The following is a 72089-nucleotide window of genomic DNA, read 5'->3' on the forward strand; positions in this document are numbered from 1 at the left end:
CTTGGCATGTTTTCGGGCAAATCATCTTCCTCATACTCTTTAATACCATAGCATAGCATTTATAGCTTGCTATCATTCTTCTTCCAAGTATCGTAGGCTCTCATGCATAGGTGCAGGAATCAGGGATAACTATGCTGAATTTCAGAAGGTTAACTCATTTAGGGGGTGGGTGCTGCTGCGGTTCACACACAATGGGACAGGTCCCAATTCTTGGTGAGGCACGTGCCTATCAGTTGGCTTCACCCAAGGACCACCAAATTAGAAGAAATTGTTTTGAACTTGTTATAGGTTATAGGTGTGTGCCTGTTGTATATATGTAGGTTCCTAGGTAAGAAATCCCAAAGTCTGATGTACGTTTTAGGTATAATATTCTATATTTATTTGTTGTCAGAAATACAAGTAACCAAAGAACAGCCAACACATGTTTCACCCATGTGGCTGGCAGACCAAGGGCTTTCGCAAGGCAGAAAGTGTTGTTATTATATAGTCAGAAAGTCCTGTTATTATATAGTGATCGTAGAAATTGTTTTGTCCGTAATGAAAAAAACTTTGTATGTAATGGTTAGAGGTAGAGTTGTTGTAAATTGAAACAACGATGTGATTAAGCATTTACTAAAGACATTAATTCCCTTCTCTAGATCATGTTTTCTCCGTTATGTTGACCGAAGTTTGGACTACATTTTGTATTGTCATGCTTCCACGTGTTCCCCACGAGAAGAGTCCAACCTCTGTGTTAGTTGCTCTTGTAATCTGCCTAGTAACAGTCTATAAATAGCTCCTTTGTCCATCTGGCACATGCCCAGACTTGACCACATCTGTTATCAGTTAGCCTTGCTTGACCATGTTTTCGCGGGCTCAAGGAGTGTGTTAGCTCCGCCCACATATTGATTCAGTATCGAAAATGACCATAAATGGTAATGTTCTTCGGCCTCATGTTGTATCCACCCACTTATGAGCCCCTCTATTGTGTATAAAAGGGGACCATGTACGTAAGTTCTTTGTGCTACTCTATGCAATACTGAAGAGTGTTGTGTGGATTGTAGGACCACCCTTAAGGGTTAATAAATGCTGTTTTTGTACTTTGCAGTTTCCGTGCCAACTTCCTTATAGATTCCATTACAGGAGAGCGAACCCTTGTGTCCTGCGGGCCTAGCTGGGGCCTGTATTCATCAATTGGCGCCCGTCACGTGGGGCTCATCGGCGACTCGGATGCTCAAAGGACTGGTCGCGACGAAGGTGAGGAATTTGGCCGGGGACGTGATCACTGCCAGCGGCGTCTTAGCCCTGGCATCCCGAGGTTTTTCTTCCTTCCCTTCCGAGCTGACCGTCTGGGTGGCGCCGGTCCTCGACTGAGACCTCTTCTGTCGGTCCTGCCGTGAAAGCCGTTTGGGCGATTGTGGAGCTTGGCAGTTGGAATCTGGACTCTTGATTGGTAAGAACCGGTGTACGGTACTTGCTCCGAGTTTTTGAAGCCTGGTCCGGCTATTTGAGTTTGATTTGTGATGACTAGTCATATTTTGTATTTGTCTTTGTGAAAATATATGCGTTGCAACACATATAGGCAGGTAATGTGGAGAGATTTCTCCGGAGCTGTGTAACTTTGAACGGCGCAACGATTAAGTGCCATTTTCTTTATAATATTGCATATTTTGCATTATTCCTGAGCATGCCTGCTTTTAGCGCACTCCGTAAGTGGTGTTGCTGTTTTGGAAACCGGTTGAACCTCGAGGAATCTGCTCCAGCTCCCCCAGAGGGGACTCCTAATAGGGATATGTATGTGAAGCATGGTCTTTCTTCCATAATGTACAGCACAGTATGGAGGAAATATACTAAAAAAGATCCTGAGTTACGATGGCCTTTGTATGGATCGTTTGATATACGTAAGATTGAGTATGTGGAACAGTGTATGTGTAAGCGGCGTGCTCGTCAGGATATGTTTGAGTGTGTGCGGTTGTGGGTGAAGGAGGTGCGTGAGCGAGAGAAGCGTGAGAAAGCGCTGTTCGATAAAGAACAACGGAAGAATGATCATGTGCGAGCACAGGAAGCGAGGCGTCGGGAGGACAAAGAACAAACGGAGAGGCAAGAGAAAGAGCGTAGGCTGCAAGTCTCGGGTCAATATGCTGTTCGGCAGCCACTTTATCCTGTCCTTAATAATCTTGATGATGATTTTTATTTACTAGATCGCTCTCCGCCCCCTTATGTTGGCGCATCTGCTCCGAGGCCACAAGATTCTGTCCCGGGTCCGGGTAAGGTAGATACGCGGTCCATGTTATCGGCTGAGCATATGGCTGAGCTTCGGCAAATTTCCTTCCGTGCACTTAAGGGCAAGGTGTCCGTGGATGAATTGTTCCATACTTGGGGGTCGTGGCAGGATAGAGAGAGATTGTATTTTTTGAGTCATTTCGCTGAGGAAGTGATTGCTGCTTTTCGGAAATATTCTAGTTTCTTTGAGCCTGAAGAAGTGACATCGGATGCTAAAGCATTGCATGATGGTGTTTTTTCTCCCTCTAAGGCTCCTGATACGGCTCGGCGGCTATTCGCCTTGCGGGACGCGGTGCTGGCCCATAAAGAAAAAGCGCGCCAACGAACAGGGGAGGAGACGCAGTCGGATTCGTGTACCGCAGAAGGCCACTCATCCACTTCTCAATCAGATAAGAGCGATCTAGTGCATGCTAAGCCAATGCGCGAGGCGGCGCCTTTGTATGTTCCTCCTAAAGGAGCGGGGACTAGCTCGGACATTACCTCCGCCGATGCTAAGGGATATTTTGTGTATAATTGGGTTTATACTCCGTGGCATAGAGCTGATGTGATGGCATTAAAGAATGCGCTGCCTGACCCCCGCAAGAATCCAGCGGCCTTCTACGAAGAAGTCGAGGGGGCCTTGAATTCTTGCGTTATGACTTTAGCAGATATAGACCTGTTCTTTGGCCTTATTCTACCACCGGATATGTGGCGATCTGTCCGAAAGGTAGATGATATAGTTACCTTTAAGGCCCGGTGGTCTGACCTTGAGGATGAGGATAGGGAGCGGAAGCCCGCGCAGAAACCGCCCCAGAGTATTTTAGATCTCCCTGCTGCTATTGTGGCTAAGTTGAAGACAATTATTCCCCCTAAAAAGATTGACTGGAATATGTTAGCTGCATGTAAACAGAAAGTTGACGAGTCAGTTGCGGACTTCTTTACGCGCTTTGAGGAGACGTTTCATGATTTTAGTGGCCAGTCGCTTACCGACGATACGGGACGCCACCTTTTTGCGGATAAATATGTGGCTAATCTGCTGCCGGCAGTTGCGGCCCGTTTAAAAGCGAGTGAAAGTTCTTGGTCTTCCGCTACACCGACGGCCCTCCTGACTATCGCCCAGTATTATGAGCGTCAGGAGCAAGAAGCAAAGGGCCAGGAGGAAAAGAAATCGAAAGATTTGAAAACAAAGGTGATGTTGGCACAAGTCTATGGCCCGCCCCGACGGGGTAGTAATAGAGGTAGGGGAGGATCTTATGGTCCTCCCTCGGGCCGATCTGATTTGAATAGAAACCAATGTGCGTATTGTAAGCAATCGGGTCATTGGGCTAGGGACTGCCCGGTGTTGCATGCATCGCGTCAGGGGCATACCCACGGTGGCCCGCGAGGTAGAGGGGGTTTCTCGAACTTTCGAGGGAATTCTAACGAACAGGCTCGTTTTGACTCTGCTGGGCAGCACCGAGACAGATCAAATGTTTTCGATCGTCAGCATCAGTATCAAGTGTCGGGGATTGACCGGTCGGGGTACCATGACTCTCAGCATGCATAGGGATGCGTTGGATGGGGGTTAGAATCAGTTGAGGTGCCGGTCGATCAGAAGGGTCCTTATGTATCGGCTGAGGTTTTGGGCTCTACTGATCAGTTCCTAGTGGATACAGGAGCGACACGTAGTGCACTGTCTAAGCAATTGGTTCCGGGGGCTCCCCCATCCGGCTTAATGGTCACATCGGTAGGGTTTGACGGTACACTCTCCCGAAGCCCTCTTTCGCAGCCCCTCATGTTTAAGGTTGATTCTTTTTCTGCACCCTGTCCGTTTCTGCTTGCCCCGTACACACCGGACAACATTATGGGTCTTGATATGTTAAAGCATTTTAGGGCTACGATCCGCTGCTCCCCTGCTGGTGTGCGGGTAATATTGAACGATAATTACCCTCGGTCTGAACGGATGTGTGCGATTTCGGAGGACGCGCTGTTAGCTACCCTCCCTCGTGCTTTGTGGGCAACTTCGGATACTGATGTGGGACAAATGGTGATTCCACCGGTCCACATTAGCGTCCAGGAGGGGGCGGTGTTGCCACGCCTCCCACAGTACCGTATTTCCCAGGAGGGTGAGGAGGCTCTCATACAGATAGTGCAGGATTTAATGGCGGTAGGGGTAGTGGAGGAAGTCCCCTACAACATTTGTAACAGTCCGATTCTTCCCATACTAAAAAAGGATACGGATGCCAGAGTTTATCGGTTTATAATTTATTTGAGAGAAGTGAACAAGATCGTGATACCTCAGTACCCAGTGGTTTCCGATATCACGACGTTGCTTACTTTGGTACCACCTACGGCGACTATGTTCTCCGTGATCGATTTGAAGAATGCCTTCTTTTCCATTCCCATTCACCCTGATAGCCGATATCTTTTTGGGTTTACATTAAATAATAGATCTTATCGTTTTTGTAGGATTCCCCAGGGCTACACAGAAAGCCCTAGTATTTACAGTCAGGCTTTGAAAAGACAATTGGATTCCTTTGTTTTGCTCGAGGGGGTCGCCCTCATTCAATATGTCGATGACATCTTGCTGGCGGCTGACACCCTGGAGTTGTGTGAAAAAAGTACGTTATCCTTACTTTCCTTTTTAGCGTCCCACAATCATAAGGTCTCTAGGAAGAAATTGCAATTCTGTAGACCAAAGGTGACTTATTTGGGTCACCTTTTGTCTAAGGAGGGACGTGCACTCACACCGGATCGTATCCAAGTAATTTTGGACACACCGAGACCGTCCACACAGAAGGATGTGCGTGCATTTCTGGGCCTTGTTTCTTTTTGTAGACAGTGGATATTGGGGTTTTCACATATAGCTAAGCCATTGTTAGCCCTCTTGACAAAGGACACGCCTATCCCAATCCCTTGGTTAGATGAGTGTGATACTGCTTTTCAGCAACTACGACAGGCCCTTTGTTCAGCACCAGTGTTAGGGACCCCTGATTATGCAAAACCCTTTTCGTTGTATGTGCATGAGAAAGATGGATGTGCATTGTCAGTTTTAGTGCAGATGCACGGCGATAAGCAGCGCCCTTGTGCATATTTTTCGGCTGTACTTGATCCTGTCGCCCGAGCATTACCAGGGTGTTTTCGCTCGGTTGCGGCGACAGCTGTGTCAATACGCCAAAGTGAGGGAATTGTGTTATCTCATAAGCTGTTGGTATTAGTCCCCCATGCTGTCGATGCCCTGCTCAATCAAACGAAGACGCAGCATTTGACCAGCGCCCGTTTAACGGGATATGAGTTGACGCTTTTGGCTCCTCATATTACGTTAAAAAGGTGCGTAACGTTCAACCCGGCAACATTGTTGCCATACCCCGAAACCCAGCCTGAGGCGCGGAGAGCGCATGATTGTACTCTCGTGACTGAGGAACAAACAAAGGGTCGTATTGATCTCCAGGATACGCCCTTTTCAGATGTAGATGGAGAACTGTGGGTGGATGGATCCTGCCTGAAGCTACCAGATGGTACGACTTCAGCAGCGTATGCGATTACCACATTGCAAACGATAGTGGAGACAGCACGCATACCACAGAAATCAGCTCAAGCAGCGGAACTGATAGCATTAACACGAGCATGTGAGCTCAGTACAGGACTATGTGTGAATGTTTATACAGATAGCCGCTATGCCTTCGGAGTAGCGCATGACTTCGGCCTACTCTGGAAGGAGAGAGGGTTTTTAACGTCACATGGAGTACAGATAATGCATGGAGAGTTAGTTCACAATCTTTTAACCGCATTGACATACCCAAAGAAAATTGCCATCGTTAAGTGTAGCGCCCATAGGAAAGTAGTTGATAAAGTTGGAGAAGGGAATGCGTTAGCGGATCGAGTAGCACGGGAGACTGCGATGCAGCCCGGTACTACTGCCATGTATGTAGTAAAGTCACAGGTGGAAAGATGGCATGATGCGAAGGAGGAAGTGCGAGAAATGCAGAGGACCGCTTCTGACAAAGAGCGGGAACAATGGGCTAGCGAGGGAGAACTGGATGACGAGGGCTGCTGGAGAAATAAGCAGATGGATAGATGGAAATTACCCACGGCTTTTGTACAACCTATGGTTCAGATGGCACATGGGCTAGCACATGTTGGAGCTTCCGCAATTGTGAAATTGCTTACCCAAGTCTGGGAGCATCCAGAGATTGCTAGCACAGCGAAGAGGGTGGTGCAAACCTGTATGATCTGCCTGAGGTATAACCCAGGAAAGGGTACTCGAACTCCGGCAGGAGGATTTGTGACACCTACTGCACCCTTCGAGGTTTTGCAGATGGATTACATCCAGCTTGAGCGCTGTAACAATCTGAAGTATGTTCTAGTAGTGGTCTGCGCTTTCAGCAAATGGGTTGAAGCGTACCCTACGAAAGACAATACTGCAATGACCACTGCGAAGTTGCTGCTGAAAGAGTTCTTCCCTCGATATGGCGTCTGTAGACTTCTGTGGAGTGATAATGGGCCTCATTTTGTAGCGGATGTTATAAAGTACGTCTTGAAGAGCCTGGGCATCACCCAGAAGTTTCACGCGGTATTCCACCCTCAGTCTGCAGGACTAGTCGAGAAGTATAATGGTACACTGAAGCTCAAGATCGCTAAAATTCAAGCTTCGACGTCCTTGACTTGGCCAGACGCTCTGCCACTGGCGTTATTGTCAATTAGATCGGTACCGCACTCTCGAACTGGCCTTACACCGTACGAGATTGTCTTCGGACGCCCAATGAATATTTGGGGTCCACCAAAACCTAAGGCTGTGTATGATGTACCTTGTGTAATGATGAACGATTATCTGGCACAGTTAACGGATAACTTGGTTTCTATTCATCAACAGGTCCGAGAGGCACTCCCTGATCGGTCTACCGGTGAAGGACATGGTCTCCGACCTGGTGACCACGTGATGGTGAAAATATTTGACAGAACAAACAGCTTGGAACCGAGATGGGTGGGTCCTGAGCAGGTCCTTCTCGCAACGAGGACGGCTGTGCGAGTCTCCAACAGAAAGAATTGGATCCATTCCTTGCACTGTAGGAAGGTGCCGCCCGGATTGGTGGAACCTGCCGTGCTGACCGATCAACGAGAAATCTTGGCTGCAGAGACAGGCCGTGCTGCGGAGCCAAACGCCACTGAGGAGCTCTTTCCGGACCACGCGACTCCTGGAGGAAGGCGATATCATCTTCGACCAAGGAAGTGAGTTTTCCAGTACCGGGACATACTGTCAGAACGGCCCTTGGGTTAGTGAAACGGAGAGCCGATGAGGCAAGGGGGGGGGATCAGCCCTGCATTAGTGTAGCGACACCCGTCTTGGCCCGCTGGTGAAGAAATCAACCGCTGCCCAAGGGGAAGAGTTCTGACAGACTTTTAGTTTCAGGAAGATATTGGGTTTTATTTTTTACTTTGACATGGAGAAAAAGAAAATCCTTTGTGCATTAGGGTTCATGTTGACAGTAGCCATTGTTGGGATAACCACATGGTTCGTGGAGGATGTGACTCCCGCTCGGAAGATTCTTGTGTTGACAACTCCGGTGCCTGAGGAGCACTACTTTTATACATTACCGTATCAAGAGTTGAAGCATCGACAGTCTTACTTGAACAACACGTTCATCCAGATGCTGCATCATACCCACGTTGCTACGAATGCTACGAACTGTTGGATATGTGGGATGATGCCAGCTCATCAGAAGAAAGGAGGAACGCCATTTATACCACTTCCTTTCTCTCATAATGGCTCTTGTAGAGCATGGTATACTTTGCTTTTTGCCACTCGGAAACCGACAGTGGGACGATTGCTCTTCAGACTCAATAAAGAATGTCATCAAGACAAAAATGGGTATCCACAAGCGAATGGGACAATTTGGGAGTGGGAAGAGTACCGACCAGACAATGAATCCATTCCCTACATCTTCACGAACACAAGAGACACTATGGGAAAGGACAAATTTGTGATTCAAGTAGCACAAGCTCAAGCGGACCTGTATGTCCAGAGTGTAGGTTTTATCCCTGTTGGTGTTAGTGATTGTATTACTGTTCTGAACATTGATGGGTTGAACAATAGTACCTTTTTAGCCTCCCATAATACGTACTTTGTGTGTGGAAATAAAGGTTATTACCGTCTGCCGGCTGGGTGGTCTGGGGTATGCTATGTATCATTTCTATTACCTCCTGTATTCCTAGCTCCCGCATCTTATCATAAGGATCTGAAATTATTGAATAATGTGACTGTAAATAGGTATAAACGTACTTTATCAATTGACGATGTAGATCAGACTGATACCAGCCTGCAGCAGTATATTGATTTTAACTTAGGACTGTTTTTCTTTGTTGGAGCTGCCCTGAACAGTAGGAAGATCCGAAGATTAACAAGAGTGGTAGAAGCTGTGACAAATCAGACTGCTGCTGCTCTTGGGAATCTTACGGAGGAATTGCAAATTACTAGAATTGTTGCATTACAGAATCGTATGGTATTAGACGTTATGCTAGCTGACAGAGGAGGAGCATGTAAAATTATTGGAAGTAGCTGTTGTGTGTTTATCCCTGATCATACGCCATCAGTTTATAATGCCATCAATAAACTGCATAAAATTGCAGCTGAGATCCATACAGAAAACGGCACTTGGTCCTTTTCTGGATGGTTTTGGGCGTTAATTACTGCCTGGGGATGGAAGGTTCTAACTGGTCTCTGCATTATTGTAGCGGTTCTGTTTTCGTGCTGTATCTGTGTTCAATGTGGTCCCTTGCTCTGCTCATTATGTGTATCATTCTGTATCCCTGATAAGAAAGCTATTGTCGATGTTGCTCACCAGAAACGTTTAGCTAAAGAAGTTGAAGAAATGATGACAATTGACATATATGATGATTATCCTAAACAAACCGGATGTCTTCAGTAAATGCTGAAAGGGTCGTCTGTTGTAAATTGAAACAACGATGTGATTAAGCATTTACTAAAGACATTAATTCCCTTCTCTAGATCATGTTTTCTCCGTTATGTTGACCGAAGTTTGGACTCCATTTTGTATTGTCATGCTTCCACGTGTTCCCCACGAGAAGAGTCCAACCTCTGTGTTAGTTGCTCTTGTAATCTGCCTAGTAACAGTCTATAAATAGCTCCTTTGTCCATCTGGCACATGCCCAGACTTGACCACATCTGTTATCAGTTAGCCTTGCTTGACCATGTTTTCGCGGGCTCAAGGAGTGTGTTAGCTCCGCCCACATATTGATTCAGTATCGAAAATGACCATAAATGGTAATGTTCTTCGGCCTCATGTTGTATCCACCCACTTATGAGCCCCTCTATTGTGTATAAAAGGGGACCATGTACGTAAGTTCTTTGTGCTACTCTATGCAATACTGAAGAGTGTTGTGTGGATTGTAGGACCACCCTTAAGGGTTAATAAATGCTGTTTTTGTACTTTGCAGTTTCCGTGCCAACTTTCTTATAGATTCCATTACAGGAGAGCGAACCCTTGTGTCCTGCGGGCCTAGCTGGGGCCTGTATTCATCAGAGTCTCTGCAGTCATTTCTGACTATATATTAACAAGACTTTTTGCCTTGAGAAAGCCCTTGGCCTGCTGGCCACATGGGCTAAACATGTGTCAGCTGTTCTTTGGTTATTTGTATTTCTGGCAACAAATAAATACAGAAAACATAAATCACCTTTTCACAATATTAGGAGGGTAACCTAATTTGTTTGTTCACATTGAACTTTCCAAATCAAATTGATTGTATCTGTAATCACTCTTGTTTTCAATTACTTTCCATATTTCATTTTTCAATTAATTTCCAGACGTTGGTGTCTTTTTCCATAAAGTTCTTTTTATTAAGTATCCAATTCCATCACACTTAAAACAGACCCAGCCAACGCGTTTCATCCCTTATAGGGACTTCATCAGGGCCTAAACAATTTAGTTTTTTAAAAAAACATGTAATCAATACTTTTCACTTATTAAAATCAACATCTTTGGTTCTTATTTTTACATAAAAGGTTCTACTTTTTTTGATTTTTTGGTGTAATTTTTAATCTAACATGAACTACTTCCATTTCAAGGACTGTATCAATCACAATTTCTGTACCAACCTCTGTCAGATATACAGACTAATATATACACACCATCCCCAAAAAATAAATGAATCCATGTATTCCTTAAACCAAAAGACACCAAATTTTTAAAGAGCAATTGCAGTTATTAATTGCGTACTTCTGAACTAACACCTCTAGTACTCCACAAATTCGCTTACAAGAAGATCACTACTTTACTTACAATTTGATTTATCCTCCTTCTCAAAATTCTTCTTTTCCATTCATTCCCCGTTTAAATGTTTGGACACCTATTGTCAAGAAAGCAGTTTCATATGTCAATACGCCTAAAGCCTTTCCATCTCTTCCTCTTGTTTAATAAATTATGTTTCTCCTTGTTTCTTTCAAACCTGCTTAATGCCGTGTTAGCGAGCCATCCCCTGATAAACTTCCAACCCCTACAACAGAGTACACCTGTATTCCGAGCAGAACTAAAATTCCCCTTCTCTCATATCCTGAATCATTTCTCCAACATATCATTAAATTATACAAGCATCATCATATACAGTCCATTCAGACCTGATATTCCTCCTTCTGATCTTTGTCTCTTCCCATCGGGTTATCTCACATATCTCCAAATGGTCTCTTACTTTTCGAGCAGCCTTTTGGCATGTGTGTCCTAGTCCTGTCTGATCGATCTGTCTTAGGTGCACTTTTTCCACCTCTTGAATATCCCTCTAATTCCAGTAACCTGTTTCAGCTGTGCCTTGTCTGAGTCTCAACTGCCAATCCATTATTCTATAGCAGCCGTCTTGAAAGTTCTTCCTGCTGGATTCATCCTCCATAATCACTTTCAAGTATCCTGATGCTTCACTCAATCGTTCCTTTCCTTTCATAAATTGAGAGTGTATCTCAAGCCTATACTGGGCGTTAATATATTTGCTGTATTTTATAGATGTCAGAACCCACGCTTCCATTTTTTACGATAGCAGCCATTAAATAATGTAGCACCATCTCCGCTCAGGTCCTCCGATGGAAACATTCATGATTAATACTTCAAACAGTGTTACTATTATGCACAGGATACCACAAGTTGTCTTTGTTTCATCTGCTGTTTTCTTGTTTCCTGCTCTTTGTTTCACTGGGTTTGTCAGATTACTGCTAGTCTAAAATGTATGTACCATTGGTAATTTCAACTGAATAATTTTCAGTTGGCTCAACAATTTGGCTCAGTTTTATTGCAAACACAAGGAGATGATGGACGGAGTGCTGAAACTTTTCAGAAACTCACCCCCAGTCACAGATCTGGGTTTAATCCATCATCGTTCTTTAGCTTACTTTGCCACCCCAGTTCAGACACAGCTATAAGCAAATCAGTCTTGATCCTGTGCCTCATGGGAACTGTTCAGCCCGAACTGCCAATCCATGTCTTCCCTGGACCGGAAACAAGCATCCTGGGACCGGTTTCGGGCTAACAGCCCTCATCAGCCAGGCTAGCTTGTTTTATTGCAACCTTGTTAACTTGTATTACCATCAAACCTACATCGGCAACAGTTCTTTCAAAATAACTCCCTTGCTCAGTAACTTTGACTCCGACAATGATGAGTGCCTAGGTGACGTAAAGCAAAGATTTCTCTTTTTTGAAGTGCTTTTGGGGAAGTATGGCTCTATGATGAATCAAGAACTGTATGGCTGCCTGATTCCTGGTCAGTTCATATTCTGTGCATAGTTTAATACTGATCTGGTAGCAGGACAGGGAAACACTTCTGATGCAATGTGAGAATCATCTGAATTCATGGAATCCAATGATGGAATCTTCTTGTCAAAAATGATGTCAGTGGGACGCCGAGGGAAGATGGCGGATCTCCGTTAGCTCCGCTTGGACGCGGTGCTATGTAGCTGTGTGGAAGGCTTCCCAGCGAGCTGCGGTTGCTGTCTCCAGAAGAATTTGCCAGCGGAACATGTCGTGATCCGGAATTGCCCTTTGTCGGCTATTTTTATCATTCCTATCACCCGGAGTCGTGGCGGTTTGATTTCCTGAGGTAATACTCGACGGCCGCCATTTTGTATCGAGGCGCCCGTATCTTATTCCTGCAGCACCGCGCACGCATTTCCTGGATCCAGTCATGCTTTGATGCTTTACCGCTTCATTTTTCTCCGAGAGGGAGTTTGTTCTAAGTTCAACAGCTGCCACTATCCCCTGGCCATGCTTGTTCTGTACCGTTTTTCTCTCAGGAGAAGGTTTCATAATTTTGTCTTTTCTTCAGAGGAGCCGTGATTAACCCCTATGTTCCGGTATTTTCAGAGATACAGGCTGGATGCGATACAGCTTTATTTATGTTATTTGTTCTAAGGTGATGCTGTAATGGCTTTATGAGACTCTTCGTCAAATTTTACAACGTATAAGAGAATTCCGCATACTTTTTCCCGCCAAGAAGGTGTCTAGTCAAATTGCCAAGATGTCTAGTGACTCCCATCCTCCAAGTAAACCGTCTTTTTCTGGCGCAAAGCCCAAAAGGCAGAAGAATGACCCGCCTTCACCTATTCTTTCGTCACAAAGCCCAGTTCTAGATAATATACTAGAGGAAGTGCGTGGTCTCCAACCCTTTATGGTCGCCACTAACGAAAAATTGCAACAAATAGAGGACCGATGGATTGTCATGGAAGGTAGGGTGACTGAGTTAGAACAGCGCGTCAGTGACGTTCAAGATGTTGCCACAAAAATACAGTTATTGGAACAAGAGATTCACAAACTAAAGCTCCATACTGAGGACTTGGAGAATCGTAATCGAAGGAATAACCTCCGTCTTTTTGGCTTGCCAGAGAATATTGAGGGTCCTGATATGTTGCTTTTCCTTCGAAAATTCCTTCATGATCTCTTGGGCCTTCAGTCATCTTCACCCTTGAATATACAGAGAGCTCACCGCTTAGGTCGTCTTCAACCGAATTCCACCAAACCTCGTGGTATTATCATGCTTTTTCTGGAGTTCACAGAACTTATGACTGTACTTAAAGCAGCTAAACTTAAACGTCACCTATCGTGGTCTGGACACAATATCTTTATCTCACAAGATGTCTCTAATGCGACCAACGCTCGACGCAAAGAATTCCTTGCACTGCGTCCACAAATGAGACACTTGAACGTCCAGTATGGCATACTCCATCCCTCCATCTGCAAGATCACCCATGACGGCCAGACAAGGTCCTTTGATGACCCGGGAAAATTGAAACTGTTTCTTAATAACATCTCTTCTCGGAATATGGACACAAATCACTGAGTGCTTCTTCTTATTGCTGCTTTAGTGTGGTGTTCTTAACAGCTTTTTTCTGGTTACCTTAGATACTTCGTATATATAGTTTTCCGTATGCTCTATTGCTTAATGTTTGTTTGTTAAACACGTTTCTTCTTCTTCGTTATTGTCTCTTACCTGTTCAATTCTTTCTTCTTTCCCTCATATCGTCTTTTCTTTGCTCCTTTCTTACAATTATCAGGTTTATTCCTGCTTCCAATTTTATCCATGTGGTATATACCGCTGTCTTCTCTCCGGTCTCATCACGCTCCAACTTCACTTTTTTATTGACGTCTTTCAGGTCTGGACTCTTTTCCTTGACCTGTTTTCCCTCTCTGCTTTTCTATACTCTCTACGTCTGCTTACCCTCTTTCCTTCCCCTGCTCTTTCTCACACTTTCTTACTCCAATCTTCCTTTGGTTGGTGCGTCAATCTTTTCCTCTTTCGAGATTTCCCATGTTTCCTCTTTGCTTTTTTCCCCTCATTTCTCCTTGACTGTGGCGCTTTCAGACCTCTTTTTATTTATTATATTGCCAAAGGATTTTTCTTAATAATGTGGTTTTATGTTTTGTTGCTTCCTTTTGTAACCTTTATGCGCATTTTGTCTTCCAGTGTCGTTTTGTCTTTGAAGTTTTTCCACACCATGTGTATCTCATTCCCCTGACCCTCGCGTATGTGTAATTTTGTTACGTGGAACGTCCGTGGTCTTGGAAATCCTGTTAAAAGACAAAAGGTAATTTCTCATTTATCTAAACTCAACTCTCAAATTTCCTTTCTTCAAGAAACTCATTGTAATGATGTCGAGTCGTTGAAATTAAAAAGGCAGTGGGTAGGCCAAGTTGTTTTTTCTCCTGCTGTTAACAAAAAAGGGGGGGTTGCCATACTGTTCCACAAAACTTTATCTGTGCAAATTATTTCTTCTCAAAATGATGATGCAGGTCGATGGGTAATGGCCAAGATTGTTTTATACAATAAAACGCTAGTTTTGTTAAACATTTATGGCCCTGTGAAACCGGATCCAAAATTCTGGAATGATATCAAAATTCTCCTCTCCACTGCTGACTGTCCTAATATTATTGTAGCAGGCGACTTTAATCAGTGGTTGGATCCTTTTTCGGATCGCTTATCAAAGTACAAATTTCAACCGGATAAGACCCATAAATCCTTTCAATCGGCCATTGCCTCTCGCCCAATGTATGATGTCTGGAGAACCTGTAACCCTGATTTGTTGGAATATACGTTCTTTTCTAATGTACACCAAACCCGATCCAGAATTGATTATATCTTGGTTAGCAAATCCCTTCTTCCATCTATCCAAAAATCTGAAATTGGCTCTATCTTTATCTCAGATCATGCCCCTGTCTATGCTGTTTTTGACCTTTCACTTACCTCCACCAAATTTAATCGCTGGAAGTTTAACACTCACCTGTTATCGGATACAGCTTATCTTACAGAAGCCACCTCCTTTATTAATGAATTTTTTACCTTTAACAACCCATCAGACACTTCTATTCCTAACAATTGGGATGCTTTTAAAGCGGCTCTCCGTGCTTTCACTATTTCCTTTGTGTCCCGGAAAAAGAAGGCCAATGTGAAAAAGTATGAGGACCAATTACAACAGCTTAAAAAATTAGAGCATGACTATTTCTCCTCCAAAAATGCTGACTCACTTAAGAATTTAATTACAGCCAAAACCAACCTTAACAAAATTGCGACTGTTGATGCCTGCAAAGTTTTACTTAGAATTAAGTCTAAATTTCACGGAGGGCAAAATAAAGCAGGTAAAATGCTAGCGAATTACTTAAAAATTCGCTCTGAACGTAAAACCATTGGTCCGATCATGGATGAATCCACCAATAATCTGGTGTCCTCTGATGAAGAAATTGCAGCGGTCTTTCATGACTATTATCGATCTCTTTATTCAGATGACACATTCCCCTCCTCTCACAACCTTGATAAGTTTTTTTCCGGACTCCCTGCTCCCCCGTCTCTGAATGCTGAGTTTTCCGCTTTAGAGGCGGATATTACTTTACAAGAGATACTTACTGCCCTACAAGCTTTAAAGAAGTCAAAAGCCCCTGGTCCGGACGGATTACCGGTGGAGTTTTATTGTACTTTCAAATCTTTGTTTGCCCCTAAATTATTGCAGCTGTTTAATTCCTTCATTACTGATGCGAAAGCATCTGGCTCCTTTATGGATGCCTTGATCGTCATTATCCCTAAGCCTGATAAGGACCACTCTTTTTGTAAAAATTTTCGCCCAATCTCCCTAATCAATTACGACTGCAAGATCTTCGCTAAGATTATTGCGTCTCGGCTTGATGCTATCATACCCCTTCTGATCAAGACTGACCAGGTGGGTTTTGTCAAAGGTAGATTGGCTTCCGATAATGCTAGAATGTTCATGAACATCCTGTCTCATGGTAAAAATTATAAAGATCCTCTGGCTGCTTTGTCTCTGGACGCTGAAAAAGCATTCGATCGTATAAATTGGCAGTTTATGTTTCATACACTACAATGGTTTGGTTTTGGCCCTAATTTTATTTCTTTTATCAAACTGTTATACTCTTGTCCAAGGGCTAGTATTTTTGTTAATAACCAATTTTCTCAATGTTTTCCCCTATCTAGAGGCACCAGACAAGGTTGTCCTCTCTCCCCATTACTTTTTATCCTGTGTTTGGAACCCTTCCTTGAGCGTATTAGAACCAATCCCAAAATTAAAGGTTTTGCCTCTGCTTCAGTTGAAACTAAATTATCTGCCTACGCGGATGATATATTGGTATACATGTCCAATCCTAGTGAATCCCTTCCCCCTTTTTTAGAGGAAGTCCGCCTTTACTCTTCCATTTCTGGGTACAAACTTAACCTATCTAAAACAGAGGTTCTCCCTTTAAACTCGATATGTTATCAATTCATGTTTGCGGATACTGCCTTTGCATGGTGTCCCTCCAAAATTAAATACCTTGGCATTTGGTTTGCCTCTAATATAGCGGATACTATCAAATTTACTTTTAACGCACTAATGAATAAATTGAAATCTCTTCTCCTCGTGTGGTCCCCCTTATTTTTATCATGGTGGGGTAGACTAGATACTATTAAGATGATGGTCACTCCTCATATCCTTTACACGGTTTCTATGCTCCCTGTCAAAATCCCTAACACATTCTTTTCCCAATTAAACTCTCTATGTATTAAATTTTTATGGAACAATAAGCACTCCTGCATTGCTTTGAACTAACTTATTCGCCCCAAAGAAGAGGGGGGAGTGCGCTTTCCTAATTTTAAAGTATACCACTCTGCTTTCTTGATTAAACAATCTTTCTCATTGGCCTTCGATTTCGGGGATACGCCTATTCCTCGTTGGATTATCTTTGAGCGGTTGCTTCTAAAAGAGTTTCAGTTTCAGCATGTTACATTTATGTCCAACTGCACCTTTTTGTCTAAAAGCCCTGTATTAAAACACTCCCGTGAATTGCTGTACAATACATTTCTTAAAGATCTATCCCCTATCCAATGTTTTTTAATCTCCACCCTATGGTATAACAAATTTCTTAAATATAAAGGTAGATCTTTCTATTACAAATACTGGAAGGAAAAGGAGATCTTTTTTGTGCATCAGTTTTTGAATGGGTTTTCTATCATCTCCTTTCAAGAACTACAGACACGTTATCAGCTCCCTGACTCCTTTTACAAGGAATACATTATTATCTCTAATGCTATACAAACCCAATTAGCTACTTACTCTCTCCCATCAGTTTCACCTCCTTTAATACCCTCTTCACCATTATACTCTCTATTCCCGGCGCATAAACTTAAAGCTGCCACTGTTTATAAGTTATTGTTATCTAATGCCAATGTTCGTTCTAAATCCAACATTGAGAGTGCATGGGAAATGGACCTATCCATCTCTCTTTCTATTGATAGTTGGGACAAATTATGGTCGAAATTATTTAAAGTTTCGGCTGCAGCCAGGATAACCCAATCTCTGTTTTTTCTGTATCATAGAGCCATTATTACTCCTGTTGCTATTTGTAAGTTTTCCCCTATAACCTCTCCTCTCTGCTGGTCCTGCTCTACCGGAACTGGTACATTAGTTCATCAGCTATATGAATGTGCATCTGTTCTATCTTTTTGGAATTCAATTTGGAATGTATGCATGTCAGTTTTCAACTTTAATGCAACCTTAACTTTTGTAAATATCTTTTTAGGTTCTTTAGCTCCTGATATGGAAACTGTTTTACCTAGTTCTAGGTTATTTGATCTTTTTATTGCATTAGCTTTTAAAGTGATCCTGTCTGCATGGAAAGACAATTCTAAACTGTCGTCAGTTACTTGGTGGAATTTTATTTGTGACGAACATAGGATTGCTTCCGTTTCCTCCTCTTCTGTTTCCCAAAAAATCAAAGCTGATCTTCTTTGGCTCCCTTTTACTACTTATCTTTCCTCGCACCCTCCCATGTGATAATTCATTTTCTTTTCATTTTCTTCTCTCTCTGGCTCTCTCTTTTCTCTTTCCCTCTCTTCTCTTTGGTCTTTCCTCTTTTCTTCCCCCCTTTTCCTCCCATCCCATTTACCAGTGCCTTTTCCTTAAATTACCCTATCATTGATCCTTTTTTGTCTGCCTAGTTATTGTAAACCAATTTCGTTTATATATTATTTATTTATGGCGCTATATTGGAATATTTGTTTATTGTATCATTTGTTTTTCTTTTTCTTTTTCTCTGAAAATTCAATAAAACATCTTAAACAAAAACAAAAAAAAAAAAAAAAATGATGTCAGTGCTTAATTTGTAATAGAGTGGCTGCTATTACCCAAAGCTCTTCTCAGAAGCCCTCGGCCTGTACTATTAAATGCTGGCACTCTGAATAACCAGGCTGCGTACTCTTGAGTTCACATCAGGCCTCTTTAATCCACTACTAGACACTGCCTTCCCTTTTATCTCACCACTGCCGGTCCCTGCTTTCTCCATTTGTGATGTTTTTTTCGTCTTCCTCTTCCTCCTTCTTTCCTGTTTGTGTATTTTTCCCTTTCCTGGTCACGGTCAATATCTAATGAGGTAAAAAGTGTCAGCACCAAAAAATGAGTGCCAGTGGGCGCCAGCTGCAATCACTAGCTCAAATTAAGCACTGATGATGCTTGATAACTACAGACAATCTACACTTGTGGCTCACGGCAAGAAAATAACTTTAAAAAACTGATTGCTGAATATATATATATATATATATATATATATATATATATATATATATATATATATATATATATATATATATATATATATATATATATATATATATATATATACCTACTGGCGGTCGCTATAGTTAGGACCTAGTTTCGATAGGACAAGCATTTTTTGACTTGGCTGTAACTTTGGCGTCGTTTGACAAATCTTCATGAAATAAAAAAAAAAGTGTCAAATTAGGTTCTGGTTGTTATGGAAAGTTTGGGGGTGATCTGTGCAGTGGAGACCAAGAAATAGGGATGTGAAAAAAGGGTGTGTTTGTAATGTTCATTCCCATAGGAACGCGTTGTCTGAGCTACAGCCCGAACCGCTGGACTTAATTACACCAGCTTTGGGAAAAAGGTAGATGTTGTTAGGCAGATTGTGCTTTTTGTTATTAGGTTCAATACCATCCAGTAGTTTTTGAGAAATTCAAGCAGAAAATTATAGATATATCTCTGGCCGTGGATATTTCATGGCTGTTTTGCGATAAATCGTGAATGTGCGTGACAACGGAAATGCTTTGATTGGCTGGACACAACCTGAACAGAAAGTTGCATCTGCCATTTTATCATCCGGGAACGGTTCCCAGGGCTGGAAATTTGTGTGAAAGCCCACATAAGGGGTCAAGGTGGAGGGACTCTGACCCCATGTTTGAGAAATGGGTGTGTTAGTGACACATGTGTCCAACATAGATTTTTTAATCGCGCTCGATATTCGCGATGACCCTGTGATCGCCAGTGTAGCCCCCCATGTAGCGTCGCGGGGACATGGCGACATCATCGCGAATATTGGTGAAAATATATTTAAAAATATATATATTTGTACACACTCTGTCACATGTATGCACTCACAAACTCACTCAGACACTTATACAACTATTCACATACCCACTCGCACACTCATACATTCAGTCACATAAGCACTCAGATACTCATGTACCCACTCACAGACCCACTCAGATACTAATGCACCCACTTACAGACTAACTCTGAGAGTCACACACCCATGTACAATCCCACTCAGAGACTCACGCACTCACTTACAGACCCACTCATGTATGTACTCAGAGACCCACTGAGATACTCATACACCCACGTACAGATCCACTCAGACAGCCATACATCCACTCACACACTCAAACAGTTACTCCCACACTCAGTCACAGCCCCTCTCAGTGACGTATGCACTCAGTCACTCAGTCATACATTCAGTGACTCACACTCACTCACAGACTTACTCAGATATACATGCACCTACTCACTCACCCAGTCAAGGCTGATGCAACCACTCACAGACCCACCCAGATACTCACCCTCCCAGTAACAGACCCACTCAGACACTGATGCAAGCACCCATTCACTCACCTACTCGGACACTTATGCTCTCACTCACAGACCCTTTGAGATACTCATACACCCACTCACAGATCCACTAAGACACTCATGCATCCCCTCATGGACACACTCAGACACGCACACCCTATATAGTCACTAATGCAGCCACTCATAGACCCGCTCAGAGACTTATGCGCACAGTTAGTTATACACTCAGAGACTCATGTATCCATGCAGTCACATTCACAGACCCATGCACCCACTCACAGAACTATTAAGACACTCACACTGCCAATCATAGACCCACTGAGAGACACATGCACTCACTCACAAATTCACTCAGACACTCATGGTCCTTTTTGTAAATAATTGTATTCCAGCCCATTGATTACACTTCATCCGTCCCGAGCAGAAGAGTACGGCTGGAGCCGGAGAGTATGGCCCAAGTGCAGAGAGTACAGCCCAGGTGCGGAGTTTCCAGCCCAACTGCAGACATAAAGATACGACTCGTGAATGACCTCTGTGAATACCAAAAGTCGTAAAGTTACACTTTTGTCTCAGATTGCCTTTGTGAATCGGGCCCGTAGATATTCATGTATCCACTCACAGACCCAGTCAGAGAGTCATACACTTATTTACATAGTGATACTGATGCACCCACTCATAGATGTACTGAGGCAGTCACACATTTCATCTCACAGATCCCCTCAAATACTTATACAGTAAATAAGAGACTTAGTGATGCAAGCAGTCATGGATTATACAGAAAAAGTTATACACTGCGTTATAGAGATATTAAAGGAGTTGTAAATGCTATTATACAGTTGTTTAGATAGTTAGATTAATGTGTTTAGTGTGTTGCTTATAATCCATTTTGCAGTTATAAGTTTTGAATGTTGTGGTGGCTATTGAATGTCTGCATTTGATTTGCAAATTCACAATGTGATCGCGATCATCGCAACGGCATCGTGGATTTAAAAAATTCCCTCAAAACATTATTTGACAAGAAAATGAACAAAGTTTTGGCCACTTGGGTGGCTCAGAGGTAAATAATGCCTTTAAGTGTATTTTTTAGTATGTGCTGATCACAGATTCTCCACAGTAAATGTGACAATGTTGTGTGTTGTGACGACTCAAAAAATTCTTAAAAATATATGCAGTTATTAATGTGCTCTCTGATAAACACATACCAAATCAAAAATGAGTGGTATATAAAATAAATATAATATTCAATAACCAATCATAGAAAGAAAATACGAAAATCTTAGAGGATCACTTTAAAAAAAGTACATTACAATTAAGAAATAGAATTTTAAAAAGCCTTAAAAATTCACTGAAAAAAAACAAAGGCTACAGGGACGTTATAGTTGGGAAATAGAATTAAAAGAAATCTTAGAAATTCGCTGAAAAAAACAAAGGTTGCAGGGACGCTACAGTTGGGCTGGCATTTCACTTGTACAAAACCAGAAAAAATCAGCAGTTATAGTTAGCTGAGCTAACTATGGGGCATATCAACAAGGGCTTTATCTCTGCTTTTTTGTCTTTAAAAGCCAAAAAAGCAGAGATAAAACTAGCGCCCTATCAACAACAGGGTGCTAACATGCAAATTTGCATGTTAGCACCCTTTTACTCTACGCTTCCCCTTGCATCTCTAATGAGATGCAAAGGGGGCGTTCCAGAGTAAAATAATAGAAGAAATGTCGCTAAGCGACATTTCTCCTATTATCAAGAATATCGCTAACCCTGTTAGAGACAAAAAAAGCAGCGCTAACCGCGATTAACGCTGCTTTTTTACGCCTGGTATTTTTCTGACTTAGCCATGATATCCTATGGGAGGAGGATATCATGGCTAAATTTGCCTGTCCCTATCAACAAGGTAACGTTAGATTATCGTTGGGTTTCCAGCGATAATCTCACGTTAGCCTGTTAGCGTGAGGATTTTTATCGCTCTTGAGATAAGCGTTGCTAATAGCACGCTATCTCAGCGATAAAAATTCACGCTAGCCGGCGACAATTATCCTAGCGCTAAGTGCGCTTAGAGATAATTATCGCCGGTTGTTGTTGATATGCCCCTATAACTCACGCCCCTGCAATGCACTGCTTATGACCTCACATATTACATCTCTCATGACATGGTCAGTGACATCACTGATGACATCTCATCTCTGTCCATCAACTGTTGTTTTTGCATTTGTCACCCCGAGTGGGACGGGTATGCTCAGACGTGAGTCCCGTGCTCTCCATGCCACTGGAATCAAGCTATCCTGGCTGAAGAAGGGTGAAACCCCGAAACCGGTCCTAGGATGCTTGGTTCCAGTCCAGGGAGGACCTGGCTTGGCAGATCGGGCTGGACTGTTCCCATGAGGCACAGGGTCAAGACTGATTTACATATGGTTGGGTTCAAACTGGAATGGCATGGTGAGCAAAAAAACGATGGATTTAGCCCCAGATCTCTGTACTGGGGTGAATGTATGACATTGTTCTGCATTCTGTCCACCAACTGTTGTTTTTGCATCTCAAATTACATCACTGATGACATCATCCAGTGACTTTGAGTGTTTTAAAAAAGGTTATGAATGTTACATAAATATACCAAGGTGTATTGATGAATCAGTAGGTATATGAGTGCCTGTATAGATGATTCAGTGGGTACGTGACTGACTGTATAACTCAGTGATTAGGTATCTCAGTGAATGTATGGATGAGTGACTAGGTTGTGTGAATGTCTGTATCAGTTTGTCAGTTGGTGTCTTAAGTGGCTGCATTGGTTGGTGAGTGGGTACGTGAATGGCTGTACGGGTAAAATCATTGGTTGTCTGAGTGAAAAGTCAGCCTAACTATCAAGTCCCTGTAACCTTTAGTTTTTTCAGTGAATATATATATATATGAAACGCGTCTGCCCCAGCGTTTCATGGTCTTCACTTACCTGTGCAAAATAAAAGCTGATTTAAGCCTTCTAATCCCCGGAGCTGAGTCGTCGCTTTTTTCCTTCTGGGAGAGAATTTTGGTGTGCATATTTTCGCCAGCATACAGGCGCTGGCTGTGACGACCGCCCTCTCGTTCTGGTGCTTTGTGGAAGAGCCTGTGAACTCTGGTTCTGCATAAAACTGCAAACGCAATGCCCCCCAATCTTGGGAGAGAGGAGGCAACACTGTTTGCCTGAAAAGGGGACACAGGAAGGTTCCACCATTCCGGGTACCTGTGGCGGAGCTGGGAACCTTTGCCAACTGGTTGGGACCCTACTTATGGTCAGGATGTGTCCCGTCACTGTATGGGCCACCTCTAAGGACTCCTAGCCCCAGCATGCATCTGCCTGGTTTGGTGCAGCACAGGACACAAGAAAATCGTGGTGAGAGGAGGGGCGAGAGATCACCTGATGGGGAGTGACTTACGGTATTTAGACCTGCACGTTTGGCCCCATAGAAAGAAGTGGCCATTGAAACCGGCACTGAAGAAGCTATTATGCGAAACGCGTCTGCCCCAGCGTTTCATGGTCTTCACTTACCTGTGCAAAATAAAAGCTGATTTAAGCCTTCTAATCCCCGGAGCTGAGTCGTCGCTTTTTTCCCTTCTGGGAGAGAAGTTTGGTGTGCATATTTTCGCCAGCATACAGGCGCTGGCTGTGACGACCGCCCTCTCGTTCTGGTGCTTTGCGGAAGAGCTTGTGAACTCTGGTTACTGCATAAAACTGCAAACGCAACGCCCCCCAATCTTGGGAGAGAGGAGGCAACACTGTTTGCCTGAATAGGGGACACAGGAAGGTTCCACCATTCCGGGTACCTGTGGCGGAGCTGGGAACCTTTGCCAACTGGTTGGGACCCTACTTATGGTCAGGATGTGTCCCGTCACTGTATGGGCCACCTCTAAGGACTCCTAGCCCCAGCCTGCATCTGCCTGGTTTGGTGCAGCACAGGACACAAGAAAATCGTGGTGAGAGGAGGGGCGAGAGATCACCTGATGGGGAGTGACTTACGGTATTTAGACCTGCACGTTTGGCCCCATAGAAAGAAGTGGCCATTGAAACCGGCACTGAAGAAGCTATTATGCGAAACGCGTCTGCCCCAGCGTTTCATGGTCTTCACTTACCTGTGCAAAATAAAAGCTGATTTAAGCCTTCTAATCCCCGGAGCTGAGTCGTCGCTTTTTTCCCTTCTGGGAGAGAAGTTTGGTGTGCATATTTTCGCCAGCATACAGGTGCTGGCTGTGACGACCGCCCTCTCGTTCTGGTGCTTTGCGGAAGAGCTTGTGAACTCTGGTTACTGCATAAAACTGCAAACGCAACGCCCCCCAATCTTGGGAGAGAGGAGGCAACACTGTTTGCCTGAATAGGGGACACAGGAAGGTTCCACCATTCCGGGTACCTGTGGCGGGGCTGGGAACCTTTGCCAACTGGTTGGGACCCTACTTATGGTCAGGATGTGTCCCGTCACTGTATGGGCCACCTCTAAGGACTCCTAGCCCCAGCATGCATCTGCCTGGTTTGGCGCAGCACAGGACACAAGAACATCGTGGTGAGAGGAGGGGCGAGAGATCACCTGATGGGGAGTGACTTACGGTATTTAGACCTGCACATTTGGCCCCCTAGAAAGAAGTGGCCATTGAAACCGGCACTGAAGAAGCTATTATGCGAAACGCGTCTGCCCCAGCGTTTCATGGTCTTCACTTACCTGTGCAAAATAAAAGCTGATTTAAGCCTTCTAATCCCCGGAGCTGAGTCGTCGCTTTTTTCCCTTCTGGGAGAGAAGTTTGGTGTGCATATTTTCGCCAGCATACAGGCGCTGGCTGTGACGACCGCCCTCTCGTTCTGGTGCTTTGCGGAAGAGCTTGTGAACTCTGGTTACTGCATAAAACTGCAAACGCAACGCCCCCCAATCTTGGGAGAGAGGAGGCAACACTGTTTGCCTGAATAGGGGACACAGGAAGGTTCCACCATTCCGGGTACCTGTGGCGGAGCTGGGAACCTTTGCCAACTGGTTGGGACCCTACTTATGGTCAGGATGTGTCCCGTCACTGTATGGGCCACCTCTAAGGACTCCTAGCCCCAGGATGCATCTGCCTGGTTTGGTGCAGCACAGGACACAAGAAAATCGTGGTGAGAGGAGGGGCGAGAGATCACCTGATGGGGAGTGACTTACGGTATTTAGACCTGCACGTTTGGCCCCATAGAAAGAAGTGGCCATTGAAACCGGCACTGAAGAAGCTATTATGCGAAACGCGTCTGCCCCAGCGTTTCATGGTCTTCACTTACCTGTGCAAAATAAAAGCTGATTTAAGCCTTCTAATCCCCGGAGCTGAGTCTTCGCTTTTTTCCCTTCTGGGAGAGAAGTTTGGTGTGCATATTTTCGCCAGCATACAGGCGCTGGCTGTGACGACCGCCCTCTCGTTCTGGTGCTTTGCGGAAGAGCTTGTGAACTCTGGTTACTGCATAAAACTGCAAACGCAACGCCCCCCAATCTTGGGAGAGAGGAGGCAACACTGTTTGCCTGAATAGGGGACACAGGAAGGTTCCACCATTCCGGGTACCTGTGGTGGGGCTGGGAACCTTTGCCAACTGGTTGGGACCCTACTTATGGTCAGGATGTGTCCCGTCACTGTATGGGCCACCTCTAAGGACTCCTAGCCCCAGCATGCATCTGCCTGGTTTGGCGCAGCACAGGACACAAGAACATCGTGGTGAGAGGAGGGGCGAGAGATCACCTGATGGGGAGTGACTTACGGTATTTAGACCTGCACATTTGGCCCCCTAGAAAGAAGTGGCCATTGAAACCGGCACTGAAGAAGCTATTATGCGAAACGCGTCTGCCCCAGCGTTTCATGGTCTTCACTTACCTGTGCAAAATAAAAGCTGATTTAAGCCTTCTAATCCCCGGAGCTGAGTCGTCGCTTTTTTCCCTTCTGGGAGAGAAGTTTGGTGTGCATATATATATATATATATATATATATATATATATATATATATATATATATATATATATATATATATATATATATATATATATATATATATATATATATATATATATATATATATATATATTGGAAGGAAGAAGGGCGACGTTACGCCCGAGGACTCAGCAGAACGTCAGAGGAAGAGGTGCAACCATAAGCGGAGACAGAGGAGAAAGGCAAACCGAGCGGCCGATAGCCAAAAAGCCAAGCCGGAGAGGGAGAGGCTGGTGGAACCACAATTAAGTAAAAATCCAGCAAAAACAATCCTCAACCTCACGGAAACTACGCTAACAAAAGCTGAAGAACAAATTCTATTGTTAGGACTTTCATTTTGCCCTAAATCAAATTTCAATGATGCCAATACCAGAATGGATATATACAGATTCATAAGGAAATTAAAGCTAAAAAAATATAATGCGTTAACAACAGAAAATAAGATAACAATAGAAAAAGAAAAAGAAAAGGTGGAAATAAACACTTCTGAAAATGACCAAATAGAAACATCGCAGGCAGCGGATTCAACTCTACTGGAAACCCTTATGGAACTACACAATGTAAGTACCACTGAAGGCGCAGAGAATACCAATACGTAATCCCATCTTCAAAACACCAACGAAACAATACAGACAACAACCCCACCAACAGCTGAAGAAATGTCTGAAAGAAAAAGCACTCCTTTCAAAAGAAAATCAACTTTCAATCCTATAATGCCCAGAGACAGCATTGACATTTTTAATGAACAAGTAACCAATGAAATCAAAAAACTTAACTACAAAATATTGCAAAGCAAACAAAAATGGCACCCTAAAGATAGACAGTACAAACAGTTAATGACAAAATTACAAAGTAACAAGAACTTGATTGTAAGAAATGCTGATAAAGGTGGCAATATCGTGTTGTGGGATAGAAAACAATATATGAAGGAGGCGTTATCTCACCTCAACGATAGATCATGCTATAGAATCAGTAATTGGGGTGCACTAAAAACAATACAAGACGATTTCTATGGGAAAGTGCTGGCATGGAAAAGTGCAGGAATCCTAATAATGGAAGAGTACAAGTTTATACGCAAAGAAAATCCAACGGTACCCAATATTTATTTTATTCCTGAGATTCATAATGACATTAAAAATCCACCTGGCCGACCAATTATTTTGGCACAAAATAGTCTATTGGAAAATGCCAGCCAATTCATAGACTACTTTTTACAGGAACTAGTACATTCCTTGCCAACATACATTAGAGATACCACCAATTTCCTGGAAAAAATCAATAACTTTGTATGGAAAGATGGTTACTATCTAATGTCTTTGGATGTAATGTCACTTTATACCAGCATAAGACACAGGGACGGTATAAGGGCACTAGAATACTTTCTAAGTAAAGGCAAACCAAGACTCTCTGCACACAGTATGATGCTAAGTAATGTAACTTAATTTTGCCTAAACAATAATGTATTTCTGTTTGATAAAACTGTTTATCAACAGGTATGTGGTGTTGCGCTGGGGGCCAGCTTCTCCCCCAGCTATGCTTGTTTACACATGGGCTGGTGGGAGGAGCTGGTCCTCAACGTGACACACAAGGAAGTAATGGACAAAAACGTGAAATTATTTCTTAGATACATTGATGATATTTTTGTGGTTTGGGCAGGTTCATGAACTGAAGCAAATGAATTTGTAAAAAGAATTAACATTAATGAAATCAATTTGAGTTTAAGGCAACAATCGACAGCCATACTATCAACTTTTTGGATGTAGAGGTCTTTGTAAAGAATAAGAAACTGTAAACAAAACTATTTTGGAAAACAACAGCAGGAAACTCGGTGCTTCACTCTACGAGTTTCCACCCAAGACATCTGATAAACAGTATCCTCTATGGGGAAATGTTAAGAATCAAATGTGTTTGTAGCAATCTAATTGATTTACAAACAGCACAATCAGAAAGCAAAAAGATTTTTAGCAAGAGGATATAACACCAAAACAATAGATGCAGCAATAGCCAAAACTATGAGATTAGAGCGGGAGACTCTTTTAACAACTAAGACAAATAAATCAGAAAAAGAAAAGGAAGCACACCAATTGCGTTTGATTACTACATACAATCTTCAACACAAAACAATCAGAAACATAGTACAACGTAATTGGCCTATAGTGCTAGATGATCCGGCTAGAGGAGGGCTTTTACCAAAAACATTGGGTGTAACATACAGGAAGGCACCTTCTATGAGTAGTAGTCTAGTGACCAGTAGCCCTGAAGTGGTAGAAACCCAGAATTGGCTCACGCAAAGAAAAGGGTTTGTCACATGCAAAAATTGTAAAGCGTGCCAATATGGCGTAAATAGGAAAACATATAAGACACCCTTTAGCAACAGGGAGGTGGAAATAAGTCGAGCATTACATTGCAAAACGGATTATGCTGTGTACATTCTCGAATGCACATGCAATCTTATATATGTGGGCAGCACAAAACTCCCTGCAAACAAAAGAATACTACAGCACCTCAGAGCTATAACTAATAAAGACCCTACCTATCCAGTTGCAAGACATTTCCAAGAAACACATAATAGTGATCTAAAACACTTGTCCTACTATCTCATAGACTTGGTGCCTAAAAACAGAAGAGGAGGGGACAGAGAGGGAACATTGGGTAAATTTGAAACTAGATATATTATCAATCTCGATAGCAGGATGCCTGGAGGCCTCAATACCACAGAAGACCTTTACACTTGCTTTTAAATTGTTCCCTCCTGCCCATCAGCACTATATACAATTTGATTTTGGTGCGGATCAACGCATGAGCTCAATGGCTTTATTTACTACAAAATTCGATTTTATGATACATGAGTCATTACCCACTAAGATTGATATGGAGTTGGAAGAACTCAATTTTTGAAATAATCCTTAAGCTAATTCCCATTGATTTAAATTAGATATATCAGATGTCAAAAAACAAACAGAAAAAAAGTGGTAATGTAATTTTGTAACCACAGGCTGCGGCCAGACCTTAACCAAAACAACTATGGTTTTTTAATCACAATTTTATTATTATTTTTACATTTCAGGGCAGGCTTTACTACCTGCTTCTACAATCTTAGGTCACTTAATAGGTCCAAGACTCAAATGTGAGTTCACAAAATTAAGCACCCTTTTGCACTTTATAATATAAAAAAAAACGGCACTATTACTGATTATAACAACTATCATGGACAGGAGTGACAACTGACCAAGATGAACAACCAATTTTAAATAACTGCTATTTGGATTTATGCAATTATTCATGATCGGTCGTTTTATATACAATGATTTTTAGCACTGAAATAATATACAATATATTTTATCATGTTTTATTATCCATTTTGGTCATTTATAGATTTTTATGTACCTATTTATTGACTTAAATTATTTATTGATTAATTTTTATAGTCAAAAGTGTTCCAAAAATTAAGCGGTTATTTATATATATTGAATATTTACATGCAAATGTTTATTGAAACAGATGGAATGTAATGATTTACGTGGTTTCATGGCCAGTATGTTTTCACTGTCTATTGGACTAAAATTGCTGCTGCGGTTCTTTGCACTATGCACTGTCACTGTAAGGATTATAAAATGGTGGTTGAAGCCAAAGAGCGCTGTCATGTGATCAAGGTCCAGGAAGGACCGAAACGCGTCATGGCCGACTAAAGAAATAAACTTTCTGCACAGAAACGTGGTCCGTGCCTGCTTCATATTACGGAGATTGGGGATTGTAACGAGCAGTATATCAAGATATATATATGCCATGTGATCAAGATCGCGGAGGCGATCGAAACGCGTCTGAGGCGGACACTCGTCTGATGAATTAAAGAAGGATTTTTGGAACCTTGAAATCGCTTGTGTTGTATTGTCTGGCATGCAACATTGACTGTGGTCCGTACCTGTTAAAGAATCCCTCTGTGGCATTGGAGGGTCAGGATTTTGTGTTTATATATATATATATATATATATATATATATATATATATATATATATATATATATATATATATATGTGTGTGTGTGTGTGTATATATATATATATATTTTCAACATCGACATGATTCCAACACAACGCGCTCTCAGCCGGTGCCGCCATTCGGGGCGGAATGAAGCCCACATACATTTTTAACACCAAGGAATTATGCCGCACTCCAGGACTTTAATTTTTAAAATTCTTTAATCACACTACCTACACCAACGCACTTCGACTAAGGAGTCTTGATCATATATATATCTGTAAAATTGACAATCTCACTCCTTAGAGTTGACCCAATATTTTCTTTTCTTAACAAGAGACTCAGCATCATCTCCAAATATCCTTTTTCATTTTTATGAATATCTATGAACTATGAAGTGTGAATTTTCAAAGGGAATGTGTAAGTTTAAGTGATTATGAATGTATTTTAAATAGCACATTTCTTTAGCATCCTTTTGTGGTACACAGGAAGGATTTTATCCAACATTAACAGAGTCTATATGAGGATTTTTATCGCCCCCAAAGGGTAAAACTTAGGTTGCTTTGCTGTGTTTAGTAATGCACTCCTCGCTCTTGTACTGACCAGGGGTGGAGAACGGTTTTGCTCATTGCTCAGTGTTCAGGTCCTCCACATTACCTCTGGAACGAAGAGGACATGAACATCTTGTCCTTTGCATTCAAGAGATAATTGTTCTGGTGGTAGAATCAGAAGAATTGTCCTGGTAAAAAAAGGATTTCAAACTGCGATGGAAGAGCTTCCCTCTAATCCTAAAATGTTATTTTTGTCACTTGGACATGCAGTATACAGGGCACTGGCACCAAGTGAAAAAAGTGAAAAGTAGAAGCTACCCTTAGGTGTGGCTAGCTTTCACTTTCATTGGTGTTCGGGGGGCATAACTTTGTGCTATGAACACCGATTGTAGGAAGCTGGCTTTTTATGTAGTGTGCCAATGTAAGGGCGCACCATGCAAAAGGTCCAGATGACTCTTATTGGTTTACAGAGCTTGCTTTAAAAATCCCAAGTCCTCTATTTGTGGTTGTGTGGTTGAGCAGCTTAGGCTTATCAGAGAGAAGTGCTAAGCATTTGTTACACACATAAAGTAAATAAATGGTACACACACTCAAGAACAAACCCAAGACCAATTTCTAAAAATAGCACACATTTTTATATAATTTTAGACACCAAGATCATCGGAATCAGGTAAGTACGTTCTGAGTTATAAACTTTACAACAAAATAGTAAAACACACGAATAACATTTTTTGAGGTATGAGCCTTGAACGTGGTAATGTTATCCTATAGGAGGAATGACATATATGGCAAACATATACTTTTAGTAAAAGTTCAGGTGTGCCCTTTGCAAATTAGGTACTAGAGGGCCAAGGTCTAAAGAACCACCAGCATTTTTAGTTTACCTGCCCTGGTGTGTCTGGGTGCAGAGGCACTGGACAGGTTGGTAGCCGCGAAGGCTACAACATTGAAGTCAATAGGCACCTGAATACAAGGGCTGCAAGGGGGGACTTGGGGACAAGTCCGGCAGAACCCAAAGGTCGAGCTCGGCTCGTGACGGGTCTTTAGAACAAGAGGGCACAGTCGGTTGTCATGAACCTGGGCTGTGGGGTTCAGGTGCAGAGGTGTTTGACCTGCTGGCCACTTGCGTTGGAGGCTCTCACGATTCTCGGTCTGACCTGTAGAGGGGAGAAAACGCAGCAGGGTCACTCTCGGTGTAAGCCTCATTAGTTCTGAAGTCCCTTGTCATGCAGGTCAGCTTTGACAGTGATGGTGTCCAGGCTGGACATTAACAAGCCTTGGTTGCTGCAAGTGCTCAGATACCCGGGGTATTAGTGCAGGGGGGCTCCTGGAGGGTCTAGCATTTTGAAACTCACGGAGAGATGGGGATGATCACTTGGAATAACAAAAATCTCTTCCTGGTATGATGCTCCATTAGTGGGGCTGTTGGCCAGAAAAATTATGTACACAACAAGTGGAGTTGGTGCCTGCAGATGCAGCGGAAATGGCTCTTTCACCTCAAGGGAGTTGCTAAGTGGTTGTTGAAGCACTGAAAATTCCTAATAGCATTAAGGAGGATGCACAGCTTTTGGACAAGTGGTGTCTTTGCAACTGCCGAGGTACCAACAGCCCGGCAGGGGTTTGTTTCAAGTACCGTGTAGGTCCTCAGTTGTCATGGTGGTGGATCTTCTTTGATTTTCTTCTGTTCCCAGGTAGACAAATCTGTATGTCTGGTTTGGGGGGGGGGGCTAAATACTGAATTTAGTAGTGTTTAGGGTAGTTTAGGGCAGCAGTCAATAGGCTACCTACCCCTGGGGTGTCTACACCCCTTATATGACCACTTCCTTCAAAGAGTTGGCATAACACTGACCCAGAGTTCCTAGTTTCACCAAAATCAAAATGGTAAAACCCTTCTTCGGCTTTCCACTTCAGGTGGGGGCCACCTTAGGGGTGTGCCTAGCCTGTAAGTGTGGCTCGCCCTCTGACTATATAATTTTCCAACTGCTCTGGTGCCAAATGGGATCCAGGGCAGGTGTTGGTGTTGTCCAGATGTGTGGGGTAAGTAGTTGTCGCATATCAAAGGTGACAGAGGCTTTGAAGCCTCTAGCCTTGATATGCTAAAACCCTAGGCATCCTGCTGGAGGAGATGTGAACACCTTCCACTGGAATAGACATTGTTGCTGCCCTCTGGGAGTGTGGGCTCTCCCTTTCAGGGCGTCAGAAACTCGTCTTTGGTGGCAGGCTGGAAGATACCATTCAGCCAGCAAGTGACTAGTAGGGTGTCAGGGGACACCTCTAAGGTGCCCTCTGGGTGCATCTTATAATAAATACAATACTGGCATCAGTACAGATTTATTAAGACAAGGTATTTGATACCAAACAGATAGCAGTGGATGCTCTATCTATTACTTGTCCAGGTGGAATTCTATATGCTTTTGCTCCTATTCTTCTCCTCCTGAGCGTGCTTCTGAAGATTAGGGATGACAAGGTTAGGGTAATTTGTATAGCCCCCCTTCTGGCCTCATCTCCCTTGGTTTTCATTACTGATTAAACTTCCAACTCAACCTTCTCCTCTCCAGTTTCTGGAATTAGCTCAGAAACAGATAGTAAATATACATCTCATACATGCAACTTCCGAGGCTTGCCCTTCAAGATCTAGGCTGTTTCAGACATTCTTCCAAGAATTCATCAACTTTGTCGTCTTATTCTAAGCACTGGAGTAACTTTAAAAAGTGTTGCACTTTTAAAAGTTTGTTAGCAAAATCCTGTGACCTACTTTAGATTTTAGAGTTCGTGAGGGGCAACATTTTGCAAGGTTTCACTTCATTCACCTTAGCACCAAAATCTGGAGTGATTAAAGGCTTCATGAATCAAGGAGTAGCATTGTAATATTTCACAGATAATTCCACTAGCGTTCACTATGATTAAAGGTTTCAAACTATCGAAACCAGTTGTTTCAAATCCATCACCAACATGGCATTTCTTTATTGCCCCAGAAGTCAGCTGAAATTTCATGGCTTTCAGCTAAAGTGTCATTGATACTAGCAAAGACATAATCCAGAAGATTGGAGAAACTGAGAGATCTTGTGCTCTCCTATCCATATCTTATATTCTTCCCAGACAGGGTAGTGTTAAGAACAGACCCAAGATTAAGGCCAAAGATTAAGAAGCACTTTCACTGAAAATATATTGCCAGTGTGTGATGAAAGCTCTACACTGTCAACTCCTGTAGCTTTAGACCAGAGGTCTTCAAACTTTTGGATGCCGAGACCCCCCTGTCAACATTTTGAGGCATAAGGACCCCCTCCTGACAAAAATGTCTAAACCTGTTGACTAAATTGCGTGGGATGAAAATGTAAATGAGGTTATGTGATGCCGCGTATTTTGGGATAGCATTGCTTCATTATTTTGATATTTGTTACACACAGTAACGCTGAGGAAAGATTTCACCCAATCAGTACCCATTTATAACCAAAATACAGCAATTATCATCAGAAAGATTTCAAGTCAACCTTTGTGAAGGGCCTTCCACTCTGCAGCAATACGTGCTGCCACATTAGAAGCTCACCTGGCCCTGACCGGAAGAAGCAGGGGTCCCTTAAAACCCTGGCGGTTTTGTGTAGAGTTAAGCCGTTTACCCATGCAGCTTTCCTCTCACCCCCTCCCTTCCATCCCTCTCTCCTCTCCTAACCCCGGATCCCTCTCTCACTTTGCAGGTCATTTTCTTTCACCCCTTTTTACAACTTCTGAACTCTCCCCATTCAACCTCTCACTTCACCTTTAATCACCTCTTGCCATTCTGTCCTTTCACTGCCCTCATCTCTAACAGTCTCTCACATTTATCTCATGGCCTCTCTGGCCCTGTCACCTCCCGTGCCCCTCAGCACTTCTCATTCACCTCGTCTCTTCATTCAAATTTTTGTCTATTTGTATCTTACACCTCTCCAGTCCCCCCATTCCTCTTTCACATCTCCCCTTTGTTCTAACAGAAGCCCTCACCTTTGGATCACACTCACTTCTTGCGTGTCCACACTTCTCTTCGGCAATTCACATTTCTCCTCATCACTGACCTCTTCAATCAAATTCTCTCACTCCCTTGCTGTCCTCTCTCATTTTGGGTGCGGATGCAAGTTCAGAATGGGATGAATGAATGTATGATTACTGATGGGCTTGTTTGAGTGAGTTGCATATTGAGTAGTGAGGGGGACAGGTGAGTGAAGTGTCACATGAGTGCAGGATGAGTAGTGTACTCGTGTGCCTGCAGGTTGAGGTATAGTGTGAGCAGGACAAGTGCATTTTGAGTGCAGAGTGATCACTGTGAGTGCAAGGTGAGAGGGTGAATGGTGCAAGTGCATGGTGATCAGTGTGAGTGCATTGTGATCACTGTGAGTGCAAGGTGAGCGTGACAATAAAGGGCGAGAATGAGGAATGAGTTGTCTGAATGCAGGGTGCATTCCCAGACCCATGAAGTAACTCAGCAGGTTATTGACGAGGCGTAGACTTTAAGATCTAAGTTAAACTATTGCGGCATTAATCGAGGGTGAAGGAAATAAATAATGTGCTGATCCTGCAACAAACTTCCAGTCCTATGGTTAGGGTTACCAGCAGATTATTTTGATGGCTCAGTCGGTACAAAAAAAAGCAGTCACCTAAAGCGGTATTTTCAGCGCTTATCTGTGCATACTTCCCTGGGCCGGCTTTAGTGCTGGTGGTGCCCTGTGCGACAATGTTTGTTGGTGCCCCCCCAATAACCACCCCACCACGGATTCTCTCACTAGCACCCTTTAACAGTGACCAAGTCTCCATAACCCCACACTCTCAGATGCATTGAATTAGTTATATAGTGCCACTCATACCAGTGTAGGGTGTCCGAGCACTTTGCATCACACACACATTACACAGAGACAATCAATCATAAGTCTATAGGAAATGTTACATAAGCCAAAGGACTAAAAGTATAGGAGTCACATGTCATCCATACTGGTAGGCAGTATAGTTCAAGAGTGCTTGGTGTGGAGAAGCACAAACTCAGAGTCGAAAAAGAAACAGCATAGTTGGGAGTTTCCTTTAATAATAAGAATTGATTTCTAGCCAAATTAACCCTTTTTGCAACATTAATCAATGGTCTAATAATGTACTCTTTGTAGTGTGCATGCTGTTCTAGGATGAAAGTTAATAGCTCACTATCCTATATTAGGACTTTAAGTTATAAATTGCAAGTAACAAAAGGATGTCTCTTTTGAAAGCAGTAACCTGCTGATCTCTTCACATCATACGCACTCTGTAATCTACTTGGTACACGTTCTTTGCAGCAGGCATATTAACCCTCTGCACTAACTTCACCTAAGTCAAAACCTCAACTATACAAAATTCTGATCTCTCTCCAGGAAGATAATTAATCACAGGAGTTATCTTGACATTTATGTGAGGCCTGGTAATTGCCGGGAAAGAAACGCTGCAGCAGGTGCTTCAAAAGCACAATAAACTTTCACACACGGCGGTGCCCCCAGAAAGCCAACTTTGTATTCCTTTCCATGAAATGCATTCTCACACTACGGCAGTGAATGTAAAATCCAAATGTAAGGAATAGGCACAGTGGGGACCCAGGGGGTACTGGAACCAGCAAAAAAACCTAAGCCTCTGTAACCAGTTTACAAAGGCATGTTAAATGGTCTTTAAAGACCTGTGAAAAAACACGGGGGTGCCGGAGATAGGAATCCAGACACTGCCCAGCTGAGCCCCCAGCAGCTCAAGTTTCACTGCAGCAGCCGGGCTGAGACACAGGACGGGGAAGTGTGGGGGGGGGGGGCTGAAGCCCTTGGGCCGGGCAGAAGTGTGACTGGGAAGGCGCGACCCCCTTTGCATCACTCCACGGCCCCCCTGGGGGTCGCGCCCCACAGTTTGAAGACCCCTGCTTTAGACATTAAAAGAGCGTTGTTCATATATTTGTAAAAGACAAAATCATTTTCTTCCACTAGTGCACTTTTTGTGTTATATGGGATCGCATATAAAGGTAAAAAAGTTACACCAGCTACCTTAAGTAGGTGGGCCTTTAGTCTATCTCACAAGCATATTTATCAGCAGGACAGGGATTGTTAATAGGGAGTTTCAATAGGGCAAAATCAGCTACAAGGGTAGAAGCTTGTGGGCTAACTTTGCAAGAAATATGAAGGACAGCCACATGGTCCACGCCAAATACTTTTGTTTCACATTATAGGTTACACTTAAGTAAAACTTATTCTATTCATTTCACTTCTGGAGTTTTGAATGCTGCAAAAGAAGTAATTACCATAAAAAAGTTTTTGTTTCATAAAAATACGTAATGTATAGTTCATTATAGTGATGGTGCTGGTGTTAAAGCTTTGGTATCACTGTGATACGACATACGCTGACTCCAGATCTTACGGCTTGTGCCATTTTTTGTACCAGGTAATGTGTCTGTATTGAACACATGTAGAAGGTGTGCCAGATTATGTTCACTGTGCGCAAAACAACATGACTACAGATATGCCACTCTAAGATCATATTTAAAGATGTTTACTTCCTGTGGGCCTGCTCATATACAACTTACAGTCTCAAAATTCTTAGTCCATGAGCAGTGCTTAACAAACTGTGGGCAGGTTCTGTACTGACTCACAGACTGTCAGTTCATTGATGGTAGATGAGTGTTATCTCCTACCACACATCACAATAGAACTTTTCCACATAGATCACACACAGACATCATAATGGCATATACATGTACTAATTACACTTACTGGTAGCACTGGGGTCCTGGAAGGAGTCCACCTCTCCCCTTGAGAAAGGAAGATGTCCACCTAGGGGACATGAAAGAGGACATAGCATTGTTAATATTGCTTTGAAATATGCTTAAATTTTTTATTACCAAACAATGATATCCTAGTATTTCAGAAGTACGCAACAGCTGAAAAATACATATGGAAGTATACCCAGCTCATTGCACACATCTAGTCTGTTTGAAGGCCTGAGCAGACTGGATGCTGAACTACAGATGTACCCATCATGACATACCTGAAGCATGCATCAAGGATGTGTTCAATTGAGTAATGTTGGGCAGCATAATGGCAGACTTCAATGTTCCATGACACACGGGTGACATGATTCACCCTAGTAGTAACTAAGGGGCAAAATAATGAGCCCCTTGCTCTGCACTAGCATCCCTTTTTGTGATGCTCCAGTGATGCTAATCACTAAATCATATATATGAAGTCACGCAAATTCACTTTGGGTGGCTTAAAATGGCCTCGTAGGTATGGAGTAAGGCAAGGCAGTACAAATTGATGCATTGCCTTACTCTGTGCTAGGGAGCCGTTCCATGGGCCTTGTGGTAGTTGTTCCCATGCCACACCCATTTATTTTGATGCTTCCCCAGATATATAAAACCATGTAGACCTGGGGTTGTACCAAACCCTTACAGCTCCTCAGGTGAGGTAAAACGAGGAGATATAACTTGAGATTTCCTTGTTTTATTCTTTTTCCATGTGTGCTGCATTCTGCAGCACACAGAAAAAGGAAAAAGGCTCACATGATTGTTTTTGTGCAGGTAGTGTGCCCTTCCTGCACAAACACAATCCTGGAAACAACACAGGCACCCTTGCACAATGGTGCAAGGGTGCGTGCGTTGGCACTAGTCTGTGGAAACGGCGCCAGTGCAGGGTGAAGGTACAGGAATGCACCGTATTGGATGAATACGATACATTCCTGCCCTCGCATTTTGTCGTTGAGCAGAGCAGCAAGGCTGCTTGCTGTGCTGGTCTATGGCAAATCCCCATTGATGAGGCCATAAGTTCCCTTACTTTACATCATCTCCTGATATATATTTATACTGATATACATGTTGCACAACACAATAGTGTCAATAAACACAAATGAAGTACAATCCATATTTATGTTTTCCATTACGAATAAAGGTACATCCCAAAATGCAGATGAAACAAACATACATACCAATATGTCCACCAATCTCAAGTCCCAGGAGGTCAAATCACATGGGCCTCCCGTGAGATACAGTCTCCCCCAATGGTGCTTCATCTGGTGGGTTATTTGTGCCACCTTGAATGTTTGTTCATGGTGCCAGCGCACCCGACCCCATCTGTCCCTCTTGTTCTTTGCAGGGTAGCCCTTGCTCACCCTGCCACCATATGGAAGCATCCTAGGAAGGTAGAGGGCAATGAGCTATATGAGTACTCCCAACTCTGGCTCAGAAAAATGGCCCCCTTACAGAAATATTCCCAACCCTCCCCAAAAATACAATTATCCTAAATGTAACCCCCTACAGACTCTGAATATCCCAACAGACAAAACCCAACAAAGCCTACACCCAACAGTACAGTGACAAATAACAATACAGAACTATGACATAGGACTATATATGTATGGGACTGAGACAAAATATGGACACAACACTCACTCACAAGACTAAAATGCACACTTTACTCTCAGACACTCTTATACAACCTCCTACACCAAGCAAAGACGAACAGAGAGTAAGTCAAGGTGAAAGTAACTTCCAACTTCCTAGTCTGCAGGCTTCCAACCCAATGTGTCGCTTCCTGGGTGTATCCTGCCTGTTGTTTTTTACAAATGAACCGTTCTTTTCTGACCTATTGGTACAGAAACTGCCAATGCATGATTAACGCACAACGCACTAGCCACAATCTTTTTTCAATGCATTGGTGCAGATGCATGGCGTACGGCCCGTGCAACAGGGGCAATCCAACGCGCAAATCGGTGGATATGTGGGTTGTGACCCACGCAAGTGGCATATTGTCTGGGATACATTGTAGGTAATAGTGACATGCAGGAAGACACAGTTTTGTCTCGCTTTCCTTGCTCCTCTTTTCTAACCTGACAGGTTTAATCTTTTCTGATGTGTGATTTTTCATTGGTCATAGGGCCCAATTCATTGGAAGTTGGTGTAGGCATCACAGAAATTCATCAAGCTGTGCTGCCCTACCAGTTAAATGGCAGGATTCCACTGTATTCATTGTATATGGTGCATTCCTATCCTTTCATCCTGCACTTTGGTATTTTTAGCAGCCTATCTACAAGGCAGGCACCTTTGCACTATGGTGCAAAGGTAATGGTAATGGTAATGGTAAAAGTATTTCTAAAGCGCTGGCATTCATCCCGAAGGATATCATGGCGCTAAGATTGTACAATATACAGCGAGTTCATAGGGGTCAATGCTAGTTTAGTGAGTCTTGGGGAACAACATGGTTTTAAGTTTTTTTCTAAAGATGAGGTAATCGTCGGTCAGTCTTAAGTCAATTGGTAGTTTGTTCCACATGTTTGCAGCCAGATGTGAGAAGGCACGGCCACCCGCCCTAGCCTTCTTTATACGGGTGGCTGCTGCTCTTGCGGTAAATTGAGATCTAAGATTTCTGTTTGGAGCATAGAAATTGACTCTATTTTTCAGGATGGTCGGGCCGGTATCGTGTAATACTCTATAGGTGATGCACAGAATTTTGAAAGAGGCCCTTTCTCTCATAGGCAGCCAATGCAGAGTTTTTAGGCAGCTAGTAGCGGAGTCGTATTTCTTTTTGTTGCATACGGCTTTTGCTGCCGCGTTCTGAACAATCTGAAGCTTTGAAAATAGATAGTCTGCCATGCCAACGAACAGGGAATTCCCATAATCGAGTCTACTGATTAATAGTGACTGGACTAGGATCTTTCTGCATTCCAGGGGAATCCAGGGAAATACTCTTCGTAGCATTTTCAGAATCGCGAAGCCTTTACCACAGGTGATTGTTACATGGTCTTTCATTGACAATACATTGTCGATATGGACTCCCAGATTCTTTGCCATCAGAGTTGGTTTGGGGGGTGTGCCAAGGCTGTTGGGCCACCAGGTGTCATCCCAGAGCTGTTGGGAACCACCGAACAGTAGAATCTCCGATTTATCGGCATTTAGTTTCAGGCAATGATTGTGCATCCAACTAGATAGTTCGGAAAGGCAATTGAGCAGTCTGTTTTTAGAGCCATCATCGCCATCTAATGCAATCATTAGTTGCGTATCATCTGCATATGAACAGATGTTAACGCCCCACTTCTTCCCAAGGGGGGCCAACGATGAGACATAAACATTGAATAACGTTGGGCTTAATGATGCCCCCTGCGGTACCCCAAACTTGATCTTTCGAGGGGTGGAAGTATAGCTGCCTAGTCGGACAGATTGCGATCTGTCGGATAGAAAAGAATTTAGCCAAGTCAGGGCTTTTCCCTGTATTCCTTTTGCAGCTAACATTCTTAATAGGAGGTTGTGGGATACGGTATCAAAAGCCGCTGATAAGTCTAACAATATCAGTGCCACCGTTTTACCCGCATCAACCTGGGTTCTGATGTCATCCAGTACTGCCAAAAGGGTTGTCTCAGTGCTGTTATTGGACCTAAATCCTGTCTGCGAGGCATCAAGCAGATTATTAGTTTCCAAAAAATTTGACAATTGCCTGTTTACCAGTTTCTCCAACACTTTTGAAAGGTATGGCAGTAGTGAGATGGGTCGGTAGTTAGCTGGATTGTTTATGTCCGCACCTGCTTTTTTTAATAAAGGAGTCACTACCGCTGTTTTCCAAATAGTAGGAAACACCGCCTGGTCTAGAGACTGGTTTAGAACTTGCGTCACTATTGGACCAATTAACGGAATTAATTGTAGGAATATGTGGTATGGACACGGGTCCAGTGGAGAGCCCGATTTAATTTCTGACATGACTTTGGCTACGTCTTCCTCTGAAAAAGGGCCAAAGGCAGAGCAGCTGGCCAAGAAGCAAGGCTCAGCATCCGTATCAAGCTCTGTCGAATCCAAGTCATGACTTGAGAAGGATGAGTAGATTTTATCGATTTTATCAAAGAAAAAATTGCTGGTTTTATTACATCCTTCCTGTGAAGGTACCAGGTTTGTTGTGAGACTAGGGGGATTGCAGAGCTCTCTAACAATTTTAAAGAGTTGTTTAGAGGAATGTTTATGTTCAAGTATTTGCTGAGAGAAAAAGTCTTTTTTTGCTTTCCGTATGGCTGCATTATAGGCTTTCAATTCCTTCTTATAGATGGATCTGTCCTTCGTGGTTTTACTTAACCTCCATTTATGTTCCAACATAGTGCATTTTCAAAGGTGCCCTTTGTTGGGCCTATGTAGCCAATCCATCCTCCGTCCTCAGGGCAAGAGGCGATAATTGAAGGTGTAATGTTATATACCTTACATTTCTTGCAATGTGATTTCAAACATAGCTGTGGTGTAAGGAGACTCTCTCGGCTGCACTGTATGGCCATGACCATTATATGCCCCTCTGTTTAAACTCACAGGACGTCATGTAGACCATACTATCTTCCACATATGTAAGACAGAAACCAATCGTCAAGTGCAGGACACGCACTCAGTCATCACACACTCTTTGGTACTACACTCACTTTGGACTATGGCAGAGGGTCTGTAGCTGAACACACTGTAGCAGCACACACAATCTCTGCATGGGCACACTATTGCACAATGCTGACTTTCTGTTGTGTATGTCTTGCACAGTGTCTTGTACCGGCACACGTGTTCACAACATGGTATTATCATGCAAAAAAAGCTCTGAACACATGATGTAGGTCTGGGGTGAGTGTGTCACATAGCAACATACCTTTGGAGTAGCTTAGTGAGCCATTAGTCATCACAGCAGTGAAACCTGTTTAAATAGTCAATTTAACTTGTGATGTTCAATTAACATGGTGTTGCCACTCACACAAGATCTCTGTCTATATATACTCTGGAGGCAGGCCTTGAGCATGCCTTGTGGTCCAGGATACTGCATTCCCTGACGCAGGCATATGTAATGGCACACACTCAACTTACATATTACCTTAGTTTTTGATCCGCTCAACTATGCACTTGTACACTTAGGTCTGAGGTACACAACTCGTGCAATGCAATGGAAAGTTCACATCCCAATCCCTCCATCTGACTATGTGCAATGAGTTAGTGTGTATGCACATACAGTTTTGTCTGCCTTTTCATCCAAGTTAAATCACACTCTTGACATCTCAGTATTCTTCAGGTGTTCAGATGTTGACATATAACTTATCCACTGTCATACTGCTCTGGCTGTTTATTCACTGTACAATGTCATCTGTTCATATTGTCTTTTTACAGGCATTTGTTTCTCATTGCAATGCTGGGCAATGCATGACTAATGTGTCCTTTATCTACTGTAAATGATGTGGTATATGCAGTGGTCGAAGTGGGTGAAATCCGCAGGGCACAGCGTGCCCCTACTTTTTCAATTTAATAGAATCCATTCCCCTACTTTTTTATTTTAAAACTGCATCCCAGGATGGCAGAAATAGTCAAGGCTATACATAAGACTTGGCCATTAGGGAAGGGGTGGGGTGGGCAGAGAAGGAAAAGTAATCTGTGTCTTCCTTCTTGCCCAGAGAAGACAAGGACAGGGCCCACTTCTCCTGCTTGGCCACCGTCAGCTGCCCCCCTCTTTCTTCCTCTTCCTTATATTCCCTCTCTTTCTGTCTCTGCCTTGCTCCTCCTCACTTGCTGAAAGAAAACCATGACTTCAAGAAACGGCTCTTACCCTCTCGTTCCTCACTTTTCCTTCATTTCTTCCCCTGTGAAATGGATCGAAAAGCGAAAGAAACACTTTTGCTGGAAATGTCTTTTTCTGAAATATTTCTATTTCAAAGTGTAGCCTTGAGATGGAGAAAAAAAAGGGATAAAAATGCAAAAAAATAAGTGACGCAATAGCCGTGCTGACCTCTCATAAATCAGCCCCTGTATGTTTTAACCTTATCTATTTTTTGGTGAACTGACAAACCATTCTTTGCCCAAAAGGGAAAAACCCCAAAACTTTTTACAAAAATACATTCAATTGTAGAGCCACAGAGGAGAGAAATCGCGGACATGGGTGTTTCTGGTAGTATCTCCTTGCAAAAAAATAAAAATTGTTTTTTTAGAAAGAGGTGAGAAATAAGTGTCAAACAAAGACAGTCTTTGATAATTATACTTTTATGAAAACAATAAATAAACTTGATTATCAAGTGTAGTGAATACTAAACCAGGTGAGCAAGGTGGGGGCATCCAAGGGGAGCTATAGTTTAAGTTATATCAATGTTAACAATAGGTACTATGATCTTCACAGTATATTGGTCTTCCTGAATGTACTAGGTGAATTGAATCAGGTTAGTCTCCCAAAATACCTCTTATTCAAGATGTTAGAAATGGGATTTCTGGTTGGCTAAGGCTTGCGCCAAAGTCAGGCAGAAACCACCACTCTAGTCAGGGCAAGGATGTTACACACTGAAGATAATCCCTGCCCACCCCCTTGGTAGCTTGGCACGAGCAGTCAGGCTTATCTCAGAGGCAATGTGTAAAGCGTTTTAACAACACACACACACAGCAGCAACACACTAGGCACACTACAAAAGACCCTCAGCCTTCAATCTACGGGGTTCAAAACGTGTCAACCTTTTTGTTTTGTTTTGCTAAACAAGTGTGATTAATATAAAGAGGTTTTCTGCCTGGTTAAATGATTTGTGAAACAACGTCCATTTGCAGAAAATCCTTCTGTTTATGATTCCACACTGTTTGTTTTGGTTTTTCTTTGAGTGATTAATCAATGCTAATACATTTTGAACAGTAAAGATCACTATGTTATATGTTCTGTGTTCTATGTCGGGTATGTAAGTGAGTCGTCTTTAATGTTGTTTATCATTTGTGCACTGACCCAGAGTCATTCATTGTTATTGTATGGTCAAATGTTACTTTGGTTTTGTGGTATAATGTGCAAAATTGTCTAATTGTTTTATATGATATATGCGAAAACAAATGTTTGAAAAATAAATAATATATGTTTTCTAATAAATTTTGAGCAGGCAGACAGTATTTTGTTTATTGGCGCCTTGAAGATTTGAGTCATAAAATAAGAATCAGTACAGGTGAATCTGTTGTTGTTTTTCATGATTTGAGGCTCAGCCTTGCTGATTAGAGCCAGACCCTGTGTTGTTAGACAACTTCTAAAAGTGGCATTTCTAAAATAGTTATAATAAATGTGCGCACACCATTGCGTAGCATTTATTATTACTATTCCAACCATACTAAACTTGACCATGCTGCACCTCTCATATCAGCAATTACCACTGAAACACTTATCAGGGAATCCCCAATGCATTCCTATAGGAGGGCAGCGCACAGTAGTGAGAAACCAAAATGGCTGTTTGTCACTACCAGGACATGTCACCCACTTAAGGTACATGTTCTAACTTTTACCTACAATGCACCCTGCCCATAGGGCTAGCTAGGGTCTACCTTAGAGGTGACTGACATGTAGTAAAAGGGGGGTCACTGGCATGGCACACACTTTAGGTGCCACGTCACAGCGGCAGTCATACTGCACGCACAGGCCCTGCAATGGCAGAGGCCCGAGATAGGTTTGAAAGGTTACTTGGGTGGGTGGCGCAATCAGCGCTGCAAGCCCACCAGTAGCATCTAATTTAACAGCCCTGGGTATATGAGATACCACTTTACAAGGGACTGACAGGAAAATTAAATAGGCCAAACTGGTGTAGTCCAATCTTACCATATTTAACACAGAAAGCGCACGCACTTTACACTGGACAGCAGTGCTAAAGTGCCCAGAGTCCTAAAACCACCAACACCATGTCAGAATAAAGGGTAGGGGAAAGGCAACAAGTTTAGGGATGACCCTGCAAAAAGGGCCAAGTCGAACACAACCCCCTTCCAGCCAAAACGCAGGGTAGACCAATCACCATCTTGATGGGCTTCCCTGCCTTGGGCGATAGAACACGGACGCGAGCCCACAACTGCAGGGACACCCTCCAGTTATACGCTGCTCTGAACGTATGTAGATTCCTCTGTAAAAGCTCCCAGGGCCAACTAAGTTACCCCACTGGTACTCCCTAGTTGTCCACGGCCAGGACCCTGCCCTAGGCCATCCACATGAATCCGGTCCTTGCCATCTCACAGAGTGGGGGACAGTAACCCCTGGCACATAGTGACCATTTTCCACTCTACCCCTCATCAGGGCAGTTCTAAACTGCCACTGATCCTCCAGCCTAGGGTCCCTACCCTCAGGCTGACCAGAAGTCACGGACGAGGCTCTCCTCCCCCTATCCCCCTACCTCTCCTTCTAGGGTTCCACACTCTCCTCCTTTGAGAGGCACCCTCAGAACACAACTCTCCCACCTGTTCAGGACCTCTCTCCAGCAACTGGTCTCCCAACCTAGGGTCTAAACCCTCAGACTGCACCGGGGTCAGAGGCAAGGACTCCCTCCCTCTGCACCCTCTTCCAGAGTTCTGCGCCCTACCAACTGGAGCAGTACCCCTGGAAGCCAAACCGGTCAGGAGACTGGTTACAGATGTCCCTCCCTCCAGGTCAGGCAGATCCTGAACCTGTCCTCCCAACCTTGGGGCTGAACCCTTCGGCTGAGCACTCGCCTGGCACGCCAGGACTTCTGGGGACTCACACAGTATCCCCCCGGTCGGGACGCCACCTACCGATGCCCTTCCCTCGAGGTCAGGCAAAACCTGAACCTGGCCTCCCAATCCAGTGACCAACCCCTGCAGTTGAACACTTGCCTGGCACACCAGGACTTCTGGGGACGCACACAGTATCCCCCCGAGGTTAACACATGACTCATGTGTCGTGTGACAGTCTGCCTGGCGCAGCTCTCCTGACCCCTGTCCATCTGACAGTGCATGAAGATCCCCTAGGACAGAAGTGGTGTCGCCATGGTCACCTCTAGGAGACTCAGCCCTTCTGGCTGGTCCCTAACCCACTGGTTCTTCCACTGGGGAACACATCCCCCTCTCACACCTCACTCTGGACTTCTGCACCCTCCCAAGTGGAGCGGCACCGCCAGACACCAGAACCACTGGAGCTCCACTTACATTTCTCCTGACACTAGGACATCCTCCTCAAATGGCCTACAAGTACAGCCTAGGCCCCCGACCTGGCGCTCCCTTAGGGAACCCTCCAGGCCCTGAGACTGGGTTTCGGGCACCTTGGGACACACCGTCCCACACTCACTCCTTCGCCACTGAGACAGGACGTGAGCTCCTACACCCCTCCCACTACACTGGGACCTAGCAGAGCTACACTGAACCTCTTCCACCACACAGGACCGGAAGATACCCAAGCCACTCCTTTTGGAATCACTCCCCAATACCTCTTCAGACCCATTGGTACACAGCCAGATGTCTGCCTCCTGTGCAAGCTCCCTGGGATCAGAGAACTGACACTCCAAAAGGTGTCGGCCTAACCCCGGAAAACAATTACTGAACATGTGCTCTCTGACAACCAGATTGAACAGCCCTTGAAAATCATTTGCCATGCTACTCATCACCCATCCTTCCAGCGCATCACAACATTCGTCCACAAACTTCCCCCAAGACTGGTCAGACAGTTTCTTACTGCCCCTGAACCTCAACCTATACCCTTCAGGTGTGACACCCTCTTCCTGGGCACTAGGTATCATGCTCTGGGATCTGGGAGTGGGACTTCCTGCACTGGACTCCATATTGCTGCCACCACTGGACCCCACCGTCACTGGTGAATCCAGACAACTAAAACTACTCTCATGGGACAATCTACGCTCCAGAGCTAGTTTCGCCCCTGGCAAAGCCTCCTCTGCCTCCGCCATCCTCTCCTGAGCTAGGACCCTCTCAGTCTCTAGCTTTTGCTCCTCAAGGCCCAATGCCTTTAGACTTAACTCATGGGCCAACTCCTTCAGCCTCAGCTCCTGAGCCAACAAGGCCTTTTTCTCCTCCCAACCCAGCCGCGCCATCTCTGTGGCATACTCTGACTGGAGTTTGTCCAAAGCCAGCTGGTGGTCTCTTTCTTCCTTCCTATCCACCCACTCCTCTGGGGACAAGGAAATGGATGGGGCACTGCCCCCGACACTGGACCCAGCAAGGGGCTCCCTATCTATGGGGTCCTCATTATCTCCTGGCGTCCCTGCCCTGTCATTTTCTTCCTCTTCTTCAGATTCTTCAGACTCTTCAGGGCCACCCTCAGACCCACCACCCTCTTGGCGTGCGGCCTGGTCCATGTCCCTCTGTCTCCACCTCTCCTGTTGCCAGCGTATCAGGGCACACCCAAGGTTTCCCCGCGTGCCCTCTCCACTTACTACTAACCCTCTCTCATCACAGTGGCCCCTAAGCTCCTCTAGACTGTAGTTCAACATGTCTTTCAGGTCAAAGGTAGATTCTATCTTGGCAAGGCACTTAGTACACAGGTGCAACACAAGAGACCTAGGCATCTGAGCTGAAGGAAGAGTACACAATTTAAAAATGACCCTTTTCGGGAGAAAAATAACTCAGAAAAAATAATCCCCACACACGTGATTATCTAAAATGCAGAGTTTATAGTGCAACCAGTTGTCGCTGTGTTACTGCGCAAACACAAGTCCTATCCTCATCGCTGACAACCAATGTTAGAAATGGGATTTCTGGTTGGCTAAGGCTTGCGCCAAAGCCAGGCAGAAACCACCACTCTAGTCTGGGCAAGGGAGTTACACACTGAAGATAACCCCTGCTCACCCCCTTGGTAGCTTTGCACGAGTAGTCAGGCTTATCTCAGAGGCAATGTGTAAAGCGTTTGCGCAAAACACGCACACAGCAGCAACACACTAGGCACACTACAAAAGAAATTCCACAAAAGGTTATATCAAAAATAGCCTTTGTATTATCATAACCACATTAGAATCATAATCACACAATCTACACTGTGCCAACTGGCACGCGCAATATTCACAGGGGATTATATACAGGACCGGGCCAATCGGGCCACGGTCAGAACCATTAGAGCAGGTAAGTAACTGCAAAACACAACCGGCAACTATTGGTATAATACTGACCTCAGCATTATTACGTCAGGCATAAAACACATTAGGCCCAACGCTCCTCAGCATAAACACATTATGTAATAGGCCTCATAACCATAAATATATTATGCATAACAGCCTAAGCATAAATACAATACACATTAGGTCTCACAAGCCTACAAGCACATTATGCATCTCATTGGGCATGAATCACATTAGGCATAAACATCAGCAGTACACACATCAGGGGCAAACATCACCTTCCCCTAGGGCCTTGCGCCCTTCTGGTACATGCAGGTACCCAAATGACGCTCAGGTCAACTGGCCATACATTGGGGCCCAATGCCCTTGGTCCAAACAGTCAGGGCTCTAAGGAGGGACCTTGCAAATGAGCCCCTGGCTACCTCAGCAGCAAACACCAAGTGCGCCAATGCGCTGGGATCTGGGATACACTCACCCCTTTCTCATCCACCAAGAATCTGTCCCCCACAACGTTGCAGCTGCCCGCGCTCGCGCAGGCAGCTGTGACAACAGGTACTGGCACCCCTGTGTCATTGAAGCCTCACTCCGGAACTCTTAAATACCAAATTGTCCCAAGTCCCACTCCAGGACTTCAAAAATGAAAACAGAATCGCCCCTAGAATTGCAGCTCCGCAGCAGCTGTGGAGCCTCTCCTTCCCGGGGCTTCTCTCATGCAAAACAAGCACTGATTCCACTGTGCCCAGGGAGCACCAACAAATGTTCCGGCTTAGTCATCTCGCACCGGGACTTTTGCGCTGGGCCTCAACTCGGCCCAAAAATAATTTTTGCACAGGCACCAACCGTGCCCACCTTGAGCCCCACTCACCGGGGCTCTTCTCGGCTGTTCCGTGTCCTCCAACATGGGGGGAATCCTTCACTGGGGACCCTTGAAGCTCTGGTCATGTCCCTCCTCTTGGGGCTCCTCCCCTACTTCCGGCACCACTCTCCTGGGCACCGGGGACTTCCTCCGACGCATGTCCCAGCACGGAGTGGGCTCCTGCCTGGGTCTTGGAGTGCGGCGCTTCTCTTCCGGTCCCGCGGCTTTTCCTGGTGTGCACGGAGGCGGGGTAGGCTCCTGCTCCCCGGCACGACTCTGCCTCTGGCTCTTCTTTGGCCACTGGAGTGCGGGTTAGGCCCGCCCTCCAACAGGTAGCTCTGCCTGACTTCTGGGTCACCTGGCAGCGGCCCGGCGGCAACTTCTCTTCGGCGCTAACCAAATGCGGGGTGGGCTCCCGCCGTGCAGCAAACACTATCAGCGGGGTGGGCACCGGCGATGATCATAAAAAAATAAAAATAATCAAATAAGCTGGGTGGGCACCCGCCAGCACCACTCCAACGCGGGGTGGGCTCCCGCTCTCTTTCAGCAGCGGCAGTGTAGGGTAGGTTCCCGCTCTGCTGCAGAGGTGCTCAAAATGCTGGGGAATCACACGTTGCAGCCCAGTGCTGCAGATCCCAATAGAAGCACTCTCCCCTTGGGAAACGGAAATACAGTGCTCACGAGGCGCTAAAAGTCCCACAGGTGAAGTGGGAAGGCTGGGGAGAGATTCCAGCAGGCAGGAATAAGTCCTTGGGGCTGGGGACACCCCAGCAGGGCGCATCCAGGCAGGCCAGCACGCAGGGACCCCCAAGAAGCTGCAGCTGGGTCCCACAGCGGTTCCTCTGGGCAGTGTGTGTCCCCCAGCCCAGGTAAGCACAAGAACACCTTTCATGGGGTCACAGGCCCTATCTTTATACTGCTTTTCCCCTTTGTCTACATGGCACAGGGCTTGGGGAAACCAGTCCCAACTGGTTCTGGAGCACTCTGTTTACCAGGCTCCTCTTCCATATTGTTAGGTGGGGGCTTGCCATCAGACACACCACAGGGGGGTGGAGCCTGCATTCACTAGGGCAGGCACAATCCTATTCAGGGACCAGGGACTTCCCCTCCCACTACTCAAAATGTAGATGTCCCATTCAGCCTAGCGCTGACTCACCCTGCCCCTCCTGGATCCACACACACCTCACCAGCCCCTGTCACTCAAAAGCCAGACATGCAATCCACATCACGCAGGCAGACACATAGCACACAAAAATGCCAACATCTAAAAGTGGCATTTCTAAAATAGTTATAATAAATGTGCGCACACCATTGCATAGGATTTATTATTACTATTCCAACCATACTAAACTAGACCATGCTGCACCTCTCATATCAGGAATTACCACTGAAACACTTATCAGGGAATCCCCAATGCATTCCTATGGGAGGGCAGCCCCACAGTAGTGAGAAACCAAAATGGCTGTTTGTCACTACCAGGACATGTCACCCACTTAAGGTACGTGTCCTATCTTTTACCTACAATGCACTCTGCCCATAGGGCTAGCTAGGGTCTACCTTAGGGGTGACTGACATGTAGTAAAAGGGGGGTCACGGTCATGACACACACTTTAGGTGCCACGTCACAGCGGCAGTCACACTGCGCGCACAGGCCCTGCAATGGCAGAGGCCTGAGATAGGTTTGAAAGGCTACTTGGGTGGGTGGCGCAATCAGCGCTGCAAGCTCACCAGTAGCATCTAATTTACCAGCCCTGGGTATATGAGATACCACTTTACAAGAGACTGACAGGTAAATTAAATAGGCCAAACAGGTGTAGTCCAATCTTACCATATTTAACACAGAGAGCGCACACACTTTACACCGGACAGCGGTGCTAAAGTGCCCAGAGTCCTAAAACCACCAACACCATGTCAGAAAAAAGGCTAGGAGAAAGGCAAAAAGTTTAGGGATGACCCTGCAAAAAGGGCCAAGTCCAACACAAGTGGAAGCAAGAATCCTAATACAAGACTCAACCCAAAGACGAGGTCAGAACAAGGTTCTCTCTCTCTTTCTCTCTATCTTCTAACACTTCTTCCCCATGGGAACACTCAAAAATAAAAAGTTGATCCACTTTGGCTCCTTCATGGAAAGTTGCTGATCCATTACCATTTAAAAAGGTGCGAAAGGTGGGCACAAAGAGTTAACGCTGGCAAAAGGTTTAGATCTATGTGGACAGCTGGTATCCATATGTGCTTTTATAAGATGTTTCAAAGTGGATGGGCAGATCCTGATTGGGTGGTCACAAACAAGGAGAATATGATATAACAGCTATTACTGGACACAGGAATAACTCTCTGAATCCTGGAAAAAAATGAAAGGGGTCAAGGTGGACACACCCTAACACTGAGGGTCATGTGAAGAGGGGTCCCAAGTAAAGAAATATATTTAGGGTTACAGGTACTGTGGTACGAGCTCCTATTACTGCGCTACCCGGTGCAGTGACCCTTGATAAACCATGGTACTGGTATTGTGATACCTATAAAATATTTTTTTAAACAATGGGAATGGCCTGGTCATAGACCAGACCCTGAGGCCAACCACCCTTGTCCAGGACATAGGCTGCGTGCAGTAGGTTTAGGCTCCCCACGGTGGGTTGAGTGCAGGGCTGAAGGCTGTGCCCAACAGAGAATTGGGAACCCCAGGGCGAATTCTCCATTCGCTAGGAGTATCCTGAGCCCTACCTCCGCTGCGCATGGATGAAGCTTGAAAACAGTTGGGGTTTGGGCACCTTTGGAGGGGATGGAAGCAGGACCGGGCTGGAGGTGGGCTCCCCAAACGGAGGTTGCGTGCAGAGCTTGGGCAGAGGCCAAGCCTTGGGGCTAACCCCCTTCGTGCACAGCTGCAGACTGCCCAATGGGGATAGGCATATATTAATTTTGAATGTGATAAAAAACACAGAAATTGACTGAAATGTTTTTTGTTTTTATAAAGTGATGTTCTAGTTAGGTACGGTAACAAGATTTTAGCTTACGTTAACAAAACCCCTGAAATTCAAATGCATGGATGAGTGACAGAGCTCATGTATGATGAATTATTGAGTGCCTGAACTCATAAATGACTTAATCCTTACCCTGATACATGTTAACATCTTGCACTTTATGTACCTTTATGATACAGGCTATTTTGCACCTAATGCACTTTATGAATACGCACCTTATTAAGACATGTTGATTAATCATGAAATATGTTGTTTTTAACTAGTATGGATTTAAAAATGTTTTAAACTGACCAATGCTACATTTTAAAGAAGTAATGATTAATTGTTCTTGTATTTACAACCTCTTATGGAATTTTTGTTTGAAAGTAAAATATTTATTGATCTTGTAAAACTTTTTGATGGTTTTTAGGAATGTTAAACTCCCATTATGAATAGAATGATTTTATGGTTGTATATTCTGCACCGAATAAAGCTGATTTGACTTGACTTGACTTGACTTGACTGAAGCAGCACTTTCGTTCATATGCGAGATGTATTGGCATTGCCAATACTTGCTAAGGATCTTCTATGGAATACCTTTGGAAAAGGTAAAGCTTGTCTAGAATATTTAATTAGTGCCAATTTAAAACACAGAATTATTAGCTAATTCATGCAAAAAGTGTGCTGTAAAACACACACTTTGGCTATACTTTTTTCCCCAAAATATTGCAAGGGGAGAATCACACAAACTCCTTTAAAGGGGGTAGGCTTGTTTGCTGGGCGTACTCCCTCAATGCATTTGGAAGAAGGGAATTAGCATTTACTCCCTACCAGTTTCAATGTTTCTTGACAAAGCTTCCAGTAGTGATGTCTTTATTTCGCCAGTGTGGCTTACATAATCGTGTGCTGAACATTTCCTCTGCAGGCACAGCTGGTTTTTTCATATCAAGGTCCAGATTTACTAAAGGTTTATGCCGGGTTTGCATCACTTTTGTGAGGCATACCCAGTGTAGGGTGTTGGGGTAGGATTCGCTATCCAAAGCAAATCAGGGTTTGCGTTGGAATGTATCCTAAAGTAACACAAAGTTACACTATGCACTACTTGGATCTATTTTGTGTGTCAAGGGAGCATTCCATGGGTGGTACATGAGCGTTCCTATGCCACCACCAGTGGGTTTAAACACAATTCTCTATCTACTAACATTCCTAAACCCTGATTTGTGTCAAAACCTTGCTCCTCCTCAACGGAAGCAAAATGAGGAGAAACTTTTTCATTTCTCCTTATTTTTGCAACTTTCCATGTGTACTGATTTGCACAGCACATACAAAGTGTGAAAAGCATTCAAGTACAGTTTTTGTCCTGGAAGGTTTCCCTTTCAATTCAAAACCTATGCTTTACAGATCCCACCCCCCCTTGCACTATGGCGTAGGGGTGTGTTGACGCATTGCAGCCAAAAGTGCGCCAGTGCTAGGTGGGGGTGGGGATGCACCATATCTTTGTAGATATGACACATTTATCTCTCTCCCAGATATAAGTAAATCAGGGTCCAAATGTTTACATTGTCTAAGGGGGCGCTAACATCACCTACAAAATAAATATCCATTTCATTGACTTTTTCAGTGGTAATCAAGTGTGCAATGGGTGCCTGTCCTGTTTTTTGAAGGTCCACATATCAATTGCTCCAGAGAAATGGCTTTTTCTGTTTTTAAAGTGTAACCACGTTTGAGTGATTGATATCCACTGCTTCTTAACATGTATGTCCTGGTTCTTCCTCAGTGCAGGGTTTCATTCTCAGGAGGAAAATCATTTTTTCCGTTGAAAGAAATGGGGCACCGCTTTGCTATGCTGAAAAAAATACTGTGCTCCTCATAAATATTCCTTCACTTTCAGGGCTGGCACCTGCGCTGAACTTTCCACAGATGACAGAGTGTTCCCTTGCTCGAGCTGACAGGAGAACAATTTCATTCTTTATTGAGTTGTGACTCCGAAGCCTCAAATAAAAGCGCAGACCAACATGGACGCCTCAGCATTCTTAATGATTCATCGTAGGCTGTCTTTCTTGTATGACATTTGCAAAATTACTAAATCTATTTTGGCTTTCCACTCTTCCATCCTAAATCCAGCAAAAGAAAGAGAGCGGACATGCCTATTCCCTCTGATAGCAAAAATTCCTGTTTTATGTATTTCAATTTATTTGTTCTTTCTTTGATATCTGTGCTGCATTTTAGATGCACAAAGGGTAATCAGCGGTAATCCACTGCCTTTAACTTTTATTTGGATAGTCATCTGGTCATTCAGAAAGACTGAAAAAGGTACACAACTCATGAGAATTTACCGCTTTCTGAGGCACTTGTGCAAATGCAGATAAAAAATGGAAAATGAGAAAAAAATAATAACGTGCAAATTAAAATAAAAATGTTTAATCAATAACTGTAACAAATTGGACAAGTATAAAAAAAATAGCAGGAGTGAACAAAGACGTCTACCAAAATACCTTCAACATTGAGTAGTCTCCTATACCACACACTGGCAAAAAAACGTATACCCAGAAAACCACTATATTAACACTTATGGTAAAATTACTGTCAGTGGTTAAGTGCATTGCCACGGGCTTTTCTACAACGACTACTAAGACTACTATAAGGTACACTCCCTGTCAACAAAAATAATATTTGATTTAGACTGGTCGTAAATAGTGCTCAAAATCTAAAAGCCTTCATGAAGTGACACTTCCTCTTCAATTTACACTTTTATTCAGGGTTTTTTCCATCCCATGATAAGTGTGGAACCCTGGTTGCTTCAAATCCAGTAATAGAAGATTTAAGATGATGCCAAAGTTCACAAGTTTGTCCTGTCCACTCAGAAGTTAGACATTTTTAGGCCGGGAGTCTGCACGCAGAGCACGTGTTGCTGTAGCTTGACGACCTATTCTATCTAAAAAAAAAAACAAGTTCTAAAAGGGGGCTTTTAGCCCACCCATTACTTGCCATTCATTAGTGTCATTATCACTCTTCTTTGCAGCCTTCAAATTCGGCAGCACTTCCCAGGTATCAGTTGCTGCGTCACTTCCGTTTACTCATGTGATGCATTTCCAAATAACAAATTGCTTACTCCTAGGGCCCTATTACGAGTCTAGTGGTCCGAGGACCGCCAGACTCGTGGTGGCGCAGCGGTGGCAGATCCAGCCACCGCCGGATCGGTGGTCTGACCGCTCAATTACAACCTGGGCAGTCGGACCACACTGGGACCGCTGGCCCAGCCAGGGAACCGCCGTTCCCTGGCATTGGAGCGGTCATCAGAGGCCGCAATATGCTTGGCAGGACCACCACGGTCCCACCAAGCATATTGCGAGTTTCCTCTCTGCAAGGGTTTTCGTGGCAGTGGAACCGCCATAAAAACCCTGAAGAGAAAAAAAGGGGGCCTGCATATGTATGCACACAGGGGGGCTCAACATGTGCCGCCCTGTGTGCATGCACGTAGGTTCCTGCATGGCACAGACTTTCGAGTCCATGCCACGCAGGAACCTTGTAGTGTGGTCCCAATGCGGTGCCTTTTTTAAAAGCACCACTGCCTTTAAAAGAGACACCGCCATAGGACCACCATGCCACCCGCCTGTCAGACTACTTTTAAGTTGTAATCTGGCAGGCAGGGCAACCTTCGGCGTAGTGGTGGCTCGGCAGTTTGCACCACTGCACCACCGCTCCGCCGAAAAGTCGTAATCGGCCCCTTAGTGTCCAGCTGCTGCTTGTGTTGTGATTGAGATACTATTTCTTCTTTTTCATCGCTTTTTATATAGCTTGAACTCCACCTGACCCAAAGGTTTTGAAGCATTTTACAGGAGCACAAGTTACATTACACAAGGGAATATTCCTTTATTTTTTTTTATTTTTTGGCACAGGAGTATTTGCTGTGCTCTTTGAAGTTTAAAATGTGCTTTTGGGGCATAGTTCCGGGAGCTTTGCACTTGATAGCGATTGTGTGCTCATTTGCTTTGTCCTTCTCCCCACGTCACTCCACTTTATGACACTCCACCCCACTTTACCCTACTTTACTTCACTCGACACGACTCCACTTTATGCCACTCTACTCCACTCCACGCCATTCCACTGTACGACACTCCACTCACTCTATGCCATTCTATTGTACAACACTCCATTCTACTCCTCTCTACACCACTCCAATCTATTCCACTCCCCTCTATGTCGCTCTACTGTAATCTAAGACACTCTACTACACTCTACATCACTATATTCCACTCTGCTTTACTCTACTCCACTCTATACAACTCCACTCTAAGCCATTCCACTCAACACCACAGCACTGTACTGCACCCTATGCCACTCCACACCACTTTACCTCACTCTACGCCACTCCACATCACCCTACTCTACCACAATCTATGACACTCCACTCTATACCACTTCACTAACAACACTCCACTCTACGACATTCTGCTCCACTCTATGACACTCAACTCTATGCTACTTTACTCCACTCTATGCCACTACACTCAATGACACTCTACTCCACTCCACGCCACTCCACTCCTCAACACACCTCTCCACCCTTTGCCCTTTTACTCCACTCTACGACACTCTACTCTACTCCATGACACTCCACTCCATTCTACATCATTATACTCCACTCTACATCACTTTACTCCACTCTCTGCCCCTCCACTCTACTCTATGACACTCTACTCCACTCTATGCCATGCCACTCTACTCCACTCTACTCTTCAACACTCCACTCTATGCCACTCTACTCCACTCTATTATACCTTTATGCCACAACACTCTACTCCACAACAATCTACTCTATGAGACAGCACTCTACAAACCTCCACTCCACTGCACATTACTCGACTTCACAACACTCTACGACATTCTACTCGAAGACACTCTAGTATACTCTATGCTCTCCACTATACACCACTCCACTCTATACCATGTCATTCTATGCCACTCACCTGTCCACACTCTACGAAACACTACTCCACCCTACAACACCCCACTCTGCAGCATCTCACTCTATGACACTCTACTTTATGCCATTCCACTTTACACCACACTACGCCACTCCACTCCATGACATTCAACCATTCAACAGTCTAATCCACTCTATGCCAATTCACTCTATGACACTCTACCACACTCCACTCTATGACATTCTACACCACTCTATGCTACTCCACTCTATGCCATTTCAGTCTACGCCACTCCACTCTACACCACTCCACTCTACGCCACTCTACAGCTCTTTACTGTACGACACACTACTCCAGCCTATACCACTCCACTCTATGATACTCCATTCCATTCTACCCCACTCTGCTCCACTCTACGCTACTCAACAACCCTCCAATGTTCTCCACTGTATACTACTGCACTCTACAACATTCTACTCCACTCTACAACACTCCATTCTACGACACTCTACCCCACTCCACGATACTCCACTCTCCAGCACTCCACTCTACAACCCTTCCCTCCACTCGATGACACTCTACGATACTCCACACTGTGATATTTCTGTCTACGTTTCTCCACTCCATGGCACTCCACTCTGCTCCTCAACACTCCACTGTACATCACTCCACTTTATGACACTCCTCACTTCGACACTCCACTGCACAACACTACAACACTCTACTCTACACCACTCCACTCTGTTCCACTCTATGACACTCTACGCCACCTCTATGCCACTCTTTGCCACTCCACTCTATGCTACTCTACGCCACTCTACTCCACTCTACAGCACTCCACTCTAGGACACTCTACTTCACTCTACGCCACTCCACTCTACTCTATGACACTCTACTTCTCTCTACACCACTCCACTATATGCTAGTCCACACTACTCCAATCTACACCACTCTGTGACACACCACTCTATGCCACTCCACTTCACTCTACGACCATTTAGTCCACTCTACGACACTCAAAAACACATTGTATTGTAAAATTCATATAGCATTTATACCCCTGAGAAGACCTCAAAGCACTTTAATTTGCATTGGATTCCTAGACACAATTTGGGAGTGTATGGTTGAAAGGGAGTTTTAATGTAGTTTACCCTCCATGGGAGCTGTTAGGTGGTATATGAGCTTGAAAAACATGCTTGATACATAGTACATCATATGTCACTGTGAATAAGCTTGAGTTGTTGCACAGTGTGATAAGAGATACAGTATTTAAGCCTATATATATGATTTCTCCTGTATTGTGATATTAAGCGAATGGGAAGAACCATGTTTTAGTGTCTCCTGAATTCCAAGTGATTTTCAGTTATTATTCTCACTAGGATTGCGTTCTGCCTTGATTGAGAAGGACCTTTCTCCAATTTGCGAGTGTTCAAGGGAAGAATGATCAACAGTGGGGTAAAAAAGGAACAAAATTGTCTTGTTTTGTGATAGGCACAGAGTTTGTGTTGAAGGAATAAAGGTCCAGTTCCATGGATTGCTTATGCAATCTGAGGAGTTGTCTGGACCTGCATTTTGAATTCTTTGTAAATATATGGGGTCTGATGTTCAAAGACCCATTCCATCTCAGCCCTTATCTTCAAAAATGTGTCCCATTTGAAGTGCATGAACGGAAGCAGACAGTGATCCTTTGGACAACTACCTACTCCCTCCGAGGCTGCCTGACACCATTCCCACTGGGGCAACTTGTCTTTTGAAAATCAGGTACCAATCCCTTTGAGCTGTGGTTGTCTGATCAATGGTTTCAGATTAATGGCTTGCAATGAACTTGTTGTTGCAAAGCATTGAATCAGTCCATTGTCACTGCCAAATAGGAGGGCAGTGGCTCTCTCCCACTCTCTCCTATATACAATTTGTAGGGGAATGCAAAGCCACTTTTACAAGTTGGAAAGACTTTTCTGACTTTTAAATGGGGTTCTTCAAATTTTACAATGCTCTTTGGGTTCATAAACCCTGTGTTTTTTGTGAATCATAGAACTTTGACCACAAACGTGTTTTCTATATCGGATCTTAATAGAGGTGGTCCAAGGTATAGTCCATTGGCCTAGTAATTCTGATAAAGCACTAATGCAATGTTTGGTTGAACCTTTTGAGGAAATGTAGGGCACGTTTCAGTCATGCATCTCATCATGTAGGATCTTCATCTGAAAGCTTGATTTATTTGAGTCAGCGATTGGAGTCCACAATCAGCTCTTAGTGCTTCACTTCAACTGAGTGGGAAAGTGGCAGCCCTAGCTCTTGTGGCTAGATGCTTCAGGAGTGATGCTCCTTTTGATGCATGCTATAATCTTGTTTTATGAAGTATTTAACTTAAGGATTGATTACATCAGCGATCAGTAGCTTATAAGCATTGTTTGATGGTACAGATCTCAGGAAGTTTTACATTTTAAGATGATTTACGTTCAAGCAGCTCAGTTGTAGTTAAGATTGAATGAGGATATAAGGTTTGCTAGCAGGCTGGGGTAGACATTGAAGAGGGAGGGAGCAATAGTCAAACTCTGAGATACAAGAGCTATGAGTGGGAATTGTGCAGAGGAGAATAAAGAAAAGTGAGATAATGAGTGAAGCAAGAGGTGATCTAATCCAAGGCAGTCCCTGAGTTCTTATGTTGTCAAGTCTCTGTAGGATGGTGTAGGGTAGGAGAGCATATAGGGAATTAAACTGCATCTAAAGCAGCTAAGAAGTCAAGTATAATAAAACCTGTCAACAGTAGTTTTAATATAATTCTATGTGGCGATCGGTGCTTTTGTGCTCCGGCCAGGATGGAATCCACTTTGGAACCAGAAAGATGATTATGTCCTTCTATGAATGCCAACATTTGACTGAAGGTAGATCTTTTAATGAATTTGCATAAGAAGGTGTTTGCTAAGGTTTTTTTTAGATCATTGACTTGCGCGATGTTCTGGGCTGCCAGGAGTTACAAAGTTCCTGGGATAGAGCTAATTTGAATAAATATATTTAGTATCATGGAATTCAGTAGTAATTTTGAGCTGTTTCATTAGAAGGGAAGCACTTTCTGAAATATTTTTAGAAATTTTACTTCAGGTGTCAGCCAGCCAGTTTCCTATGTGTTTAGAAGACAAAAGGGGCTTGAACAGGATAAGGTTTCAAAGGCAGTTGTCGGCCTGAGATAGAACTATTGGACCGATTTTTATCAACTTGGTAAGTAAGAAAGCGGTGCAAAATGCATTAACACACACACTGAGACAACCTTCCTGATACTCCTAGATGCCATTGGCATAGTCCTGTCTCTAAGTGAGATCATTAGGGACAAAGACAGGCAATGTAGTAATAGGAGGTGTAATTGTAACAATGCCTTCTTATGAGGTTCTCAACATTCACGTTATTTTACTACAAATGGCTAAGAACTTGGGGGTCAAGATGGACAAGGGGTTGACTATGAAGTCTCAGATCCTGGGGGTGTCGGGCACTTGCTTCGGCCTCCTTAGGATGCTACGGAGGTTTCTTCCCCTCTTATCGGAGGAGCACAGGAGGCTGACTGTGCAGGCTCTGATAGGCTCCAGGCTAGATTATTCTAACGTTCTGTACCTGGGCCTGCCAGAGTACCTGCTACAGCGGCTCCAAATTGTGCAGAATGCTGCGGCGAGAGCGATTTTTGGCTTGAACAGACGCGTCAGTGCTGCGGGCTTGCTCCAGACCCTGCACTGGCTTCCAATCCGCAAGCGGATCGCCTTTAAGGCATTGACCCTGACATATAAGGCCCTCCATGCGACGGGAGCAAAGTACCTCCAAAGGAGACTTGCCTTCTACCGACCGGCTCGTTCTCTGAGATCAGAATCCCTGTTTTTGGCATCCGTCCCGCGAGTAAAGAGAGCGCGCTTGGGAGGTCGCTCTTTTGGACTACTGGCGCCACAGCTGTGGAACTCTCTGCCTCTTACACTTCGGGGAGCCACCAGCTTACTAGCTTTTAGAAAGGATCTCAAATCCTGGTTGTTTACTCAGTAGGTCTTGTCTCGTTCGTTGTTTTTCTTTCTGTCTGTGTCACTTTCTCTTTTAATGTGTTATGTTAACATACTGTAGCCTACCTTAAATAAAAGCGCCGGGACACTCTTTTTGAGTAGCCGTGCGCTCTATAAAAGCCATTTTAACATAACATAACATAACATAACATAACATGATTTATTTATTGTGATTCACCTGTGTCACTAAGACCACAACAGGGCTATTTGTGAATAAGAAAATGGGTATATGGAGAAAGTTCCATAGGTTAGGTAAAAGAATTGGGTATTAACCATGGTCAGACATGGGTTTGGGTCGGTTGTGTTGTTAGCAAAAGGATTGTTTTACTTTTAGAGTGAATGGAACAGAATTGGGTCTGGGTACGTCCTGCAGTGAGACTTGGGGGAAAGTGTGCCTCATCAGAGATTTGAAGGGTAAACAGTGAGTGGTCTGTCCATGGCAGTAGCTCTAAATTAATTACTTTAATATCACACAAGATGTGTACTGTTTTTGATACTCCGAGGTGTGTTTTAAACCGCTGTTGCCACATCAAAGTATCTATTGTGTAGTTAGGAGGTCCCTCTTCGATCCACCTCCCTGATGCAGATCCTGGTTGAAAGGATACTTTTTTAGTTCCCCATTGCAGAGGAGATGAAATGCTGGCCAGGTGCTATCTTAATCTAACTCTCTTCTTCCCTTGGTAGCTGAAATGAGCATAGATTGGTAGGCGTGGGCTGGCTGACCATTCTTATCTGAAACTTACAAATGCTTTCATCTTTAGCAAGACTTTCCAGTGAATCATCATTTGCCATATCACATAAAGTAAGCTCTAGAAGTGCTAAGACATGACTTTGCCACAGTTTTGGGCTGACTTGTATCTTAAAGAGCTGGAACAGTTCTATTTTACAATCTTCGACAATGGTAAATGGTTGTTTGTCACAGAAACCTTAAAGACGTACTGCATTTGGCTGGAGTTGAAGTAACCTTTCTTGACATCTCTAAAGAGAACAATAAAACACAATAACATACAGAAAGCAATATAGCAACACAGTTAAAACATAACAGGTCACAAAATGGCAAAACAGTCAAAACATGAATGCAAAACAATATAACATTGCAATATTGCAACACAAACCACTACAGCACAAACAAATAACACATCTCCATCAAAACAAAATGCAACAAAAGTATGTCCAAAAATTATTTTGAAACATTACCAAATCCCCAAACCTGCTATCTTGCTATGGTTGTAAACTGTCTTTGCTCCAAGCACTGCTTTACTTACCACGGGGGACATGAAATAGCACCAGTCCAAAATGTTTTGTGATGTGGCCTCACAGGGTGCATTATGCAAACTACACTGTTGCAAGGTAATTTTGTACTGGTGCTGGAGCAATTTAATTTTTTCACTATCATTTATACCAACCACATTTGAGAAAGGCATTTGCACTAAAGCAAAAACTGTGCATTGCTTCGATAGGTTGTTGTGAATGCGAATATTGCATCAAATGTTCAGTGCAAACAGTAGGGCAAAATTGCACTTTCACTGCCGAAATGTACCCTTCACCATTACATCCTGTTTAATTGACCCTTTAATTTTGTCCATCAGTATATATATATATACTTGAAACTCCGACCTTCTCCCGAATTTTGCCAAAACAGGGAACAGGAGCACGGACCACAAAATAGGTGCAGATTAATTAATTTATTTTCACCAAAATACAACCACCAGCATGACGCGTTTCAACCCCGAAGGGCCTTGATCACATGACACGGAACACAGTACATGATTGGTTTAAATACTCTTGTGCATCCTTTCCTCAAGTTTTTTTCTTTCTTTCTTTTTTTCTCAACTTTACTCTCTTTTTTGTGTGCTGTTTTTCTACACATTTGTTTGAAACATTTAAAGTGACGAGTGCTTGAGCAGAAAATTTGTGCAAACAATGCAAGTTTAAACATCATCACGGCATGTTAATGAATTTAGTACCAGTCAACATTTTACATTTGAATATGTAATGCGTACGGATTGCGGGGCATCCAGGTCTAAATACCTGTTTATCCTTAGCCCTGGTACTGAAAGACCACAAAATTGTTTATATAATAAATATCAAATAAATATATAAATATATAAATAAATAAATAAATATCCATATATAAATATTTGCACTTAATATTTTTACAAACATTCAATAAAAAGACTGTAGATGTATTTTCTCAAAGGGTACCACCTTTCCCAATATTCATACTTTCTATTGGTGTACCCTGCAAAAAACCATCCAATACTTTGAATATAAATGTATGAAAGTACTTCCAATACTTGTCACCATGTGTTTAACTCGTATTAAAAAGTATTATTTGTGGTCGATTAAAAAACATGCAATTGCTTCATACATTGTATGCTCATTTCAAATAATGTTCTTCTTTTTACCACGGTTGCTCGGCCCTCGTTTTGTGTGCAAATACCTAGTGAGAAAACCACATTCAATTTGTGTAATAAACCCCTCAAAAAATCTATAAAAAAATATGTGCAAAATAATTTGTGCAAACACTATATATAATTAGGAATCAGCGATTACTTAGGTTTCTTTCAATTAGAATCACAATGATTTGAATGTTTGATTTGATTAAAACTGAACAATATGTGATTCTAAGTAGCTCCCAGGTTGAGTTTATCAATTATCAATGCTGAAATAGCTTTGCTCTGTTTGACTATCCCATATTAGATGCAGGTGTAGAGTTCTTCAGTTACTTTAAGGCCCCCAGGGGCCTTAGTGTCGAGGTCTAGTATGTAGCGTGTTTCTAGTTGCCTCAATTTCCTCTCTCTATCACCCCCTCTTTTGTTGGGCGGGATGGTGTCCACTAAAAAGTATTTAAGATCTTTGGGATTGGCATTATGTACTTCCCCGAAGTGTCGTGCCACTGGGTAGGCTGTATCTTTGTTTTTAATCGCCCTGATGTGCTGGAGTATCCTCTTGTGCCCCTGTAGTATTGTGCTTCCTACATATCGTAGGGCACAGGGACACTCCAGCACATAAACCACATGATCAGACGTGCAAGTCATGGCCTTGTTAATCTTCTTCTCCTGATCACTAAATGGAGTGTTGTAGGTGGATTTTTTAATGCCAGGTTGGCAGGCTTTGCATGTTCTGCAAGGAAAAAAGCCTGTCCTTTGTGAAAGCCAGGTACCCCCTGATGGTGTAAACGGGTCATTCCTTACTAGGGCATCTTTCTTAGAGGATGCCCTACTGTAAGTTATTAACGGATTTCTGGGGAGTAGATGGCCAATCACTGGGTCCTCTCGAATGAGTGGCCAGTTTCTTTTGATGATGTTCCTAATGGCTTTTTCCTGTCTATTGTATTCAAAGATGAATCTGAAAGGGGGGCCTCCTCTGTATCTCTTTCAATCTCATTAGAATGTTTGTTGATGAGGCTCTCTCTGGTCACTGCCATGCTTTTAGTGATTGCACTATCAATGCAGCTACATGAATTTCCTCTTGCCAGAAACCTCTCCTTGCTCGCCTGTTGGGACAAATAAAGTTCATCTTCCTGACTGCAAATATGCTTGATACGTAGCATTTCCTCATAGGGAATGCTATGTATCAGATGTTGGGGATGAGCACTGCCTGCATGTAAAATTGCATTGCCTGCTGTTAGTTTCCTTTGCAATTTAGTTTCCAAATGGCCATTCTCAATATATAGCTGTACATCCAAATAATTCACAGTGGTATCACTAATGGAAGCTGTAAAATGCAAGTTAGGGCTGTTGATATATATATATATATATATATATATATATTATCTACTGGCGGTCGCCAGTAGATAGTTATAGTTAGGACCCTGTTTCCATAGGAAATCTGCAACATTCTATTTGGAATAACTTTGGCGCCGGTCGATGAATCCTCGCGAAATTTTCAAAATAGGTGGGGCGCTACGCTCCGCTCCTACCCTGAAAGTCTCGGGGGGATTCGTCAAGCGGGGGCTGAGAAAAAAGGGGGGTCCCAAAACGCGTTTTTCCCATGCATTTTTCCATAGGACCTTTAGACACAGCTACAGCCCGAACGGCTGAACAGAGTTACTTGAAATTTGGCAGAGAGGTAGTCCTCAGGTCAAGGAAGTGCCTTTTGTAGGTCTGGTGTAAATCTGTTCAGTAGTTCCTGAGAAAATAGCATTTAAATCAATATATATATGTGGGCGGAGCCTAACCACACATCTCATCCTGAGATCTGATTGGCTGTAAGCACTTCATCCAAGAAGTGTTGGCAGCCATCTTGGGACCAATATACATGATAGCACCTCATTAAAAAGCATTGCAGTTAATAGAAGGTTTTAAGACTTTAGTTACATTATAAATCATTTGTTGATGGTACCATACTCATTTTAGGAATTGTGGTATGTTCTAAGGTGATTTCACCATGTGAAAAAGCCTTCTGCTGGGATATCATGATTGAGAGAAAAATATTTTCTCATGCTTTTACCACAGAGGTTTGGAAGGTGATCTATAAGCTAAACTGAGAGCTTATTTTCTGTAAATTCACATTATCTTTCTCAGTCATGTGAGAATGAAGTCTGACATTCTCAGTAAAACATGTACATCCAACAAGGGCAGAGACTGTCAGTTGATTCCTTTGTGTTCTACTGCAGCTTTCCAGAGTGTTCCAAAGAACAACTAGAGCGCTAACCGTCCTACTTATGATAAATGTATGGCACACCTGAAGCCATCTTGCTTGGATTAAAGTGGTAACTCTTAAAACATTTAATTTAAAAAGGAACAAAATGAGGGGGTTCATTTTTCCATAAAAAGTATGATTAGTGCTGCAGAAAGAAAAATTAGGGCACATTTTGAGTGACTTCTCAAATCCTCTTCTATTTCATTAAAAAAATTCTGACATGCAGACTGGAACATGCACTTTCAATACCAGCAGCAGTTTTCCCTGGTGAGCAGTAGCTTTACTACAGTGATCTAATGAGCAAAAAGAGTGCTAACATTCTGATTTTATGGCAAATGTGTGACACATTTGAATGCCTTCTTGATGGAATCAAAGTAAAAAACTGAAAGTATTTCCTACTGAGGAGACTGCAGTAAATGAGGAAATTAGGAAACTTCATAACAAATAAGTCTCCCAAGATGGCCACCAGAGACAAAAGAGCCCAAATGTAGCCCAAATATCACCCAGATGTAGCCCAAGTATAGCCCAATGACAGAATGTCCAAGAATGTTCTTAAAAACAACTAGAGCACTTACTGTCTTCATTATGACAAAAGTATGGCACACCTGAAACCATCTTGATTGGAATAAACTGGTAACACTTAAAACATTTAATTTAAAAAGGAACACAATGAGGGGGTTCATTTTGCCATAGAAATTATGATTAATGCTGAAGAAAGAAAATGAGGGCACATTTTGAGTGACTTCTCAAATCCTCTTCTATTTCATTAAAAAATTCTGACATGCAGACTGAAACATGCACTTTTAATACCAGGAGCAGACTTCCATGGTGAACAGTAGTTTTACTACAGTGATCTAATGAGCAACTAGAGTGCTAACATTCAGAATTTATGGCAAATGTGTGACATATCTGAATACCTTCATGATGGAATCAAAGTAAAAAACTGAAAGCATTTCCGACTGAGGAGACTGCAGTACATGAGGAAATTAGGAAACTTCATAACAAATAAATCTCCCAAGATGGCCACCGGAGACAAAAGAGCCCAAATGTAGCCCAAAATCACCCAGATATAGCCCAAATATAGCCCAATGACAGAAGTGTGCAAAACACTTATTATTTTGTGTTTTTGCAGTGTTATATAGTGCAGACTTGTCAGGTATTGGAGTGCTTTACATGAGCATTGGTTACATCACACAAGAACAAATTCATTTTGGTTGTAGACATGGGGAGACTAAGTGATTTGACCAGAATCACAGAATGTCGAGCTGAAGCAGAAACTTCAACCTGGTTCCCCAGTTGCAAAGTCTGCAGTTCTGGAAGTAACACCACATCCTCTCCCCTAAGTGCAACATTTAATCAAGTTGTCAACTAGATAAAAAAACATAAAGATAACAAATAATTTAAAAGTGCTTTGTCGCTATTTGAAAACTCAGAAAATATGTCCTTATTTTAGTCTTTTAGAGCACTAACCATAATTTTGATGCCAATAAGACCCTCTCATATATGTAATTTCTAAAGGAATGCTCTAGGTATTACAGTTTTGATTACATCAAGATGATGTCAGGCGTTCCACACTTTTGTAATAAATATAGAATGTTAGCAATCTAGTTGTTCATTAGGATACTGTTGAGAGGCAGAGGCCAGGGGCACGGACTCTGAAAATTGAAGCCAGGTAGGAGGGTGCAAAGGCAACAATTTAACCACACTGAGCAGGCAGGAAGGGCCGTGGAAGCACAACAGACTATGGAGGGCAGTGGAAAGGGGGGCAGGGGCAACAAACCAACAATACAGGACTTGCAAGAGAGGCTGTTGGAGGGAAGATCTATTACGGGTCAAGGAAGCTAGGGGCGGTCCCCAGAGCCCCGGGAGCCACCACAGAACTGAGCAGGAGAGTGAGTCAGGGACAAAAGGGGCACCTTAATTTGAGCCGGGGTGCCTAGGAACGCTTGCTCCAAAAATGAAGAAAACAGACATATGAGACATGGAATTGGAGGCAGAATACAATGGCAGTTTAATGAGAAGATGCAACTTCAAAGAAACCGCAGAATAGAGACATAAAGTACAAAATACAGAATCCAGATAATCATACAGCTGTCATGATATTCTCTGTATCTCAATTAATGGACTGACAGAGAGAGAGAGAAAACACATCTATAAATGTATCATGAGAAACAAGTTACACCAAGGAAAATGTTACCTAGGAACACTCACATTTACTCCTAGAGCAAGCATTCCTGCAATTACAATACAACATCTTTTAAATGCAAAAGTAAAGAGAACAATGGTTAAACATAACATGACATTTCATATAGGTAAAATAGAATAAGATACTTCAAGCAAAGCAGAGCAAGACATTTTAAGCAAAGGAAGACAAGAGCTCCCAGTTCTTGGGGAAAACCTGCACAGCCTGTTAACCTACATACAGACGGCGAGGTTGTCCGTTGATATCTGTGGGTGATCCCTTTTTATATCATTTTGTGGGCTCCTTTGCACGCTACATCTACCTACGTATGCTACCCAAAAGCTTCGTCTGCAGATTTTACCAGACATTTCGTCATTTACCCACTTAATGCTGACAATGGACTGGGTGAAAAGGTCAGTCTCTCAGGCCAATCGCTTATCGTAAGTTCCATAGAGCAAGCAGAAAATAATGGGTATTGTACAGGAATTCAATATATTCATGTATAAAATCTCCTCAGTTCTCCTAACTTGATGCTCTGCGGTTGCCACTTCCTTAAAAGCGGGAAACCTGCCCAGGAAGCAAGTACCAGTCCAGGATGCAGCCTACTGTATGTCGACAGCTTCAGGGGGATGTTGAACTTTGATACCGAGCACGGAGCACTCGGGTAGGGTGGGGGCTACTAGTTTGGAGCAGAAGGCCTCGCAGACCTGCCTTCAGACTGCTATACACTAAAATTGCAGAGCTATGGTCAATTTAACAAAGAGGCCTACATATTGAACAGAAGGGCCTACACAGGGGTTTTATGCTGGCTGAGTGGTAAGGATGTCTCAGGATAATTATATAGCAACACAGGACCCGCTGGTCAATTTAATACGGCCTACAAATGCGGCTGGCAGGGCAAGGACAAGGGTCTCATACTTCAGGTGTGGACAGAACGGGCCAGGGGCCCCCTGTGATACAAAATCTACCCTCCTTCAAGGCTGTGGCAATGTAATAGACCATTGTGGGCAGAAGGAAGAGGCAATGGTAGTACAACCATACATGCCAACAGACCCGATTCAGCCAGGAAACGTCCAATGTTTTTAAGCTCAAATGGGCTTTATTTGATCTGTCTCCTGTCTACAATATCCTCTTTTTCAATGTAACTCAAAGGGGAAAATCAATACCCCAGTTTTTTTTCAAAATCTCCCTCTTACCAAGTTCAAAATGTTTGCAAGTATGGTACATTGGATCATGGAAGGAAATGGGATAGGGACATGGACTTGGATAACAGAGGACAGGAGAGACATGGAGAGGTGCACCAAACTGACCCTGCAGGGCAGGCATCAGGGTTTGCAGCAGCACAATACACCACACAGGGCATGCAGGACGGGAGTGCAGCACAACAATCCATAGAAAGCAAGAGGGAGGGGACAGGACCATGCACATGGACAACAGAGAACAGAGGGGCAAGAGGCAATGGTAGCTAGCTGACCATAATGGACAGACAGGAGAGAAGGCTGCAGCATAACAGACCATAAAGGGCAGGAGGGACGGATCAGGGGCATTACAATGGAACAGACAAGCCAGGAGGGAGGGAGTAGGGGTCTGCACATGTAAACAGAGGGCTGGGGGCAAGGGGGCAGGGCAGGAGCAGCAAGATAGCCATGGAGGTCAGGCAGGATGGGCACTAGAAGCAAGACACAACATGAAGAGCAACAGTGAGACTGTGATGGCATACACACAGACCATGGAGGGAAGGTGGGAGGGGGTCAGGGGCAGCTAACTGACCACACAGGGAAGGTGGGAGGGGCCATGGCAGCACAGAAGACCATGCATGGCAAGTGGGAGGGTTAGTGGCAGCACAATGGCTATGATGGGCAAGGAGGAGGGTGCAGGGGCATGCACAAAGGACGATGGAGGATAGAAGGGAGGGTTAGGACCTGTGCCAGACAAGAAAGTTCAGGGGAAGGGGCCTCACAACAGACCACACGGGGCAGGCAGGAGGAGCAGTTGCAGCACAACAGACCAGGGAGGGCAGAAGGGTGTGGCAGTACAATGGACCATGTAGGACAGGAGGAAGAGGATAGAGGCATGGCATGTGGACAGGCAGGGTGGAGGTGGCAGGGACAGGTTACAGTCATCTGACAATGCTAGGCAGGTGGGAGGGGAGTGGCAGCTCAACAGAACACTCAGAGTAGATAGGAGTGGCAGGTCCATGGGACATGGTGGGCAAAAAGGATGGAGCAGGGGCATGCACAAAGACATCGGAGGGCAGGGGGAAGGAGAATAGGGGCAGCAAGCTAAGCACAGAGTTTAAGCAGGAGGTCAATGATGGGGCATAGAATTGGGCAATGGAGGGCAGGAGGAGTGGACTGGTACATCATACTAAATTGAGGGCAGTGGCAGCACATCAGACCATGCATGGCAGGAGGGAGGAGGCTAGTCCATGGATTCACACAACAGAGGATAGGGAGGAGGGGGATGGGCAGCAAGCTAACTGTTCAGAGAAGGCGGGTATTAGAAACGTTATTGTTTTTAAAACATTTTGTCTGTGCAAACTACTTAAAATATGAACAAGTATGCAGCATAATCTCACTTTTATTCAGGAAGAAGAAGACGTTAGTGACTGTGACTCCGGGCTCACTTGGCAAAAACACCCCCTGACCCTCCACCCCCTATCGCAAAATGTAATGCCCGTGAAAAGGGTAGGTGAACACAGTGTTATATAGAACATAGTCCTGAGAGCACGATTGAAAATGAAAACTAGATATAGTGTATGGTATAAACTATGCACCAAAAAGTGTGATATAAGATGAACCAGGCGTGAAATATAATATGCAATACATTGTGCGCAATGACAGATTCATTGGAGAGCGCGAGATAGCACAGGCACTAGCGCGTGCTATGCGATATGCGCCTTGGAGTGTAATATGCACAGGGCAGTGTTGTGTAACCTAACTCGTCTCTAAAGTTGTAATATAAAATATGTGCTGGGGAGTGTAACGTTGCACATGCACTGTGACAAAGATATGGATCCCAAATTGTAATATGTATGGCATAGCACTGTGCGTTATAACATAGGCATCGAGGAAGGCACGTTTGATGGGGCAATATAACTCGTGCGAAGACAAGTGTGGCATGACATATTCACGGGGTGGTGTTACAGTGCACATGGGCTAGAGAGTGTCATAGCATATGCACTAGCTAGTGGAATACAACACAGAGGTGTGTGGTACTCGGCAGGCAATGGTGGGTGTAACACAGCATTGGGCTCTGTCAGGAGCGCGCTGTGACTCGCAAGTGATGTTCGTCCCCTTTCCAGAGAGTAAAATAAAAAGTATTACACATCCGGCAGTGGATGTGTGTTTTATTAACCGTGAGGGGGGTTTCTTGCATAGTTTTGGTCGAATTTTTGTCGAATCCCCTTTGAATGGCTTGGTGTGCATGTGTATTAAATGTGCCCGTCAATAGCTACCCATGTTTGTATAAATAAACGACAAGGGTGTCTACCGGGATTAGGCACGGTAGAGCATCAGACATGTCAGAGCTTCACTAGTGGTGTAAATACATTCCACGTGGATTAATTGCATGCATAGTCGCCTTTTAATGAATATCACGCAAATCGTCATGGTGATAGGTACGTACGGTTTGTCCAGCATGTCCTAGGTGTGTCTATAAATATATATTTTTTAAAAATAATAAAAAACAGTGGCCGGCCCTGGGGATTGGGGTCAAAAAAATATAATTAGGAGACAGGCCCTGGGGGATGGGGTCATCAGGGCCAATAAATTAGAATAAGAAGGGGAACCACACAGCCCCCCTTCTTAAAAAAATAAAATAAATAAAAGACTGGCATCGTGCCGGAGGCCATGCCCCCTCCGTGCAGCACTCTGCAAACGCGCCCCCAACAGGCATCTCCAGTATGCGCCAGGGAGCTGCGCTGCAGACAGGTGTTCTGAGGCCAAGCCCCTTTTTACACCTCTCTGCAACGCAGCTCTGTGGCGCTTACTGGAGGTACCTAGTGGTCTAGTGTGACCCTAGGGACCCTTAGGATTCAAGGGGACTTAATCTCTCAACTTAGAACAGCCACAG

Source organism: Triturus cristatus, chromosome 2_1, assembly GCF_964204655.1.
Source record: "Triturus cristatus chromosome 2_1, aTriCri1.1, whole genome shotgun sequence".
NCBI classification, from domain to species: domain Eukaryota; kingdom Metazoa; phylum Chordata; class Amphibia; order Caudata; family Salamandridae; genus Triturus; species Triturus cristatus.